The sequence below is a fragment of the Typopeltis vanoorti genome, chromosome 12 (assembly GCF_054136105.1).
Source record: "Typopeltis vanoorti isolate ZY-2024b chromosome 12, IOZ_Tvanoo_1.0, whole genome shotgun sequence".
NCBI classification, from domain to species: domain Eukaryota; kingdom Metazoa; phylum Arthropoda; class Arachnida; order Uropygi; family Thelyphonidae; genus Typopeltis; species Typopeltis vanoorti.
In genome coordinates, this window is record NC_143560.1 from 104,466,002 (window position 1) to 104,538,090 (window position 72,089).

General features: G+C 35.0%; 1 protein-coding gene and 1 pseudogene across 1 annotated transcript; one reads left to right on the forward strand and one right to left on the reverse strand.

Moving 5' to 3' along the window:
• Positions 1–22,145: 22,145 nt before the first annotated feature.
• LOC150101094 (ribonuclease H2 subunit B-like) lies at positions 22,146–53,169 on the reverse strand (annotated as a pseudogene).
• A 2,162-nt stretch (positions 53,170–55,331) lies between these two features.
• LOC150101095 (astacin-like metalloprotease toxin 5) lies at positions 55,332–65,350 on the forward strand. Its single transcript, XM_090402040.1, has 6 exons — positions 55,332–55,411; positions 56,995–57,065; positions 57,163–57,241; positions 60,594–60,711; positions 63,576–63,754; positions 65,060–65,350. Exons 1-6 carry the CDS (start codon positions 55,351–55,353, stop codon positions 65,287–65,289), a joined length of 738 nt encoding a protein of 245 aa, XP_090258166.1. The 5' UTR covers positions 55,332–55,350; the 3' UTR covers positions 65,290–65,350.
• The last annotated feature ends 6,739 nt before the right edge of the window (positions 65,351–72,089 follow it).

The following is a 72,089-nucleotide window of genomic DNA, read 5'->3' on the forward strand; positions in this document are numbered from 1 at the left end:
TGATGTATGTGTGGGGGGAAACAAACCAAAAAAAAAAAATCTTCATTTTTAGTTGAACTTGAGAGCACTGACATCACAGAGTTGCTGTAACAAGTACGTGGATATTTGATCCCTGCCGGAAGTATTTCTAATAGTTCTTGCGACTGCTGGCTAATGAGACTATGATCATAACATGATTTCAGTCCTAAGAATATGTTCAGAAAGTTTAGATACTACACACTTGTCGATGGTGAATCGGGATCTGTAAAAGTATCCCCATTGTCGCGTACGGCGTAACTTGAGAACATCTCTGATGGACATCCAGGAAATGACGTGAAAGAACATTAATTTCGACGCATTGAAATATAATATCGTAATGTTAACATGATTTAAAAGATCGCAAACAAAGCGAATGCCACAATCATTTCTTGGAACCACTGGGAATAATTCTCTCATGGAAGATTGGAAATTGCATGAATGGTCTGCACTTTACTGGTAAGTATTTACAGTCAACTGTACTTAAAGCGATCCGATCTCCCCGAATATACAGCTTTAGTGCCCTTTTCTTGTAAACGAGTTACGTAGCAACCGCTTTATCCCGAGGTAAACTCGGGATAAAGCGGTTGCTACGTAAATTGAGGTAAACTCAACATTGTTTGAGGATGATCAAAAAAGTATTTATTCATTTTAAGATTCGGGTTATATAGTTTTTTTTAAATCTGTAACCATAAGCGCATGTGCGATACAGAAGAAATAAATCGACTTCCTACAAGAAGACAGTCCTATCCTTAGAAAAACTGGAGAAAAGAAAAGAAACAGTTTGAAATAATAATAATAATAATAATAATAAATCTTCATAATTCGGTAAACATGCGTTAGTTTGTGCAACTTCAGGTTAGAAAACTGAGCCAAGGTAAAAAAAAAAAATAAAATAATAATAATAATAATAATGAAATGAAATAAAAAAACGAAGCGATTCTATTAGGCCTGATCTAGCAAGAAGCATCGCTGCGTGCAAATAGCATTTTTTTGATGAAAAAAAAAATCAGAATGAAGTATTGTGACAGCAGCCCAATCAAGTAAATTCAATTAAAACCTACAGATCAGTGGTTTCCTCTTAGCTGTAAGCTAACGATAGCAGAGAAAGAAAATAGTATCATTTGTAAAGTTCGCTACATTCCTATTGTGATAATAATCTCTTGTCTTTCGCAAGTCACAGGATCTCAAAAACAATGAACAGTCTTTTTATCAATAATGGAATCAACAGTTCTGATTATGTTCCAAGGCATATTTCCAAGGACTTGTCCAGAAAGTGATACCTTTTCTGGTAAGGTTGCTCCAGAATCAGCCATGACTCTATTTTTATATTGTTTAACAAAGTCGCCTCTCGATATAAGAAAGCCAGCATCTTTCGAAAAAATGCATCCAGATTGAAGGATCTAGGCGTGCAAACAACTTCAACGAAATGTTGTGAATTATGCGTCAAAAATGTATTTCGAATCGATAGTCGACATGCAGTACGCCTCTAGTGTCTTTATATCATCATCATGTGTATCAAGGATTTAGGCCTAGCATGGCCTGTTCCGGCCTTAGAAGTCATCGTTGAATCGTTTAAGAGGACGTCCTGGTTTTCTTTTTCCTAATGGCTTGTACTTTAAGGCTTGTTTTGGTAATCTTTCTGTTTTCATTCTTTAAACGTGTTCCATCCATTTATGTTTATATTTTTTAATTTTTTTCTATTACTGGTTCTCGGTTTAATTCTTTCATAATTTCTTCGTTTCTTTTGTGATCGAATAGAGTATACTTTGCAGTGTTTCTCATAAACTTCATTTCCGCTGTTGTTAATCTTTGTTTGTCTTTTTGTTTTATTGTCCAGATTTCGCTTCCATACATTAAGACTGGTAGGGCTAATGTATTGCATACTTTTAGCCTGGTTTGTTTTTGAACTAGGTTTGGTTTAAATATAGAGTTAATTACACCTGTTATTTTTAAATATTTTGCAATTTTAACGTTTATATCTTTTTCTTTTTCATATATGATCGTACATCCTAGGTAGTTAAATGAATTCACCCGTTCTAAGATCTTGTTATCTATTACTATTTTAGTTCTTGCTGGATCTTGTGCTTTAAAGGCCATAGTTTTTGATTTTTCCGTTGATATTATCATACCATAATCTTTGAATATCTCATTTAGATCAAAAATAGCTTTCTGTAAGTTATCTTCAGAATTTGTAATTATTATTTGGTCGTCGGCAAAGAGGAGAGTGTTTAAGTTCACTGTAGGAGAAAGTTTAATTCCTTCATGTAAATTTGTATTCCATTTTATGATTATTTCATTCAAGTAGATATTAAAAAGAGTTGCTGAGAGGTCGGACCCCTTGGTTTATCTCTCTCGTATATGATAGCTCGTGATTTAATCTTATTTGTATTTGATTATTTTCATATATACTTGTAATAGCTTTTAGGATATTATTTGGTATTTGTCTTTCTTTTAATATGTTAAATAATATGTTTCTTTTAACTTTGTCAAATGCTTTTTCAAAGTCAATAAATGCAATATGTGTTTCTAAATTGTATTCTCTTCTTTTCTCTATTATTAATTTTAGGCAAAAGGCCGGGTCTATACATGATGTCCTTTTCTAAATCCATTCTGTACTTCTGAAGTGTATTTATATAATATATATTTATATAATATATATTTATATAATATATCAACATCAACGGGGAATTTAGAATCAGTGAAACATTGATGCTAGGGAGGAGGACAGTAATCAATTTCATCCTTCCATTTTCGATTCCCAGTGAACATCCTGACAAAAATACTCCTTCACGTGCGATCTTAGTTCCATCTTCCAGATATTTCCAAGAAGAAACATTCAATCTTGAGAATGAAGAAAGAAAACACAGGTTAAGCGATAATAAGATTAGGAAGGTGCATTTCTGTAAGTACACAAAACTGCCAGGGGCATTACAGACGTATAGCGGCTGGAACAATTACTTAATTGTTCCTTCTAATATTGCTTGAAACAATTTTATATGAACATCTCTAAGTAAAGATAATAGGTCACAGACAAAAGAATTTAGAAGACCTATACTCGAGTCATATTAGCAGCATGAAGACCATCTTGAGACGTGTAAGAGTTCACCATTCAATATTTGAAACTTGCTCTTAATGTCGGCTGTAAGCAGAAGGTTACAAGTATGTTGTATGGGGGGGGGGTAAAGAAAAATTTTAAGAAATTTGCAAATATCGTATATAAAAGATTAGTGTGCTGGCTTTGTTGGTTGAATGGATAGCACTTCGGCTCCGCAATCAGTAGGCCCGTGATTCTAACCCCCTCTCCCCCCACACAACGGGTATGGATTCTTTGTCTTTAGGAAGTAGATGAACTTATCTCCCATTGCGTGACCCCTGAACGGGCTTGCTTGATAAAGTTCCATGTGTGATGTTCAGAATGGAGCTTCGAATTATTCGAATTTTTATTAACACACTCAAAATCATGCAGTATAGGTTTAAAAACCTTTCCTTGATTGAATTCTGAAAACAGAGATACTCAGGAAGAAATTTAGAAAAAGCTTCTTGGTTGACATTATTTTTAAGAATTAACGATATTGTTATTGTGTTATCGTATTGCTCAAATTTGAAGAAGTTAAATTCACATTCTTCAGTAGTAAAAATAATCCCAGATAATTCTTCTAAATTGAATCGGCTCACTTTTTGAAGTTTTAAAGTTTTTTTGAGACATCACTTTTTTTTTTTTTTTAGAAGTCAAACAGTCGCGACGAATAATTGTTCACAATCAGTCAGATGGTTAACGTGACCAGTAGGTCACATATGACCCCCCCCCACACACAAACACACACAGCTTTCCTTTATTCCAGTAGAGTTGGATAGGAATTTTCTGCGAACCTTAGCAACGAAAGAACAAGTACTGTATATTTCAAATTTGTCGAAATTGGTTGAACTGTGCAGATGTCTCGGGTAAGTAACCCCCCCCACACACACACACAAACAGAGCCTCTACATTTTGGTCTATTCTCAAAGGGGCATGAACTTAAGAAGTATTTGTTTTCCTAATTTCCTCCAACAATCTGACCTGAGGTGCTCCAAGAGGCTCCCTATTAAGCTGATTTGTCAAAGAAGATGAGAAGAGGGGATTTATCGATCCATTCAAAGTACGACATTCATTAAGTGGATTTAACGCTTCAGATTTGGTGAACTGTGTCCTGTTGAATATCTTTATAGATTAAACTTAACGTATCCGTAACATTCCACTTAGAAGTGGAGTTAAAATAGGTCAAATTTGCCCCAGTGATTGTTGTAATAAGAATAGTCACAAACTGTCCATAGTACTCGGATTAAAAGTTAAGGAGATTCAGTAGATTAAATAACATAATCCCAGGTGAAGATCAGAGTTATCTTTTGCAAACGAAGTTCTAAAACTGAACAACAAATTAAATATATTTGCCAGCAAAACCTCAAGGACTACTTAAAATTAAATATTTGGAGATGAAGAATTGTTAAGCGTAACAGTTAATCACAGTGTTTATATATTGATATAACAGACTACGCATTATATTCCTTCATAACAAACATTTTGTTCTGGTCTACCGGTTAAAATTCTTTTCAGTTTTTGAATTCCTTTCTTCTAAATAAAAATGATTTTCTGAAGATAATTTAAATTACAATTTTTAAAAATGGATTTCTTCTGAGGACTACCAAATTTAGAGAAAAATATGAACAACATCGAGCGAACGAGAAACCGGTAAAAAAAGTCAACGTAGAAAATCAAGGTAAATATTCAATGCTGATATGAGGAAAAGATATGAAATTCAGAGACATTTATTGAATTCTAATCGAAAAATAAAATTATAACTTCCTGTTGAAGAAAAATTTCACGAATCAGAGCGCACATCTAATAATCAACAAACTGAAAGAATCAGTCTAAGCAAAAGTTCTATGCTTAAAGAAACATTTATCGCAAATCTTCATATTGACGTGATTACACGTAATATTCTGAATTTAATTGAATAGTAAATATTCAATAGCTAACTTTAGATATTATTTGACAATGGCGTCATCGATAAACTTTTATACATATTTTGAAAGCATTTACTTTTTTTTTTCTTTTTTAACTTCTGCATGTATGTGTTTTCTTTGTGCATGTCCGTCTCATAACATTATATAATAAATGAGTGAAATATGCCGATCCAGACGAAAGAATGTGATCACGTGAACCTTTTGGAGTGAATTTATTATTATTTTTTTTTTTTAGAAGTGAAAGAATTTGTTTTTATATCAAACAAAATAAGTTATTCCAGTTCATTAATATTTGAAAAAAAAGTCTGTATTTAGTTTCCACACAGAAGATTAAAATTTTTCTTCATGTTTACGTATTACAATGATGGATTTAATTTAATTAACAAATACATGAAATGCCTTTTGAACGTTTTTTGAATTTTCTCAAATTAAAACCATAGAGCCTTTCTTCCTTTTTTTTTTTTTTTTTTCCCTCACGGAGTTGTATTCAAATTTAACTTGATTTTCTCAAGAATCGTTGTGTGAATAATCTTTCTAATTTCAATTATATAATAAATAGAAATAATTACACATACCGGGATGTAGCCATTCTTTAATATTGTACTGTAATTCTTGTGATAGATCTTTAAGCTAGAAATTAGACAACAGCCCAATGATTTTTACTTCGTACTTCGGTGGCTCTAAAGACCAGATAAAGAAGTCTAATCCTTTTTATTTTGTTTTTTCCCCTGTTCCGAAATATTCAGTAGACAATCCTTTGCTCTCTGTAATCATTGCAAAATGTGTTGCATTATTTTACCCCTTTTTAGACTTTACCAAAAAACAAGGGGGGGGGAAGCAAACCTGTCGCATAGCACTAAGGACAACGCCCCGCTTCCTTTCGCTGTCTAGCACAGTCTGTACTAATAAAAGAAAAAAGGAATTCCTTGATCGGCATCGCAATAAAACCGGTATAGAAGGAGGTGGAGGAAGGCCATTAGACTAGTTTCGGACGCTAATGCCGGAAATGACGGCAGCAAGGCCAAACGTTTTGGCTCACAGAAACGCTATCACACCGCTCCCTAAAACTAAAGGAGCAGTGAGTCCCTACGTCCGTTGTTTTCGGCGTCAAGGTCACGTTCATGGTTATTAACTAGCCTCAGAGGGTTGTCCCCATAATTCCTCTATTCAGCGGTACATCGTAAACGCTTTCCGGAAGTGCAATTCTTGAGAACAATATCGCCAAAGGTCACTGCTAAATTACCCTATCTGAACTGGACATGACCGGTTTTGCCGATTACAAGTTAAAATAGTCGTATTTAACTACGTGGATTATAAAATATATTAATTTATTTATTTTGAATAAATTCTCGAAAAAATAAACATCTTAACTATAAGGTGATACTGAATTGCAGAGTTGATAATAAATCAAAAACAAACGCTATTTAACTCTAATTTGTGTTATTGAAATACCTAGAAGGAGCTATAGCCTCGACCGGTTTCAAAGATGCTCATTGATTGGAAAGGCCTGGATTCGAATCACTTGTAGAATGTGACGGCTCTTCAGTTGAAGGAAAATTCGCGGGCCTGATATGAAAATAGAACGATTTTTTTTCCTCCAAGATCGCGCACAAGTGACAGTCACAATACGTTATCAAATGATTAACCCGGTTTCATAGAAGCCAAGCAACTTGGCCCTTGACGACAACTGAGCCCAACAGGCCAAAAGAAATGGGGTGGGAAATACCTGGAAAGCGAATCGGAGGGAAAAGATAGGTTACTCCCGGTACTCGAGGCAAAAGGGGAACCTAGCCCCTAAAGCAATGTTTCATTCTGCGTACAGGAGTGGTTTTCATGGGGGGGGGGGGAAACCAAATCGTGCAGTGATGAATGAAATAAGAAATAACACTTATTTAGTTGTCTTTAACATTTCTTGCTTATTTAGTTTCGAATTTGCTTTTCATTTTTAGACATAAATTTATTTCACATTGTTAATTTGTATGTTTTAAATAAATTCTTTTTTCTTTTCTTTTTTTTTTTTTAGCTGTAAATTCCGATATTTTTGGTTTTTATTACGAATTAGAAACCTAAATTTGTTGTTTTTAATCTTCCAGTTAAAAAGAATGGAAGTGTGTCTCCTCAGTGCATGAGATCCTGAAGGGAATTCACAGAAAATATACTGTTAATGATTGAAACAACAGAAAAAATGTAAATAAAGTAAAATAAAATAAAGAAAATCCCAGTTACCACACGCATGTGATAATGTCATATATTAAAAACTAATATGCATGATTTCAGAAAAGTGACTACCGATTATAAATCTGTATGTGTACTATCTGTGTGTGTGTGTGTGTGTGTGTGTGTATACCTTAAGCGTAACTTAATATAGCGTTTCAGCTAATTTCTGCCTTCTTCTTCCATCTAAATTTATTCAGTTGACGTTCCAACATTCTACCTTTGCTAATCCTGTATTGTATAATTTTCAATTTTCAATTAAATCCATGTCCAAATTATCTCAGTGTAATATATGAGATTTAATTTAACATTTTAACGTGCCCTTAAGAAAAAGTAAAGGTAAAGCTTCAGTCAGGACTTGATCATGTTAAGGCTGAAGAAATCCAACAAGGTGGACCAATTATTTTCAAAGCCTTGGCTACCAGATTCCCGTGGTACTTCAAAGAAAGAAAGTTTCCAGAGGAATGGAAGACCTCAAAAACCATACTTCTATTCAAAAAAGGGAACAAAGAAGACATAAAAAACTATCGTCCAATCTGTTTGCTCTCTCACATATATAAGATCATGAACAGAGTAACACTGAACAGAATCCAAAACACTCTCGAAGACAACTCCAGTAGAGAGCAGGCAGGATTGAGAAGAGGCTTCTCCACAATAGATCATATCCAGGTCATTTCACAACTAACAGAAAAATGCAGAGAATCCCTCTATGTTTCCTCTTTATTGATTTTAAAAAAGCATTTGATACCATAGAACACAAATGCAGTCATCAGTGCCTTATTGGAAATAAATGTGGACCCTACTTACATCCACATGATAAAAGAAATTAACAAAAATCAGACCAAACACATAACCCTATTTGATCAACCTATAAATATAGATATAAAGAGAGGGGTCCGTCAAAGTGATGTGATCTCCCCAAATCTATTTACCAGCACTTCAGAATACATTCTGAAAAAAATAGACCTAAACGGAGGAATAAGCATAGATGGTGAAAAGCTACAAATTCTTATGTTTGCCGATGATCTAGTACTGATATCTCACAACCCAAAAGACCTAGAAGAAATGGGTGAAAAAGCATACACAAACAGTAGTAAGATAGGCTTAGAAATGAATCTAGAAAAAACAAAATGGATCGAAAACATCGACACAAGTGATGGTCACCTATGCATTGATAACATCCCTATAGAACAAGTTGACTCCTACAATTACTTAGGACAAACAATAAAAATGAATAACGATTTATCTGATGAACTAGCAAAAGAAAGAAAGCTGCATGGCTATCATTCAACAGACTAAAAGAAACACTTACTGATCCAAATCTTGACATCTCTGCGAAGGTAAAACTATTTAATAATGACATTCTTCCATCGCTCACATATGGATCAGGAACATGGGACACGAAAAGAAAAGAAGAAGAGACTCTCAGAATAACTCAGCGTGCAATACAACGCAGGATTTGTAACATCAGCAAAATGGAACATGTTAGAAACACGGAACTAAGAAAGAGATCAAGCATAAAAGATGTGGTAACTGCAGTATATGAAAGCAAGATGAGATGGGCAGGTCACATGGCCAGACTCAGGGATAACAGATAGGCATATAGAATATATTGAACTGGCAACCAAGAATAAAGAAAAAACCTGGAAGACCACCTACAAGATGGGAAGATCCACTAGTGAAATCTATGGGTATAACATGGAAGAGAGAGGCTCAAGATCGAGATCGTTGGAGGCATCTTTGTGACCTGCACTCATGGAGAAATCCTGAGTGAAACACAGGTCCATCAAGGTAATTTAATCTTTATGCTAATACCAGCTTGGTTGGTCGAGCGTGTCCACACAATTCATGGCGGTAAAAATTCGCTGAAAATTTCTTCGCTAGAAAATTAAAATGATATGGTACTGATACCCATATCATTTTTCACAAAATATTTCACAAGATATTTTTCACAAAATATAATTTCTTTATGCATTTATGTATTATTTATTTAGATTTCAATTAGATTTTCATAATAAAATTTTATTCTTATCCAAGAAGTCATTAGACTCATCGAGGGAGACCCTAAACATCATGTCAAGAACAACTATTCAACATCCACACAGTATATACTTTGCCTCAGAAGCGAATTCTCCATGCTTGCTACGCTTGTGCGCAAGCTCATTAATTGAGAAAGGAGATGCATGCATGCATTTATAAGCATTCCATTTAGGCTTTTATTTTTGTAGACAGAAGACGTCTTAAGCTTGCGCGGCAATAATTGAGCTTTGCCTTGTGTATCGAAGGCGGATGCTAGTCCAGCTACCTTGGATTGCTTGGTTCCAGGAGCATCCATGTCCTCGCTTCAGCACTGTGATTTCATTCGCGTGCATAGCCATTTCCGTTCCCTCCAGGTCGTCTCACTCTGTTGCTTAAACACGCGCCATACGCAGTCAAAGTAGCTCTAGCCAGTGAGCTTCAACCAGCCTTTACAAGTGTGCGTGTTGCTTGGGAAAATTAAGTTACATATGGCGATGTTATTGACCAGTTCATAAAGAAGAACCGTAGGGTAGAATTTGTATTCAAGTAGCTAAATTGAAGAAGATAGAATATCATTTATAAAATAAATATTGCAATTGTATGGTTAAATATACATAAATTTCTAAATACAGGTAACCCTCGTATAACTCGGTACTTACACAACACAGTTCCGATAAAAACACGGTCTACAAATTGTAGTAACCCTTTATCTTTTCATATGTTTCTTCACCGCGCAACTTAAAATTTTATCTTCGTTAAAAATCAAATTTTATCTTCGTTAAATTTGTGTCTGCCTGTATCCCGCATGTAATTATAAGTAGCGAATTTATATTAGGGGAAATATCCTTTAGCACGCATGTACCTCAATCGTTTACCGTTTAAAACATTTATTGTTGAAAATTGTCTTCGTTTTCTGCCAGGAAAGTGCAATAAAAATCATAACTGTGTTCATCTCAAGCTGAGCACTTTATTTTCTGGTGAGTTACATACAATATGTAATGCTTGCTTTTTTTGCGAAAAAAATTATTTTTATAGTAATGGCCACAAACTACAACGAAAGGGAAAAACAACATTAATTTCTCTCGAAGAAAAATATTCAAAATCTTGAATCGGTTGAAAAATGGAGAAAAACCAGAAGTTTTTGCAGGGACTTTGAATTTAAATGAATCAACAATTCGAACAATCAGACAAAATGAACATAAAATCCGACAAAGTATTTATTGGTGGGTCAACGATAAGTGCAAAGCTTGTTGCTCGTGTACGCGATATTCTAAAGGAAAAATGGAGAAATCTCTAATGATTTCGATAGAAGATTGCACCTCAAAAGAAAATTCCTATGGATGGAAATCTTATTAAACAAAAAACTCTCAACGTTTATAAACATTTATAATGCAGACCAGGTGATCAATGCGGATGAATCCGGGTTATATTGGAAAAAAGTGCAAAAACGCACCTATAGTTCGAAAAATGAAAGATCAGCTCTTGGATTCAAAGTTTCCAAAGATAGAATTACTCTACTGTTTTGTAGTAATGCATCAGGTGATTACATGACAAAAGCAGGATTGAAATATGCGCTATTTTATTTTGCCTGAAACATTTATGCATTATGTGCAATGAAGCTTAATTACAATTTGTAATTTTTATAATTTTATACTATGTATTTGTTTCATAGTTCGTATGTTTTCTTAACTTACATGAAATACCTGAATTAAATAAAAATATTTTTTGTTGGATATGTCATTGTTGTTTATATAATTAAAAAAAAAACGATTTCGGAACCTAACCCTACTTTTCCTATGTTATCTGAGACTCGCATAACGCGATTTATATAACGCGGCATTTCTGTGGAACCAACATCCGCATTATACGAGGGTTACCTGTACATAGTTTTAAATGGTCCGTAATTCATTATTCCGCTAATTAGACTTCAATCACACCTCTCGCTCCCTGAATGATAACAAGAGCAAGCGTGAATTTCAAGACCAGCATTCGCCCCTGCTTTGCCTTGAACTCATTCACAGTCATCATGGCACCCACCACAGACTCTGGCAGCTTATTTCCACTCATTCACCACTCTCCAAGTAAAAAACCTAGCTCTAACACCCTTGCTAACCACACTCTTTCCCAGTTTCCATGTATGGCCCCTAGTCCTCCCACCACCAGTCCTGTTCTCAAAAATATCCTCTGAATTAATCCTATAGAAACCCTTCAGTAATTAATTTGAATAATAGCTGTACAACAATGGGCTGGCTAGGAAATGTTTTTTAGCATTTGGGTTATTTTATTTACTTTTCGTTGTAATTTTTATTCATTTTTGGTCCGAAAATTCTGCTCTACAGATCAAAGAAGTATCTCAAGCCGCTTCTGGTCTCCAACAAGCAGTGCTGTGATCTCACATCACACGAAGAAATAATTACAAACATCCATGCCTATTACGACTTTCGAATCTAGAGCCATCTAGTGGATTGTTAACGAATTGATATTTCTGATTAGTTTATTTTTGAACGGTTCGCAAGAAAATTGATTAATTACGTATTTTACTTTGGGTATATGCATCTATAATTTTTTTTTTCGGTAAAGAAGGCAAATATAAAGTTTAAAAATAAAAATAATGAACAGTTCGCATAATAAATATTCTTAAATATGGTGTCCTTTCTCCCTAACACCTTATTATAGTTTTCTAAAAATCAATATTCCATCTACAGAGCCTGTAGTGTGTAAGTAAGAAAGAATACAGCGTCCACATTGGGCCTCCCCTCCCTAGTTTCAAAGAACGGTAAAAAATCGAATGCGGAAATATGTAAGGTTTGGGTTGTTCAACGTTTTAGACTACAAGTTTCATCCAGATTTTTTTTTACAAAAACTTCGTGAGTGTGTCTTCTCATTTGTACAATTTCGACACCATGGTCCATACACTTTAGTAGTAGTAAGACGTTGAAACTTGGGAGGTCCAATGTGGACACCTCCTGTATTAATAACTTTATACAGGAATGATAATATTTCGAAATAAATAAATAATACATAAAATATTTATTACTTTAAATTTGTTTCCCATATATAAACGCCTCAGTGGCGCAATTGGAAGAACGATCCCTTTTCCAATCTACGATTGAAACTTAAGTTCGCTTCTCGTCATAAAGACACGACTCTTTATATATTTTTTTTTCTGAAGGTGAGTGCCAATCTCATACAGAGGTAGCAGGATTTTTCATCCTGGAAACACAGACACAAATTACGGGCAAAATAAAAAAATAAATAAAAAAATGGCGGTTGGAAGTAGATAGCAAAGGATAGATGATGATGGTAGTGACGGTTCGGTAGAAATTTTTTCAATTTCTATATTTATAATGCTGTCACGGTTGAAGCTAGCGTAATAACAAGGAACTTTTTATAACAGATGTTTGCATCTGTTATAAAAAGCTTTTCATAACAGCGCTAACGAAGTTGGTGTTATAAAAGATGACGGTGATATTTGCTGTAAAACCTTTACTAGATTTAAAGTTTTCAGCTAATCTGAGTTTCTCTTACTTTAATTCATGAAAATAATGATATGGCAAAAAACGAAGCTTAAAATATAATTGAAAATTTATGAGAAAAAAAATTACTCTAATGTACTATATCACAAAACTGAATGTTATTATTTTATTTAAAATAGTTGTCCAGTAAACTGGCTATATTTGCAGTGTGCTTTTGTATTTGAAGGCCTAAAAAAAAAAAAAAAACTTTAATTGTTCGTAAATGGGTCCATGCCTTGTTTTTCCAGGCTTAAGCTGAATAAGCAATCATTTATTTTTTTTTTTCAGGATAAGGTTTAAGGACTAAATATATGCAGTATATATATATTCTTGCATGTAAATACGTGTGTACTCCTCACCGACTTGCCTGGTCACGGAAGATGACTCCTCCATTTCCATCTGAGACTGTTTTTTTGCGCTCATAAAGCAATTGAATGTGAACTGCTTAATTTGAAAATAATAAAAAATAATAATTAGTCGAACTGTTGAAATATTAAAAAAAAATGGTCCGAAATTGATTCAAGAAACAAAAACTTTAACAATTCCTTAGTTCGTCAAGTGATCAATGATGGAAGGGTCAACGATCACGTGATTTGTCCGAGCTTCAAGAATCCGAAGAAAAAATAAATTCCGTGCCATCTCCTCAACAAGAAGGAAGCAAACGCAGACCTTGGTGACATTTTTGAAGGGATAAGGGGCGCACACTGCACACGCACATGTTTTTGAAAACGAAAGTACCTGAGATTGTCCAATAGAGAGAAGAAAAAAGTCTGTCAGGATGGGTACAAGATGTTAGAAAGTGCAATTTTGGAAAATAAGTATCAAAGTACTTCAACAACGCGAAGTGTTACAGTTTTTTAACTACCGATGTTAAGGTTGGCAAAAGAAGTATTAGTTTTGTCATATTAGGAAAGCCCAAATGTCGACCAAGTTCCAGATTGATTAATATTTTCCTGTATTGTGTTTATTTTTATCTAACACAACATTAGTACTATGTAATAACTAGCAGTGTGCCCTGCTATTTTAAAATACGTTGAAAAATTTTAAAAAGAAAAAATTATACCATTGTTACAGTCCACACCCACCTCTTTTGCATAAGAAAGCGTTTATTCTCCGTACTTTATCAAAGTTTATGGGTCAACAAGTTCCAATGCGTACGCTTTACATCTATGAGTTGTCAGACATGCAAACGAACAAGGTCCTACATGAATCGCTACAGGCAAAACAATTTCATAAGAAGTTGAAATTGTTTCCAAGGACTCCCACTGAAATTACTGTTGGGTGGATTCGCATTTATGTGATAATGACAATCATAACGAATTATTGCATTTTTTTTTATTTTCTAACTTCCCACTCTAATTATACTATGAACTTTAGTGTCGAACCCAGACCTGTATTGTTTATTTGAAATTATTTTATTTATATGAACAAGCTAATCGCTCTGCATGACAGATAATCAACTCCCATGGTCCTTCCTCCACATTCAACACTTGCGGACACCCCTGAGGTTTCTGTGACCAGGGAGTTAACAGGAAGAAACATATTACATGGAATTTTTGTCTTGGCTACACTAGTTCTAAGATAACTACACATTCAGAAAGATTTTTACTGTTTTATTTTAACATTTCATAAAACTTTTACGAAACTGTCACGTCCAATAATAAAAATACAAGAAGGGAAACAGGGTGCTCCGGATTTATCTTTAAGTGAAAACCGAAGCAAGACCATTAAGAGAGATGATAAAATATCGGTTCTAGAGTTTTGTAAAAATGGTACCATTTCTGTAAATTATTTCCTTATTCTACCGTTAATAATTAAAAAAAAAAAAAGACGGGAAAATCAACACAGGATTATATTCACTTGGAGTTATTCACAGCGTCAAGGGGAAAGATGAAAATCAGTGCTACAAAGGTTGACTCAATCTAGCATGCTTTACTGGAGTAGTAGGTTAATTCCGATAAGTTCTCCAAAATGCTCCATAAAATTTTATTGAAGGATTTAAATATGTTTGAATCTATTAGTTTACGAGTTATGCTGTAAGAATGGATAGATTTGATGAAGATAAAGAGATACTTGGAAACGTGTCTAAAATAATTTTTTTTTTATAATTATTTTATTGCAGAATCAGAAGATGAATTATCTATGAACTGTTCCTTGAGAGAGAAAAAAAATCTAAATAAAAAGAAAAAAGAAGGCAATAGTTTGATTCATGTGTAATATTAAAGCACAGTTATTCAGTGGAAAGTTGAATATTTTCAACCTTCGCAATACAGAATTTGACAGCCCTCAAGGGCAGAACAAAGAGGCTTAAAATAGCTTCTTACAAAGGGGTGTGTGTAGGGCTTAAGAAGATTAGTTAAATTACTTATGTTTTTTTTTTCTGTTGCTCATTTGTGGTGTGAGTTCCTTTCAAGATATAACATTTCTGCTCATAAAGATGAAAATATATAATCAGTCATATTTGGTATAAATCAGCCATTTCTAATTTATTAATTATGACGAAAAATATATTATATAAACACATACATACATTTAAAGACGTGAACAGAACAGAAGAAAAGAGGAAAAGAATACCACCAAGAAGGAAATGAATGAGAAAACAGTAGAAGTGGATTGAAATCCTACAAAAATCTAAATAAGTTGGATGCACGACTGGATTTCGAAAGCTGTTCACGGTAACCTTTAAACTGCCTTAGGCGAATGATGATGATTATATACGCGAAATGTGTTTGTAGCATTGGTCCCTTTAGCCTAGGGGGCTGAAGCTCAAACGCAGCAAAGCGCCAGTCAATTAGATGTATATCAAATTCAATATTATTCTGTGAACCAAAACATAAACTAAAAAAAAAAAGGCTCTAACAAAGGCCCTTTTGTTGCCGGGCCTTTACGACTTACGTAAAGTTACCCCACCATTTAAATTTATAACCATTTTACCATTTTGATTTTTTAAAAATATAACAAGTTTAGAAAATATAAGTTCAATTACATTTTATTCATACTTTAAGAAAATTATTTAAATACATAATTTTGACTTACAAAAATAAAGATTTTTATCTACGAGTCCTTTTTTTAAATTTGATTTTGATCCTGAAACCTGACATCTTTTTCCTCTATACTAACATGTCAATATCTGCTTTTTCGTTTCGTGTTGCAATATGAAGTATTGCATTTAATCTAGATACATAGGTGCTTCCAAAGATTGAACATTTTTGCACAATAAATTTTACATTTGGGATATTTACTGCCGAGGAATTTATAAAAATTTGGTATGCCAACTTCGTTATATTTATTTTTTAGTTCAGTATTGCACTGGAGTTCAATTACTTCCATTTGTAATTCTTCATCAACCATTTTCTTGAAAAGTTCTGCCTTCTTGATCTATTTTTCTTTTTTTACCTTCAAATTCGACATTGTTATAGGCAAAAAAAAAATGTTATTGAGGTAACTTTTTATTAACACACTATTATATTACAATGATAACCTGTAACTTATGACATTGTATCACGTGGCTTAAAATGGCTGCGTAACAAGTAACTTCCAATCAGTGTTGCCAACGTTTGATGATAGAAACATGGTACGAAGAATTGTAGTAATAAGTTTTACTGTAACACCTGTTATAAGTCATATCCCTTCCCCTTCTGGACTTTGACCACTTCTTGGCCAACATATTTAACTTCCATTTTCTAAATTATTTTTAATGAGTTTTTTTTTTTTTGTCATTAAGTGCTTCATATTCGTGCAATGGTTATTTTGTGAACCCCACCCCATCCGTGTCACATGTTTTAAACCACACTGTCAAAAATTAATATTATTATTATTACCAACACCTCCTGGCGTCAAAACTCATCAAAACCCAGACTTGTTTTTAATATTTTTAAGTTCTGTTCACAGAACATTGAAGTATATCTGAAAAAAAAAAAGTAAAATGAAGGTTCTACGAATAGTTATTATATTAGTGATGCATATTCGTATACTTCAGTAACAGTGAGGCTGACCTGGTTGACCGAGTGGTTAGCGTATCCGCTCTCCAGCCAAAAGACTGCGGATTCGAATGCCGCCATGAGCATGGATGTTTGTGATAGTCTGTGAAAATTACTAGTTGTGGTGATGGGCGGTAGATGGCGTTGATGTAGATGATGATGGTCGTTGTAGTTGATGGATTGAGTGAGTGGCGGAGACAGAGAGTTGTAGAGTACGTGCCCTCCCTCGATGAGTCTTTGGATTCCCTGGAGGTGTCAAGTAATAATAATAATTTCTATTTCTTGCTTTACCGGAGAGTTTTCCGCTGTGACGAAGTGCATGAAGTCGGTTCGAACCCGTCTAGGACTTTAAAAACTTTCATCAGGGCTTTTCAATTGAACATGGAGAGATTTTCCTCCTGGAAACTCAATCGTTTCATCAAGCCAAGAGAACACACGCAGTTTACCTAGATAACCCATATTTTGGCATAACCATGTTCTACAGTTACGGTTCCAAAAGCGATGGATACTTGGCAGTTTACAGGACCTGCAAATAGGCGATTATTATAATTTATATGAAATACACACTAAATTATAGGCCACAATTAAATCGCTATAGTTCTTGGAAGTGCTATACAGCAGACAATATTTCGACCTTGATAAACGACTTCGAGTGTTTCTTCTAAATTGGCATGCTTTCAGGGATACTCAATTGCTTCCATCTTGATTGTTTTTATAGCCTTCACAATTACTACTTGGTCATAGTGCTGAAGAATCCTCTAAGTTAAGATCTGGCCGCACCCCTACACAGGACCTTCCTTAAAGCTCAGATCCGTCTACCACACTACCGCAACGTTTCATTGGCCTAAATCTGCTAACGACCACGTTTCCCATAGACATGGAAGTAATTGAAGCAGGTTCTAATTACAGGTAATTAGCCAGGCTATTGTCAGAGAAAAAGTCCTCCTGTGAAAGGTTTTATAGTGTTATTTGGAATAAAAAGTAAAAATAAATAAATTGAAATAAAATAGACTATTTAAAATCTATGAGCAACTTCCGAGGGACGATAAATAGCCCTTATTCTTTATTTGTCGAAAAACAATATATATATATATATATATATATATAAAATAAATTTAATATATAAAATGTAAATAAATGAACACTGTAAGTGACAGCATTTACAAGAAACTGGTGTTTCACCCATCGAAAGAATCAAACCAACTGCAGTGCACACCAATAATTTATTTGCAAATCTGTGGTATGTTTAGTGGATGCTTCAAATTTTTTTTTTTTTTTTAAATTTGAGTAGAAAGCAAATAAAGAAACAGATTATGTACAATTAGAATAGAATTTTTGATTTTCGTTTGGAGGATGATGACTTCCATCCTCAAAAAACAAAGCGTATTCCATAGTACTTGGTATTTCGAAAATACCTTTGGTGTCGAAAAAATATAATTTAAACAGATTGCATGACTATTATTCTCGATAAATATAGAAGTTTAATGGAAAGATCTTCGCCTGTCTATTATTAAAGAGTTAAAAGTAAAATCATATCTAAACAAGTTTGCTACAAGTATGGAAATTATTTCGATCATAAAAAAGTGTCTTACCAATACGAATTTCTTTCTGGGTGCGAATTTAAGTTTCATAGAGATAAGAAGTTAATTTGCGTTTGTATATATAATTTTATGTATCATTTATCTTTCATAAGACAACAAACTGTTCACAATAAGCCAGATATTACTGAATTCGTATTGATATTGATAATAAATGAATTCCAAACAAGAATCCTTTCATCGAAAACGCACCTTTTTTATTTGTTGTTGAAGAGAAGATTAATTAATATTCTGTATCCTTCACTGGTTTATGGAAGTCTTGAAATTATTAGAACTCTATATGTTATTGGAATTGGTGTCGCAATGAGGATTTCATTTCCATACAAGCAATCATTTGATATTGGAAAGAAATCTAAAAAATCTTATAGGCGAATAGTTAACCTGTAGCTAAATATACTTCTGACTTTTCAAACCAAGAATTCAAATTAGTTTTTGCGCATGATTCATTTACGTGTATAAAGGAAAGGATAAATTGTACGCAATAAACAGCATATGTAAAATAAAATATCAAGCATGTGTGAGATATGATGTGGGCGATAGTATACATTTTAATACATCATTTTTTATTTTAAATATAGTTGCTTTGATCTGGAACTAGAAGATTCTTCTGAGCCAAAATGGAAACTCAATAGCCCAATTTCACAAACATTAAAGAAAAAAAAAACAATAATATTAAAGAAATGTTTCTTCAAATATTAATTTTTAAATAATCTCCATAACCAAAAATCTTAATGTGAATCGTCAGCTTTCTAAGGGTAATGATATCGTTATTTGCATTCCATTTATTACTTTTGTCAAATGAACGTTATAAATCTAAATGTCTAATTATTAATTTTTCATTCCAATCGAAACCTAAATTCTTCCTTTGTTGTTGCACATAACAGTACAGTGCGGGAGTGACAACAGTAAAAATAACTTTCTCTGAACGTATCCGGTTGACATGTTGTTTGTGGTTAAGATTTAATTATAGTTTGCAGCGATTTAAACATATAGATGTGTAATCATTCGGATGCATTAACAGGGCTCATAAATCGAAAAGTTACAGTGATAGCAAAAAAAAAAAATATATATATATAAGTATATGAAATTGTATCCAAAGAAACAATACCAAAAAGAAATAATGTGCCTTAACTGCGTACAGTATAATGTACAGAGCATCAAGTGTAATATGCATTAATTGTAAATATGTACATACTCTGTGCGATGAAAATAGAAAAATTGTTATGTTATACATAAAGTGTAAACATCCAAAAAATGTCTGTAATAATCATATGTATGTAATTTATCTGAGGCATTATCATATAATACTATTATTATTATTATTGTTATCCATAATTCAAAAAATCCGTGTAATCTTTATTGTTAATGTTAGAAGAACACGTGTTGTAAATATAGATGCAAAAAAAGTACTATTATCAAAAATTTTAATTAAAATGCAATTTAGAAAATGAATCACATATGCAGCACTTAGTGCTGAATTTTGTAAAAATTACAAGTTGAATGTCACTGAAGATGATTATTGTAATTGTGTAAATATTTCATAAATCAATAAAAAAAAAAAAAACGTGACACCTCTGGTGAGTCCAAAGACTCATCGTGGGAGGGCACCTACTCTACTTCGATAAATACATCTCATCCTCTCCATTACTAATTAATTCTCCAACTACGACACTACTAACATCAGCGCCATCTATCGCCCATCACCACCAACAATTTTTGCCTGTAAATTGCGTGTGTTCTGAAAGTCAATTTGTCTGTACGCGAGATGAAAAAACCTGCTACCAACGTATGAGATCGGCTAACTCACCTTCAACTGAAAAAGTCCATATAAGGATTCCACTCTTCACGATGAGAATCAAACGTAGGTCTTTTCCACTCGAAGGGTGCAATGTTCCGTTGCTCTTCCAATTGCGCTATTTTTTTTTTTTTTACCTAAAAACTTTTTTTTAAAGATATCAGTAAAATTTAACAGCTTAAATAAGTCAAGTGGCACTTGATTACTTTTTCAAGATAACTTTATCCTTCATTACAAACATTCAAAGAGAATGCAATAAAATAATATTATCAGCAATCAAAAAATCAGCTCAGAGGCTTTTATTCCCTTATAGGGAGTAGGAAAGGAACTATTGGAGACTGAGTGGGCACAGTAGCCAATCAGATATAGCTGGCCCAAGACTATCACTAATTATACAAGGCATCGGAAGAAGAGACGATTGATGGGTTGCCACCTCGTGGTTCCTAACACAGTATGGTATTGTCAGAAATAGTGTGGGTTATTCAATTTTCTTGAGTTTATGGGATGAAAAACCTGCTTGCCAATGCCAGAGATCGATTAACTTAGGAACTGGCTCGAAGAAAAGCTTACAAAAAGTTCATCTAGTCGGCGACTAGATTATAACTTAAGTCTTTCTTCAGGAGGCCTAGTGCAGAGGGTGCAAATGCCACTTCCACCGAGCGACACAAGCCTCTAGAATAATAGTTGATTTTAATATTTCCTTAACCTTCTATACAAAATCCTTAATGCTTGAAACTATTCTTTGCAGTTGGTCATGATGTATTTTTCTTTTAAATGTTACTCCAACCCATAAGAGGTTGTAAACCTATAATACATTAGTACCACAGGTAGGTAACAGGTTAGTTTCTCATTCAAGTCTAAGCAGCTGGCCATCCAATTTTTAAATATGACAGAAACAATAATCCTTCACAAATTCCCATCCTAAAGTGCCATCTCCCATCTAGGAGGTTGACAACCATGATGTGACTCATGGTTAACTACAAGTGTTACGACATGTGATGAGGCTCCTATCTCTTCCAAGTATTCATGGTTGTGAACACATGTAGGGCCGGTTTGCCTGTTCTTGGTGAAAAAAAAACTTCCTACCTCTCTACGAGACCGGAGGTTATAAAGGTTCCTCACATCATGGATGGAAATCTAACCCAGATCTTTCCAATCAAAGGGCTTTATGTATACTAACTGAGTTACGAAGTTCCCCTTTACAAATTAACTCAGCAAAATTAGGTGAATGTGAAATAATGCTGGGAAAAATACATTACAAGGATGGTTATTATTTTTTTAGCTATAAAGGTATTATTTTATACAATTAATGTTATTGATCTGACAATGTGTGCAAATGCATTGCAATTAGACACTGTGCTTGAATCTGATAACATTCACTTACGATGTTAGTAACTAACTCAGAAAGTGACCTGCAAATGAGATTACTGTCAAGTACAAAATCACAATAAAAGAAATCAGCACAAATCAAACAAACAAAAAAATAATAAAAAATCAAGAACCCATTATCTGTCCTTTATGACATACAAGTCAATATAATCAATAGTTTCAGAGGATATGTAAATTCGGTCAACAATTACTATACTACATTCATAGGGGGGGGGTGCTGCAGAAATAGTTTGTTGTAGCGAATTTCTTTAGATAGCATTGTGCCCATGAGGTTAGTCAGGACTTTTCAGTAGTTTGGTTATAGCATCTGACTTCATAATGAGTCAACCATATTTTCCACAGAACTATTTACAATTTAAATTATCTAACATAATTCATTTATTTATATACATCAGCAATTGCATTCATTCAGCGTAGAAAGCTATTTTTCTAAAATGAACGTATACTGAACAGAGTGCATTATTTCGAATTTCGGATAAAATATGCAACATTAACGATTCTTTCACCAAAACATTACTGCACATGTCATACTCAGTTCACTGAAACATGAATTCTCCTCAGAAGAATGCAGAATTAATACAAAAATAAACTTTAATTTCAACACATGCAGAGATGCCTACTTCTTTTCAAAGAAGCTGGATATATTTTTCATACCAGACTTGTCAGCATTTTGCAAACGTTTCTGTGCAGCTGTCAGAGTGGGGTTTCGCTTGAAATATTTCGATGATTTCACTTTTGCATCTTCGCTATAATCTTCTAATGGTGTCACAGTTTCTTTCTTCTTCAACTTCTTTGAATTTGGTAATTCATCACTGGACTTCTCTGACTTGCCAATTCCTGAAGTCCTAATGAGCTAATTAGTTCATTTGTAATCTCTTCATCCAGATAATAAGCCAAAATTTTGTCTTTATTATATTTATAGACATCAAATTCATTTATTTATGTATTTGTATCTGCAATATTACATATATTACTTGAATCAAAAAAGTGAAGCAAATTATGCAAATCAGGATAATTTTCATCTTCCAAGATATGTTCTAAAGGTAGAAATTTGTTACTCTTTTTAAGATAACCAAGGAGAATAAATAAAGGATCTATATTAGTTGCAAAAAATAAACTCCCATCTTTTTCTACTGAATCTCCAATAAACCATGAACGAAACTGATTATGCTGAACAATTTCTTGAAGCAGTTTTTTAGTGGTATTAATGAAAGAGTGCAGCAGTTCCTGTTCCAGGATGTCCAAGTCTGATGATTGAACAACAATTCCTATTTGCAGTATTTTCTTTTATTAAAATTTTAATACTAGATTAGATGTGTTTGTTTACATGTGGAATGCACTTAATAAAAGAAGTAACATCCCTAAACATAACTATAATTTGCACGTCTCAGTATCTTTGTTATACTAAATGAGTAACAAATTCTTCTTCCAATTGCGCTACAGTGCAATGCACAAAGCAGCAGAAAAACTTTACCTTAAACCAGTGTTTCTCAACGTTTTTTTGGATCATGCCCCACCTCAATGTCTTAAAGATCTTAATGCCCTCCCTCGAGCATAATAGTCAGCCACGTTCTGAAAGAGTATAATATAAATATGTACATGTACATTTTCTAATTGTTCCCCTGTAGGGCATACGCCCCACGTTGAAAAACACTGCCTTAAACCAATTAAACCTTAACCACAGCTTTATACAGAAAGCAGCAGAAAAATGTCTAGGGGAAAAAAAAGAAATGAAAAAGAAAATCAGGACCCAGAATATGGAGGGATGAAATGAATATGAATACAGAATAAATGAAGATAAAAAAAAAAACAGCATACATTAACGAACTGGAATATGAAGGGAAAACAGCTATAGCAAAGTGAGTGAGAGAGAGAGAGAGAGAGAGAGAGAGAAATCTTTGCAGAAAAAAAAGTTCGAGTAATTATATTATAAAAAAATAAAATAAAATAATCCCCTAACACTTTTTTATTCCTAAAGGAAGTGCCTACTAAATTCAGTCCTAATTAGCTTTTTGAAGACAGGTTGGCAGTCAGCCTCCATCCTTCTGCCTTCATTAAAAGTGCGTTCAAGACATCAATAAATCAAGACTTTCAGAAGGACGAGCAGCATAGAAAACTGCCATCATTTAGTGGCCTTAAACAATATCACTCATGTTATTATTTGTAATCGTGCGAGTTCCAAGGCTGGTTTTTATTTATTTATTATTATTATTTTTTTTTTGTAGGTGCGGCATTAATTTATCTATAAATCCCTGATTTTTAGATAAAAAGATCTGACTTTCCATTTTCATAGTCGATTAATTTGGTAAATGATCGAAGAAAGGCTTAGAAAAAGTTCTGTTTTCCGTCGGCGGGTAGCGTTATAGTAGGAAACATCACTTCCACAGGGCAAATATTATATTAATAAATTATAATTAGAAATTTATGAAGTATAACCCAAAAGAGACGGGGAGATAAATGGCCAACAATGGAGAGATTATTATTTTAAACTCCAACAAGGAAATAATCAAAAGGATCGTTTATCACATCTTATTGCTATGACTTCACACATCCAAGAAGTCCGAAGACCCATCGAGGGAGGGGATTCTATTTTACCACGCACAACTCACCGTCCCTACTTACTTAAACGATCCAATTTATTGTGGCGTAAAAAAGTTGCGTATCCATGCGGGACGAAAAAATTAAATAAATAAATAAAACCTGCTACTTCCGTATGAGATCGGCTAACTCACCTGTAACAGAAAAAAGTCCACAGAAAGATTTTTCTTGTCATGACGAGAAGCGAACTCAAATCCTTTACCGGTCGAGGGGGGGGGGTGTCACGTACCATCGTTCTTCCAACAGGGCGACGGAAGCGCTTTTTTAGAAATATAACCAAAATATGCAGGACATAAATTTAACCAAAGATTTCTTAAATAAATAAATAAATAATGCAATTGTAATTTCTATTTTCCCTTTTTCTTTTTAGTATTATTAAAAGAAATAAGTATTTGAATGCTATCAAAATATAAAATAATAAAGATAAAGAAAAAAACTAAATGTATGGCATTCAAGGGGGGGGGGAATCCCATTCAAACTAAGATAGTTATATACGATAAAATAATTGAAAAAATTAATAATGTTAATTATTTGCACTCTAAAATAAGTTACCGAAGATTTAGAACTAAATAAATATTTTCATATCAACTGGAATAATAAAGAAATCATTAAAATTAACAATAATTACACAACAGCGAAGATTTATTGAAAGGTAACCAAGCAACGGTAATTGAAACAATAGAAATATGCAGAAAGAATATCTTAAAGAAATGCATGTCATATGAAAGAGTACTCAAGAAGGGATCAAGATGGAGAAGCAGACCTATAAAAGTGGGCAAGACCGATAGAAACGTCCTGCTTTTTCATGAAAGGAAGATGTTTATCAATTTGTCTTTTTATTCATAAAATTCATTGTTGATAACCATTTCTTAAAATGCACGGAATGTGCTTCCATCTATGAACGGAATTGTGAAGCTAACACCGTGTCTTATTTGAAATAAAAATTGCACATTTTTTGATCGGGTACAATTATTTCATGTGAATCTAGAAATCGGCGTAACGTTGACATTCACTAAAATGAAAATGTATAATTTTATTTAAAAAAATGATAATATGAATTATTTAAGAATGGTCTGCAGATATACTTATCCTCTCGGTGTGCATAAGGCCGAAACCTGTTTTTTAAAAATACCTGTTCTGAGCCACCAGTTCGGCTTCTCTTCAGACTAGCCAGTCTTCTGCCAAATTATAGCCTTCCCGTTTTCCTTCTAGGATCCATAATCTCCGCTGCTAATTCTCGGTATGTGTTCAACCACTTCAATCTCTGTTTTTTTCTTTTTTAATTTCATCGGCGATGCTTTTTGGCGCAGTCACTTTATGTAAGTCATTTGTTATGAGTTTGGGACAAAATATTTTACGCAGACATTTGGTTTGAAAACCAATTTATTTATCCTCATGTGTTTGGGTCAGCTTTCATGTATCTGATCCCTGAACATTGCTATTGAAGATCTTTAGTTTGGTTTGATTATGATATTTTGAAGATTCCCGTGAATTATTTAATTTTCTGGAAGCAGTATTAGCTTTTGTCAGTCTTTGCATTATACTCCTGTCAGTTCCACCTTCAATATTTACATTCGCTCCCAAGTTTGTAAAATTCTTAACTTCTGTAGCGTGCTGATCGATCTTGATCTCTTTGTGGCATTTACTGTTTAGTTTACACACTTTTGTTTTAGGCATATTTATTTTTTAAGACCTAACATTTCAGCTGTTTCAAGTCTTCCAATTTTGTTTGTCTATCATTGTATTTTGCTGATATCGAAACTATGTCCTCCGCATAACCTAGATCTTCTAACTATGACACAGGATTCCATTTAAGTCCTCTTCTTGCACCTGTAACTGTTTTCATAATCCAATCAATGACTATATTAAACAATAATCCAAACCTCACACCAGATCTTATTTCGAACCATTCGGATGTTGTTTGCTGTGCAGTAACACAACTTTTACTTCCCTTATACATTCCTTTGATTATTCTCACATATTTGTTGGGAATTTCATAACTGCTAATAATAGTAATAATAATAACTGTTTTCCTAGTTACTGGGGCCATGAAGTGACTTTAAAGTTTCATCTCTAAAGCAGTTTCTGTATATAAAGATGATATCAAGGCTGGAATGTAGATTATGCGGAGAAATAGATAATTTATGGACTGCAGATGCCATGCAAGCAGGAGAAAGAGGGAATCATATGATAGAGACCTACAGACCTCTGAAAATGACATACAAGATATACACCACTAGATGGAATTTTTTGTTTTATGGAAGGTGGGAAGAGGATGATAAAAGGCATCCATAGAAGTTGAGAATGAACATAGCCTAAAAGGGGTGACAATTGGATTTTTCATTGAAAGGTGGTGCATGATTGGATTCATTGCCTTTGGAAGTGGTGTGAGGGATATGTAGCCTCACTTGTGAATCCCTGACTACTGGAAGTCTCTTGTAATAATAATAATAATAATAGTAATATACTGTATTGGATTATTACAGTGTGTGTGTGCGCCTCTATGACATCTGCATTACAGTGATTTTTCTTTTGAATACATAATCTTGGTTTGCATTACTTTGATTTTCTATAGCATGGAAAAGCTTTTTTTTTTTTTTTTTTTCAGTTCAAACAAGTGAAATTGATTTCCTTTTGGTAATAAGTATGTACTTTGGAACAAAGTCTAACAAGAAATATCACACTAGAGAACATATATTAAATACAATGTGTATTTAACGTATTTGTACCCACCAAATGATGATGAATAATTAGATGCGATTTTGTTTCAAAAATAAATTAAGCAAGAAAAACCAACTAATTACTGTCTGGTTGCTCTCATTTTAGTTCTCTCAAACACCATGGCGAAGTTCATCAATAACTAGCTTCTTCAACATCTGAGGACAAAGCAGCTAATTAATGACTGGCAATGTGGATTTTTCCACTCTTGATTCTCAGCTGATCTTCTAACCTTCTCGTCGACCTTTGTACTTCAATCACAGACAGGTTGCTGTGATTGAAGTAAAAAAATCGAAGGAAGGATTTGACGAGCAACATTCAGCTATTTGCTGATGATGCAAAGATAGGTAGGGTAATCAGAAATGCTACTGATATGCAGTACTTGCAGAATGATTTGAAAAGTCTGGAATTGTGGGCATGGGAAGATGGATATTAGTTCAGTATCAGTAAATGTAAAGTCATTCACAGTGGGATTATGCTAGAAGAAACTGATGAGGCTAGGGATCTTGGAGCGTTAGTAGATAGGAAGTTGAAGTTCAGGGGCCCATTTGCAACAGAGATCGCAAATACAACTCAAATGATAATTGGAATGCTGAAATGGAAGTTTGCGTGTAAAGATAAGGATGTTATTTTGCTTCTTTAGAAGGCCTTGAGACCTCACTTGGACTATTGTGCGCAGGTCTGGTCTCCGTTGTGATTTTGATATATTGGAGAGTGTTAAAAATGATATCAAGATTGTGGAATACTGATTATGAAGACAGATTGAAAATTTGTAGGTGGTAGACACTAGCAAACAGGAGAAAGAGGAGAGAGATATGATTGAGACATAAACTTCTGAAAGGGGTTATACAGGATTTCAATTTATGGAGAGTGGGAAAGGACAAGAGTTCATCCTTGGAAGCTGAGAGTCAATGCCACTAAGAAGGGGTGAGGGCTAGATTATTCTCTCAGAGATAGGAATGGACTGCCATTGGATATTGTGGTGCAGGCCGCAGGCAGTGTAAATGAATTCAAGAATAAGTATGATAGTTGGTGCGTGTAGAATGTGGCCTCCCTCGATGAGTCCCTGACTCCCTGGAGGTCTCTCTTAATAATAATAATCTCATTTTTAAGATTAAAACTTTCAAAATCTAATCTTTGGCTTCATATTTATGACTGCAATAAGAAAATTTCTATTTTGTTATCCTGATCAGATGCATAACTCTGTATAATCCAAATTACTCATTTAAAGCATTGCTTTAGGCCCAATATTACTATTTTAAGTGGACATCACTGTCCTTGAAAAAAAAATGACTCATAATTATCTCAGAAGAGATGAAAAAAACATGTTGACGTATCACCATAATTCAAGATCCTATGTCCAAGAGAAAAAATTCATCAACTGCCAAATTCCTTCCTTTCTCTTAATATATTATGTTCATGAACCTGTTATATCAAGTAACTTGGCTTCATAGAAACCTAATTAAAAAAAAAATCTTGTCCTTGATATTAGATCAAACACAGAGAAGAGATATAATTTTGTTCTTACCATGATTCTCATTTTGACACTGCTTCTTTGCTTAAATAGAGCTGTATGGAGAACAAGTTATGGATGTTTATCTTAAGCCACAAATATTGCCGATTGGGCAAGAACCTGGAATGGTGGGAAAGGAAACATTGAAAATTATTAGGTAGTGGAGAACGAGATAAAAGGCTTCACTCACCTGGTTTATCATTATGCCAAAGAATGTCTTTTGCTTATCACCATCCCACTTGGGGGGGGTGGCACTCAATTTTATATCATAATATAAAATTTATAAAAAAATTAATAAGTAATGAACAAATATGTAAACTATTTACCCTAATCAAGCTTTTCAACTGTCTTGAGTTGCCATTCTCTGCCCATGGTTTCTCCACATCACCCTGATAACTGACTGCAGTATCACACCCAGGCCCCCCCCCCAAAAAAAAAAGAAAAAGGAAAAATTACTAGAAAATTTTCCAAAAATCTTTTCCTAATTAAAATTAATTTTTTTATTTATGTTGTGTTGTGTCTTCTATTTCTATACTACTTATGAATTAATGGTCACATAAAGTGGGAATACCCTGTAGCTCTCGTGAATCACGGTCGCCGTGAACGCAAGGCAAACGAGATAGTGCCCGGGCGGACCGAGTGCTACTTCGTTTGCCTGAACCAAGCCAGAGAAGATCACGGGTTTCATGTATTGGCGATCACTGCAAATGCTCAGTCATAGGTTGTATGCAATGTGTAGTGTCTATTCTCAAATCATCTACTCAACTCGTCTCCCACCCCAAGATTAAATCTTGAGTGCTCCCCCTTCCCCCAAGAAGATTACGTCCTGAGTGGGCCATTGACTGACTGCATAAAAACAGTAAATCTCCAAAAGGATAAAAACCATGTATAGAAATGAAAAAAAAATGAATGAAAACAGTAACAGGTTATATAATCTTTCTCAATGAAATAGTGCAGAAAACATACTTGATCTTCGGTAAATAGGTGGGATATTCACACAATACCTATCATACTTCTTAAATTCATTAACAGATGAAGCATTCACAACCACCTCTGGCAAAGCATTCCACACATTCACCACCCTCCAAACAAAAATCTGGTCCTAACAACCTTCTTAACCACACTCTTGCACATTGTCTAGAGATGATCTCTTGTTTTCAAGACTGATTGCTTATGACTGTTCTCCATTGATAGAGAACAGTCATAAGCAATCCTCCATACCAGATTCATTCCTACCAGGTTAACTCTTGAATTTAGAGAGAGAGAGGGAGAGGGAGGGGAATTATTAGAGTGTGATATGGCATTGTTTGTGCCCAAATCTAGAAGTTGGTTATTGCAGGAAGTTGAAAAATAATGTAATCCATGCTTACTGATGGCTGAAATGGTTGTGTCAGATAGAAGAAACTGCTTGAAAATTTGAAAGGTTGTAGCATTCTGGGATGTTGATGCATTGATGCCTTTATAATCTGTAATGCAAAACACTGGAAATTTAAAAGATATTGAGGAATATTTTCACAGGTAATCTTTTAATATTTTGCATAATTTAAAAACTGTATTAATTACACTCTTTCTTCTGTGCATCAGAGACCTGCTCTCGCAAACTTCAAAACTTATTCATGGTTTTGCTGATGAAAGTCTTCTTCATTCTTCTTCTTCAGGAGAAATCTTGTGGTTTCAAATGATTTATGCTTCAAAATCTTCCATAACAAATGTCTTAAATTATTATTATTATTATTACCCAAAACCCCATAGAGTCAAAGACTCATCTGCGAGGTCCTTTTATTCACAGACAGCTCATCATACCGTGCTTTAAACATACTCAATTTCTCTGCAGACACCACACTCTCAGGCAAGGCGTTCCAATCATTCACAACTCTGCACAAAAAACCTGCTTCTCACTCCCCTATTCACACCCTCTTTATACAGTTTCCAGGGATGACCTCTGGTTCTCTCCAGATCTCTCACTATTTTCTGTAGAACCTCTCCACCAATGATTCTATAACAATTCCCTTACCAACTTGTAGGTCTCTATCATATCACCTCTCTTCCTCCTGTCCACCAGATTCTGCAAATTGCATCTTCTCAATCTTTCCTCATACTCCACATTCCAGAGGTCAGAAACTACCTTAGTCAGTCGCCTTTGGACCTTATTCAACATCTCTTCATCCTTCTGAAAACCAGGCGACCAAATCTGGGCACAATAGTCCATGTGTGGCCTAATCAAAGCCTTATACAGTGAAACAAAAGAATCTCCCTACTTCTAGAAAACAGTGTCCTCCACATCACCCCCCAGAAGCCTTTTTATTGTCTTCACAATTTTGGCTATGTGCCCCTTAAATTTCAGGTCCTTATCCACTATCACCCCCAGATCTCTTATTTCCTCCACCTCCGACAATATATCCTCACCAAGCACAAATTCTGCATCCCATCTTTTTTTTCCAAATTTTAAAACCTTACATTTTGCAACATTGAACTCAATTCCCCATTCCTGTGCACACACATTCAATTTATTCAAACCTTCTTGTAAGGCCACAACATCTTCACTACTCTTCATAGTTCGTCCCAACTTTGCATCATCTACAGACAACTGAATATCTCCATCCAAATCTTCACCAATATCATTAATGTACAAGTTACACAGCAACGGCCCTAAAACAGACCCCTGAGGCACACCACTAGTGACTTTCCTTTTCCTGGATATCACATACACAACTTGTTGATAGCTATCAGATAGCCAGTCTCCAATCCAATGCACTAATCTAATATCCCACCTCATCCACTCCAGTTTGACTATCAATTTATCATGCAGTAATCTATCAAAAGCCTTTTATTATTATTATTATTATTATTTGTCACCTCCAGGCAGTGGCGCACCCAGGATTTAATCTTGGGGGGGAGGGAGAGTTGAACGGATAAAAATATTTTTAATACATACAATGAATTTGCATTAAAAATATTTTTATCCGTTCAACTAAAATTCGATAAATTTCATTCATTCAATAAAATTCATTAAAGAAAATTCATTAGGTGATTATAAAAATTTATTTAAAGAATAAAATTTAGTTTTCTTTTCTTTTTACAAAGCTCTTGAATTATTTCAGTCGTGGTTACATTAATCTCTCTCTCTCTCTCTCTGTGTATATACATAGCAAAGCCAGTCCGTTCAATCGTGATTGTGTCATGGTAGATCTAAAATAGGTTTTTAAAAGGCATAAGTTAGAAAATGACCTTTCACTGACGCATGTTGTTACCGGAAGCGTTGCAAATATTTTTAATAAGTTATAGATGTTAGGGTATATCATTTTGTCACACTCACTTTGAAACTGCATCAACGGCATTTTTGCATGGATCTATTGCAAACGGTTTGTCAAATTTCTTATACCACAACTTGAATTCGGCGTTCAAAATTGCTGGATTTGTATAAAGCAAATCACCGGCATAAAATTCACACAATTGACGAAAATCTTCCATTGCACTTGCTGTTGGGGCATCTTTTCCATTTGTTAGAAGAGAAAAAAATATATTTCGAAATGTTGCGGTGCCGAGTGAAACGGTCATGAAGTTGAGCCAATATTTGGTCAATAAATGGAATGAAATAGTTCTCCTGAAATAATCTTCTACAGAATCGCCTGGAACATTGGACCTTAATGTTTGTTTTGATGAAGTCCTTGGCTTTTTAATGTCAATATTAAAATTATTGGCTTTTATACATGCTTCATCGTAAATATCTTTAAATGAAGAATCTGGTGTTTCATAAACGATATTTAATTGAGCCACAGCATCATCAACAAAATTTAGGGCAATTAAGAGGTCAGATTTTTGCATTATTTTAGACAATGGTAAGGTGCACACAAATATTTTTTGCAAGCTAAATAAAGATATTATAAATCTTAAAAGATATTAATATTATAATATTAGAAACAAGAAGGACGTCCTGTCTTTCAGAGGTTGAAGAAATTGTGTACCTTTTCAATTATACCAATGCAATTTCTTATTTGTCACAGATATAGCATTTCCAAGTGCAAATTCAAACTATGTGATGCACAATGAACATATAAAGCTAGTCGATATTATTATTACATTACATCTCCAGGTAGTCCAAAGACATATCGAGGAAGGGCACATACTCTACAACTCTCCGTTTTCACCAACCACAACTACAATCATCATCTACGCCAACGCTGTCTAGCGTTGGTGTAGATAATGCTCAATTAGCTGCCCTTTTTTCGATAACGAAAGGTTGTTCTCGTGACTGCAAGCCTGAAATGGATTGTGAAATCACAGAAATTTCTTATAAAAATTTATTCGGAAAATGTTTCCAAATTCTGTTTCAGAGTTTTGAGGTGGACACAAACCCTTTCCCCAGTGGTTAAATTCTAAACTAATAAGTTTCGGGGCCCCATACAAAATAACCAATTGTATTTACCTTTTGAATACTATCCGGAGGAAGCTCCAAACCTCCCCGTCCCTTTCATCACGCGTTCGTAATCAAGCTACTGTTGATGTTGACTTTATATACACATTCAAACCTGTAAACAATTGTTGAATAATAACACAACAATGTAAGCATAATTACCGTAAAGGGAGAAAGTCACAAAACAGAAAAATTCCTACAAAATAACCAACTGTATTTACCTATAAATGCGATCTACTGGTCGAGTGTCCAGCAAGTCAGCAAATCTTTCCTTTCGTTAAGCGTATTAATATTATCGCATTGCAACTGATGGGAATTCTGTGAACACAAACTGTCATTAGAAACTCGTTTTGTATTATCACTGTCATCCGAGATATTTTTCCGTTTAAAGAAGGTACCAATGTACTTATCCATAACTGAAATACCGTACTTGCTCGCATATAACTCTCACCCCTGATTTTACTTTTCGAAAAAAATAAATTAAAAAGTTTCGCATATGACTCGCAAATGAAAAAAGCTGAAACACGTTCAGAGCAGGGCGATAGTAACTTGCTCGCGGGGTAAACAGCACGCCCTCCCCCAATAGCCACTATATTATTATTATTATTATTATTATTATTATTATTATTATTATTATTATTATTATTATTATTATTATTATTATTATTACGGGCGACTCCAGGGTATCCTTAGACTCATCGAGGGAGGCCCTAAACATCATGTCCACACAACTATACGACATTCTTACAGTATCTATCATACCTTGCCTTGAACTCACTCACCGTCATAGCACCCACAACAGACTCTGGCAGCTTATTCCCCTCATTTACCCGCGTAAAGAACCTAAGTAAAGAACCTAACTCTAACACCCGCGCTAACCACACTCTTGCCTAGCTTCCATAGGTGTCCCCTAGTTCTCCCACCACCAGTCCTGATCTCAAAAATATAAAAATATCCTCTGAATTAATCCTATAGAAACCCTTTAGCAATTTCAATGTCTCATTCACATCGCCCCTTTTCCGCCAATCAACTAATTTCTGCAACCCACAAATCTTCAACCTGTTCTCATATGGCTCATTCCATAGACCTGCTATCATCTTAGTCACTCGCGCCTCTGGATCCTCTGCACCTCCTCCCCATCAAGAAGGAACCTAGGTGACCAAATCTGGAGAGAGTAGTCAAGATGAGGTATTATTAAAGCTCGGTACAGAGGTACAATAACTTGCTTGTCTCTGCTCGTCAAGGTATTTTTCAACAACCAAGTGAGTTGATGAGCTGATTTCGCTACTTTTGCAATTTGTCCCCTAAACTTCATCTCCCTATCCACCAACACTCCCAAGTCCTAGCCTCATCAATCTCCTGGAGTACAGTTCCACCAATGTGGCATACTGCTGCTAATCTTTTCACCCCAAAATGCATAACCTTACATTTTGTCACATTAAATTGACATCCATTCTCCTTAGCCCAGAACTCCAATCTATCCAAGTCGTCCTGCAAGATTTTGACATCTTCTGCATTCACTATTGCCCTACCCAACTTTGCATCATCAGCGAACAAATGAAATGTTCCACTTAGATCCTTCCCTATATCGTTAATGAACAAATTAAACAGCAGTGGTCCAAGAACAGAACCCTGCGGCACACCACTAGTCTCAGGCCGTCTTTTGGACTCTACTCCTGAGTAAACTATTCTTTGATATTTCTCCATCAACCACCCAACTATCCATCTCACCAACCCTAAATCCATTCCCATATGTCGTAGTTTACGGATTAGAATTCCATGTGGTAACATGTCAAACGCCTTTTCCAGGTCCAGCAGTATTAATGTAAACCCACTACCCTTATCCAGTTCAGCCGTCACCGCGTTATAAAACTTGAGCAAGTTACTGAGGCATGATCTACCCTTCACAAAGCTATGCTGTCCCCCGTAGAGTATCTCATTTTCATCAATCCATGCCTGTATTTTTCCCTTGATTACTCTCTCCAAGACCTTGACAACGACTCCTGATATGCTGATCGGTCGGTAATTTGTAACCGTAGTCTTGGATCCTCCTTTATGCAGTGGAACTATTTCCCCCTTTTTCCACACCTTCGGGACTAAACCAGACCCGAGACTCAGATTAAACAACATGGTCAAAGGCACTGATAATTCTTTAGCCGCTTCACGTAAGACCCGTGCCGGTATACCATCCAATCCCACAGATGTATTCACATTAAGGTTCTGTAATAGACTATTCACCTCCACTTCATTCATCACAATTCCCGTATAAACTAATGGTTCCTTCATTTTTTCAATGTCATCACCTGGATGATATACTTGTGCAAAGTGCTTGCTTAGTAACTCCACTATATCGACTGATTCAGTGATCTCTTTACAATTGTCATTCCTTAAAATCATTTTGCCGTGTACAGTTTTTTTCTTGCTTGCAGCATATTGAAAGAACTGTTTGGGATTCTCTTTAGCTTGCATAGCTAGTTTCCTTTCATAATCCGCTTTTTCTTTTTTTACCACACTCGTTACCCTTCTGGCCTGCACTTTATACCGTTCGTGTGCCTGCAGGTCACCTCTTTCTTTAAATTCCCTCCACAGTTGTTTCTTTTTTTTTGCAGCTCAAGCTTAATGGTATTATTCATCCATTTAACCCCTACTTGTTTTACTATTCGGACCCTAGGTATACAATCCGCCATAACCTCCTGTAAATGTGCCTTGACCACTTCCCATGCTCTATCGACATCCAGCCCTTGCAGTTGTACATGCCATGTCACTGATTCAAGCAATCTCCTAAGCTTGTCATATTTGCCAGCACGATAATTCCACATATACTCTGTCTTAATCGAAAATCCCACACCTTTAGCCGCCTCCCATGTCAAGATCTTATGATCACTCTCACCAATAGGTGATATTGCAGAGGCAATAAAAACAAGTACTTTTATTATGTTAGTGAATGAGGTATAAGCAGTCTGTGTAATATATTTCTCAACAAATAGTGCAATTAGAGACACCAGGGATAAAAACGACACTAATTGATAAATCACATGTCCCCTCATACAGAAACTATGCTGTATAGACTCAAGCAAAACCATATGTTGCACGGCAAACACAGTATCTAACTAAAAACTATTGTTATAAATTAAATATGTGAGTTCGCTCGGTAGCAATAAAAATCAAGTTTTATTGCTACCGAGTGTTAAAATTCGGTAGCAATAATATATAAAACTGCCATAACAGCATTCACTATATATATAGTGAATGCTGTTATGGCAGTTTTACATATTATTGGAATTCGGTTGAAGAGAGTTGGCATTTCAACTCAATTGTCAGCTTGCTTTTCGCGCGATTTTCGAAAAATATATACGGTAAATACTGGAGTTAACTCACAACACATTTTGTCTAAGTATTACTTAGCACTTCTGAAGATATATTGAGCCTTGGTTGAAGGAGGAAAACCTTCAACAATAAAAATCAATAAACAATAAGCAATTGGTGGAAATGTGGTCATGTGGATAACACATGTTCACTTCAAATCTGACAAAATAGTAAGGGAAGGTGAAAGCAATAAAAGCATATTGTTTTTCACTTCACCCCTCTTTTATTACTCGTCATTCTGCCGCTACAAATTAAAACAGTGGCAAAATTCTGCTACTATTTTTTTTTTTTTAATATTCATTTTATTTTAATAATTTTTACTTACTTATTCAATTTTAATTTGTTCTGTTTGGATAATTAAAATATATACATTTATTTGGTTAATTTAAGCCTGTGGACCACCTGTCCCATCGTCGCGGACCATCCGTTGAGAAACACTGCTATAGGGTCCTCTCACCATGTGACCCCTAATTCATAAATAATATAGAAAGAGAAGACATGACACAGCATAAATAAAAAATGAATTTTAATTAGGAAAAGTATTTTGGAAAATTTTCTAGTGTTTTTTGAACTTTTTCTTTTGGGGGGAAGGGTCCCTTGGCACCCCTCCCTGGGTGCGCCACTGCCTCCAGGGAGTCCAAAGACTCATCGAGGGAGGGCATCTACTAACTCTGTCTCCACCACTCACAATCCACCAACTGACCGCAACTACACCAACGCCATCTATCGCCGACCACCACCACCACCACTAATATTTCCACAGACAATCACAAACATCCATACCCATGGCGGGATTCGAACCCGCAGCCTTTTTGGCTGGGGAGCGGATACACTAACCACTTGGCCAGCCAGGCTGGCCTTGCAAAATCAGGCTGGTTAGGTTTTGCAAAATCTAAGTATTACTCTGTATCCTTCTCCTCTGTCCATGGAAGCAGTCACCTTATTGTAATAAGTAAGTAGATTACTAAAACATGACCTCCCTTTAGTAATTCCATGCTGTCCATGAAAGATAATACCATTGTTGTCAACCCAGTTCTGAATCCTAGTTCTCACAAGCTTCTCCAACAATTTAACCACAACACCTGACACACAGATAGTTTGATGCTTGAGTTCGATCACCACCTTTATGAAGTGGCACAATCTTGCCCTCCTTCTGCTCTTTGGAACTTGACTGAGTGCAAGACTCGTATTAAAAAAATATGTCAAGGCCGGCATCAACTCCCTGGAATATTCCTTTGGAATACGTGCTGATATAGTATCAAATCCCACAGCCTTATTTACATCTAGTTTTCCCAACTCCCCATACATCACAAGATTGAAACACCTTTATGACCTGCTCATTAAGTATCTCAATGACCCAGAAAGAAAAGTAAATGTTAATTTCTACATAGACCATTACTTGCTAATGATGACACAGAGAGGGAGAGAGAATAATTTTCTCAAATAGCTATGTCAAAGATGAATTTATAACACAGGTTTGATGCACAGTTTGTTCATCGAGATTGACTTAACATTCCTGAATTTTGTGCTGTTTTTTTTTAAGGGACTGGCTATATGGCGAATAGATGTTATTCAGAAACAACTTAGCAATGTTAATTTCAGATATTTTCCAGATATCAGCTGGAAATTTCAACTCTATCTAATAATTGTAAACAGTGATTAATATAATATTCTTTAGATAACTATGAAGAGGTACCTAAAAGCCAGAAAAAGTGATCACCGATTGCATTAGTTGTTGGCTAGCAAATAGTTAATTGATATCAAATCTAAGCATATGAATTTTGGATCAAGTGATGCATATGCAAATTCAAGGTTTCACTTCTTGCAATACTATGAATGATTGAACGATGCATAGTACTGCCATGAGCACTTGCTATGTGGAGTGCGCAGTCATAGTAAGTCACGATCAGTAATAATAATGATGATAATTGATTGTTTGACAATGTACTAGCTGAAAATTTTAATTGTACCATATATTACTATTATTACATGACACCTCCAAGGTCCAAGCAATCACTGAAAGAGGACTCTTTACTCTTCTAATCTCCACACATCTCTTGCTGTCTCCTCTGCTACTTATCCTCCAAATGCACACAATTCTCTACTGGTTGCCATCGTCACCAACAGTGTTTTATTTTTTGTCTGTAAAATAAATAAATTATTTTAATTAATTAAAAAATAAATTATTTTTTGTCTGTAAAATAAGACCCCCAATAAGGGGGGGGTCTGTCATTAAGGGGATTATTATTGATACCACATTAAGGGGGTATCCATAATGTCTTATCAAATGTATTGTTACTATGATTAGTAGTAACTATGATTAGATACTTCCAAGAAGTCCTATAAAAAAATTCTGAACTACTCAAACATACCATTAATAAAAATCTTTGACATAACCACATGAAGCTATTATGACAACAAATAACCTAGTTAGTCTTCTATCAGCCAGTCTAATAGTGAAAAACTAATTTTGTCTTCTGAATGTTGGGAGCCCTTTTAATTAGCGGTGTGGTTCTGAAAGAAATAGTGGCAGGGCTTGGAAACAAAAATCCAGAGCACAGAAGTGCGGCATTATTATTATTATTATTACTGCGACGGCTATATGGCAGAAAGAGAGATTGCCTTGTTTTCTGAAATGAAAATGATAAGAGCGACAAGCTGCTCTTTTTTTGACCGAAAGCTGGAAATGCATTATAAGTCTCATTATTATAATTCTTATAATTTATTATAATGAATTTAAAAATTTTGTTCATTTTAAAAAAGTATCAGGGCATGGCCCTGGCCCGACTACACCCCTGTGTTTAATATTTCAAACATGAAATCTCAAATAATAGAAATGGGGGAGGAATAATGGCTCTCTAAGAGACTGTTATTTTCCTATCTCCTGGTCCATAATGATTTGATCTGCTTCCCTACTTCTTCCCTCCATCAAAGCTTATCCATTCACAACTCATTTATTTCATTCCCTTCAAGGAAAAGTTTAACCCCCCCCCCTTTAAAGAATGTGTGTTCTTGTTATTCTTTCCTATATTTCTATTTTTATATTTCGCAGTCAGCTTGCTTGTTTCGAGATATTTGGTATACAAAGTGAAACAGTGAACTTTACTGTTCATAGCTGTAACTTATTGACTTGACTGATCTTTTGGTAATGGCTAACATATCGCATGAAATATTGAACAGTTTACACTTCCATATATAATCAATCATTTTGTGAAATATGTACAAAAGTTAAAAAAAGAATGATATTTCAGCTTTTTGTTGGGGAAAAAAGTTATACAATTTTAGTAACAAAAAAGATATCACAAACAAACCTTGTCCTTCAGTGAAAAGGGGTACCTATGAAGCCTTGAACATCACATCTTCTCTATTTAATGCATTATTTCCATAACTATTATTGGTCCTCTTTCAATTTCCCTGCAAAAATAAAAATATTTTGTTAAGTATATAGAACAAGAAATATACGGTTCTGATGCTTACAGAATCACATGCATTTCTGGGAATTAGTGCCCCAGTTCTGTTTGCACTCAAAAGACGTACGCAGCATTCTGGTAAAGTATGGTACTTTTGGACAGTAACGCTAGAAGTGAGTTTAACATTCCACATAGAACATAATATTAAAACAACAATTATTCAAGTTAATGTAAAACTTTCCAAAATAACTTTCTTCTCTTTTGCTATTCTGCATTGGCCATTATAAACTTAATGAAGGCATGTATGTGAATGGTTGAAAACAATGTTCCCTCAACCCATGTTTTGTCAACCCATGTCTGCATGAAAAACATTTTTCCAGTTTCAGACTCAGTGCTTGCACTAATGTAATATTTCTCATATTAATGTCACCTTTTTTTTTCCATCTTGCTATAACCAGTAAAACTGTGAGCATTAAATTAATTCTCTTAAATCTGCATGGTTACCAAAATCCACACCCATTTGCGTGAGTTCCAGTGCCTGTACTGTTCAGACAGCAGACACTAAAAAATATGCCAAATGGGGATAAATTTCGGTAACTATGCAGATTTAAGAGAATTAATTTAATGCTCAAGGTTTACAGGTTTTTTCACTAGGTGTATTCTCACACACACACACTTGAAGGGAACATTGGACGAAAGGTTTATTACTATTACGTGACACCTCCAAGGAGTGTAAAGACTTGCTGCGGTAGGGCACCCTATTCTACGCTACACTATGTGCATCTCACCACCATCCTAACTGCTGCTTAATTTGCAAGAATTCTCACAACAACACTAATACTACTACCATTAATGCCATCTACTGCTCACCACAACAGTCTTTTTTGTCTGTCAATTGTATATGTTCTTGTGGCCAATATGAATATACGTGAGCTGAAAAACCAGAGTTTCCAGGAGAAAAAAACCCTGTTACCTCTGTATGAGATCTACTAACTCTTCCTTTTCTCTACTTAATCATCCATCTATACACAATGCCATCCGCTGTCTGCAAAATTGTGCGTGTTATATATGGAGAGCATCAATGATGAAAGAGTTCCATTCACGTGTTGTTATTCTCCGTGAATGAGACTCTTCTTTCACATGTAATTTCCCATTTGAAGAAAATACAACTCCTGTACTTTATGCAAACTCAGTTACATGATTTTATAGAACTAATACAGATAATATATTGCAGTAATTTTATAACCCGACTGTCTAATATCCCACCTTTCCAAACTCTGATTCTAAACATCTGAGTTACGCTCTGAGTTACGTTGATTTGATTGCATGGTGAAATCAGCTAAAATTAGGCCAGTGTAATACTGTTAAGTTTATCATGTTGCCTATCTCAGTGTTCGATACACTAAATTTAATAATTCTGTGTAATAGGTTTACAATGTCTTCTTTTCACTGGAAGTAACAATGGGTAACAACTAAATTCTAAGGAATTTAGCCACTTCCTAGGGATTTTTAATAAAAAAACTCCCAAAATCATGGAGCCATCAAAGAAAAAACAGAAGTGGTATTCTTAAGCATTTAAAGATGATTGGTTAAAATCTCCTGAATTAAAAGATTGGCTGCAGCAAGACACCAGTTACTGTAAGTGTTGTAATATTACATTTAAAAACGCAAACGAATCTGCGCTAATAAAGCATAAAGATTCAGCCAAACATAAAAGTAATTATCAGTCTGCTAAGTCGACAGCTGTTATTACTCAGTTTCTTAATAAGAAAGCGTCAACAGAGGATAAACAATTAGCTAGGAGTGAGTTAATAATTGCTAGCTTCTTTTCCGAGCATAACGTCCCATTTTCTCATGTTGATCATTTTGTAATGATGTGTAAACGCGCATTTCCGGATAGCCAAATTGCTGGAAAGTTGGCAATGAAGAAAACTAAACTTTCTTATGTTATTCAGGATGGAATATCATTCCATGAAAAGTCTCAACTTACCGAAATATGCAAGAATCAAACATTTTCAATTATAATAGATGAGAGCACAGATATCTCCGTCACTCAAATCTTGGCTGTTGTTGTACGGTATTTTGATATGGCCTGAAGAAGATGTAGCTGATGCATTACTAGACATAGTATGTGTAGAGAACGGAAGTGCTAAAAGTCTTTACAGTGCTATCAAAACTCTTCTGCTGGATCATGGCATTCCCCTTAGCAATATCATTGGGTTTGGTAGTGATAACTGTTCCTCCATGATGGGCGTTAACACTGGATTTCAGAAACTGTTGAAAGATGACGTCCCATCTGTTTTTGCGTTTGTCATTCATTTGCTCTATGCGCTAGTCATGCAGTCAGTGTTTTACCCTCATACTTAGAAGCTTTTCTAAAGGATTTAACCTCCTACTTCTCCCGCAGTGCTAAGCGGCAAAGAGATTTTGTACTCATTCAAGAAGCTGCTGATATAGCTACACATAAAATTCCCAAACTTGCTCAAACCAGGTGGCTGTCGAGGGAAAAAGTGGTATCAACTATTTTAGAACAGTATGGTGCATTAGTTCTATACTTTCAAAATGAATCAAGGACAGATAAAATTGACAATGCCAAAAAAATTTATGATACACTTACTGACCTTGGAACCAGACTAATGCTTTTTTCCTTCAGTATATTTTTGAAAAAGTAAATACACTTAATATAGATTTTCAATCAGAGCATTTCAGGTTACACCAACTATTCCTAAATGTATCAACAGAATATCTCAATTTACTTAGTTGCTTCATTAAAGATGAGATTTTAAGAACAGCTAAATCATCAGAAATTGATCCACGAAACCAAAACAACTATAAAAATGTCAATGATATTTACTTCGGAGGTAGAGCAATGCGCACTTAATTAGAAATCCTTTCGAAGATAACTCTATTTTGTTGAGATTTAAAAATGATTGTTTAAAGCAGTGGTTCTCAAAGGGTGCGCCCTAGAAGATTTCCGGGTGCGCCCTGTGGTATTCCAGAGAAATATGTGTCCAGATATAAAAATAAATATAGTTACTCTATTATACTTTTTCATTACGGATATACCGCTCTTTTTGTCAACACATCATTATTATGTTAATTAACAGCGGTTTTTCTTGCAAAGAGAACAAGAATATGGTTTATTCTTGTTGTGCATATGACTTATTTTAAAAGTGTTCGAAGTGGATGTCATGTGCATATCACTTATTTTCAGATAAATACACCCAAATAAAATGGATAGATTTCTCAAAAAGAAGCGTGATATTGAAGAATCAGATTCTGGAAGTGAGCAAAAGTTAAGTGCAAGTAAAAAAGCAAAATCGCGGCCTACTCGCAAATATGATGAAAGTTATTTAAGCTTTGGTTTCACTTGGACCGGAAGTGAAGATCATCCTTTGCCGCTATGTTTAGTATGTGGATGTAAAATGGCAAATGAATCATTGCTTCCTAGTAAATTGAGTAAACATTTTAAAACTATACACTCTAATTTACAAGATAAATCTGTGAGATTTTTCAAGAGATCGTCTGAACAGCAAACAAAAGCGGCAAATTCTTTTAAAAGTATAATGACTGTTTCTAATAAAGCTCAAATCGCTTCTTATCAAGTCTCAGAACTGATAGCAAAAAATATGAAAGATCATTCTTTAGGTGAGTCACTTATTTTGCCTGCATGCAAAAAGATGGTCATGACAATGCTAGGAAATGAAGCAGCAATGAAAATAAGCAAAATTCTTCTGTCCAACGATACCGTTCACAGGCGTATTAGAGAAATGTCTTCTGATATCGAGAAAAATGTATGCAGTAATAAATTTCAGTATTCAAATTTTTCATTGCAAGTTGATGAGTCAACAGATATTACCAACAAGGCGCAACTCTTAGCATTCGTCCGTTTTATCAATGAAGATCAAATAGTAAATCAGTTTCTTTTTTACAAAGAATTAAGTGTGTCTACAAACGGTGAGGACGTTTTTAACATCCTCATATCTTGATAAATGGCAGTTTACATGGAAGTCGTGTGTAGGCATTTGTACAGATGCGGTCCCCTTCCGTGGTAGACTGTGTTAAGGGCCTTACATCTTTTGTAAAAAAACAAAATGAGAATGTTATTGTAACTCACTGCTTTCTTCATAGGGAGGCCTTGATGGAAAAAACATTGGGAGAAAAATTAAGAGAAGTTTTAGATCAAGTTTTTCAGATGGTTAACTTTATTAAAACAAGACCTGTCAAATCGCGTTTATTATTATTATTATTATTATTATTATTATTATTATTATTATTATTATTATTATTATTATTATTATAATTATTATTATTACGGGCAACTCCAGGGAGTCCTTAGATTGATCGAGGGAGGCCCAAAATCATATTCATCACAACTATTCGACATTCATACAGTATCTATCATACCTCTCCTTAAACTCATTCACTGTCACAGCATCCACCACAGACTCTGGCAGCCCATTCCACTCATTCACCACTCTAAAAGTAAAGAACCTCTAACACCCTTACTAACCACACTTTTGCCCAGTTTCCATGGATGTCCCCTAGACCTCCCACAACCAGCCCTGTTCTCAAAAATATCTTCTGAAATAATTTTATAGAAACCCTTCAGTAATTTGAATGTCGAAATCATATCTCCCCTCCTCCGCCTATCAACCAATTTTTGCAATCCACAAATCCTCAACCTGTTCTCATAAGGTTCATTCCACAGACCTGCTATCATCTTGGTCACTCGCCTCTGGATCCACTCAACCTCCTCCCCATCAAGAAGAAACCTAGGTGACCAAATCTGGGCACAGTAGTCGAGATGGGGTCTTATCAAGGCTCGATACAGAGGAACAAAAACCTGCTTGTCTCTGCTTGTCAACGTATTCTTCAGCAACCAAGTGATTTGATGAGCTGATTTGGCCATTTTTGCAACGTGCCCACAAAATTTCAACTTCTTATCCACCAACACTCCTAAATCTCGTGCCTCATCAATTTCCTGGAGTACAGTTCCGCCAATGTAGTAATCTGCTGCTAATCTTTTCACCCCAAAATGTATAACATTTTGCCATATTAAATTTGCCATATACATTTTGCCACATTAAATTGACATCCATTCTCCTAAGACCAGACCTCCAATCTATGCAAATCATCTTGCAAAATTTTGACATCATCTGCATTCGCTATTGCCCTACCCAACTTTGCATCATCCGCAAACAAATGAACCGTTCCTCTCAGATCCTTTCCTATATCATTAATGAACAAATTAAACAGCAGTGGTCCAAGAACAGATCCTTGTGGCACACCACTAGTCACAGGCCGTCTTGTGGACTCTACTCCTGAATAAACCACTCTCTGATATCTCTCCGTCAACCACCCTCCTATCCATCTCACCAACCCTATATCCATCCCCATATGCTGCAATTTACTGATTAGAATTCCATGTGGTATCCTGTCAAGGGCCTTAGCAAGGTTCAGTAGAATCACTGTAAACCCTGTAATCACTGTAACTTGCATGCCTGAGCAAGTTACTAAGGCATGACCTACCCTTCACAAAACCATGCTGTCCCCGATACAGTATCCCATTTTCTTCTATCCAATCTTGTATTTTCCTCTTGACTATTTTCTCCAAGACCTTGATAATGATTCCTGTTATGCTGATTGGCCGGTAATTTTCAACAGCAGCCTTGGAACCACCTTTATGCAGCGGAACTATTTTCCCCTCTTTCCACCCCCTTGGGACTGACCCAGATCCGAGGCTCAAATTAAACAAAATGGTCAAGTGTAATGACAATTCTTTAGCCGCTTCACGTACGACACGAGTTGGTATACCATCCAATCCCACAGATGTATTGACATTGAGATTCTGTAATAGACTAGTTACCTCTACTTTATTCATCACAATTCCAGTATAAGCTGTTGGTTCTTCCATTCCTGCAATGTCACCACCTGGATGATATACTCTTACAAAGTGCTCGCTCAGTAATTCCGCTATATCGACTGATTCGGTTACCTCCCTACCCTCAGCATTTTTTAAAATCATTCTGCATGAGTAATTTTCCTTTTACTTGTAACATATTGAAAAAAACTGTTTGGGATTCTCTTTAGCCTGCATGGCCAATTTTCTTTCGTAATCCGCCTTTTCTTTTCTTACCACCCTTGTTACCATCCTAGCCTGAGCTTTATACTGTTCCTGCGCCTGCTGGTCACCTTTCTCCTTAAATTCCCTCCACAATTGTTTATTTTTTTGCAGCTCAAGCTTAATAGTGTTATTCTTCCATTTAACCCCTACTTGATTTATTATTCGGACTCTTGGTATACAGTCAACCATTGCTTCCTGCAAACACTTCTTAACCACCTCCCATGCACTATCAACATCCAGCCCTTGCAGTTTTACATGCCATGGCACTGGGCCAAGCACACTCCTACGCTTGTCATACTTACCAGCCCTGTAATTCTACATATACCCTGTCTTAATTGGAAATTCCACTCCTTTAGCCACCTCCCAAGTTATGACCTTATGGTCACTCTCACCAATTGGTGGCAACATGGTCATGTTCGTTACAGCCACATTCTCAATTGCAATTACTAGGTCAAGCACTCTCTTCCCCCTGGTATTTTCCACTACATGCTGTCGCAGATAGTTGTCCCTTAATAACCGCATGAAATCCAATTCCTTCTTCCCATAATGACCTCTCCTCTTTCCAGTCAATGTTACCATAATTGAAATCACCCATAATAATTATCCTCCTTCCACTCATTTCTTCTATTTGCCTATGCATACTATCCCCACCATCTATTCCATCACCTGGTCTACAGCAGCACCCGATTGTATATTTTGTTCTGCTAGATTCTATCTCACACCAAACAGCCTCAAATGTGCTCTTTTCTCTATCCTGCAGTTCAACTTCTATACTCCTTGGCTGCAGCTCATCAGCTATCATCAACAACATTCCTCCCCCCTTTTTATTCTCCCTGTCACTCCTGAACACGCTATACCCGTCGCATTCAATCCCACTAGCTTTATTATCTTCTGTCAGCTATATTTCACTAATACCAAAAGGCCAAAAACTCTTCCTTCTTGTTCCTAATACGCCTGGCATTAGTGTACATGAATCGCAGAAGCCCATTTGTCCCATCCCTACTTTGATGCCTTATACTAACTATCCCATTCTGATTTGTTGTCCTTCGTACTCGCTCGGGCATATTATACTCATTCATACACTCAACTGGCTCCCTAAATCTGCATATTTACCCCCCCCCCTTAATAAATCTAGTTTCCCTGAGTCTGTACATCCACTTCCACATCATTCATCAACACTTTTTCAAGTCTCCGTACACCAACTCCATTCAAATGTAACCCATCCATCTTATATAAATCCTTTCGCCCATCGAACTCACTCCACACATCCACAAATTCCACACCACTCTCCATGCATAACCCACGCATAAAGTCATTGGCAATTATGGCCCTCCTTCTAAACACTTCACTGTCATACCGCGGTAAAATACTCACCATCCTAACTCTCTCACTCTTCTCTTTTGCTACTTCAAGTAATTCCCTCGCATCCTCTAACATTTCCATTTTGTCTTCTTTCAAATTATTTGTTCCTGCCACGATTATCATCTCTTTCACCCTCTGTTTTTGCACTCGAATAGATTCGCTGACGTCCTTTATGTTCGCACCCGGCTGGTACGATTTCGTCAAACTCTCAACTATCACACCTCTTAATAGCGAATCCCCATACAGCACTCGCTCCTTCATTTTATTGACGTTTACGAACCTTCTATTATTTTTCGTAATAGACTTTCGCCGTTTATTAGTCGGTACGTTCAGCACACATTTTTCCATGCGCTCCAGTTGCCTTTTTGCTCTGTGTATCGCTCCGCTCAATTTTGCGATTTCATTACTCGCATTTATCTCACCATTTTCATTATCAATCAAATCATCCATTCGTTCTGTATTTCTACCTTCATTTACACTTTCAACGACGCTCTCATACCGATCTGGCACTACCTCGCAATTCCCTATCACACCTCCATTTTTTCAATTCTGACTATCGTTAACGATATCACTCTCGCCACCCGAAACACGCTTGAGATCCTCATTCTCCTTACACTTTCTGCACATATTAACTCCACTATCACCCTCTAACCAGACTCCCACCGCTCTTTGCAAAGCATACATCTCACAGACAGCACATTGCATAAACTCGTTTACATCAAAACTCTTAAACAAACATGGCGACCTGGCAGCCATTTTTTTTTATCGGTGCCATATGTTCGCTATCTTATCTTCAAAATAATAATTAAAATAACACAGAAAACACACAAAAAATCGCACAGACACACCAAGAAACAAAAAGCAAACAATACTACGTAAAAATCTAATAAAATTGCCAACGATAACACAAAATACTACTAATCTTTTCAGGAGCTCTCGACAAGCCGACGATCATATCAGTGCGACACCTAGCGTCGAATTCGAAAAGCTTTGTATCGATATGGATTCACAACACAGACGGCTGCTTTTACACACTGAGGTGAGGTGGCTGTCAAGAGGGAAAGTACTTACCCGTGTACACGAGCTACGACAAGAACTTCTTGCGTTTTTTGAAGAGATGAAACAATTACATTTTTGTAACCTCCTTCGGTGCGAATTTTGGATTGCCAGTTACAATATTTGGCCGATATATTTCAGCAGCTCAACATTTTGAATACTAGCATCCAAGGGAAAGAAGAAAATATTTGTAAAAAACATTGGTAAGTAACACTTGCATAAATGAAACACTTCCAATAATAGTTAACATTTAACAAGTTTAGAAGAAATTGAGTTCTTATTTTCCATCACTTAACACTGAACAATACGATTGGATTAGAAATCCATTTATGGAAACTTCAAGTGATTTTGGATTAACATTAACAGAAGAAGAAGAACTGGCAGCTATATCCACTGATCGTGGATTGATGATTAAACATAAGGAATTGTCTCTTGAAGCCTTTTGGATTTCTATAAAAGAAGAATATGTGTCAATATCTAAAAAAGCTTTGAACATTTTACTACAATTTTCAACATCATATTTATATGAATTAGGATTTTCTACCCTCACCACAATTAAGTGTAAAAAGTGAGGAACTCTTCAATGTATTGACGAGGAAATGAGAGTTTGCCTTTCAAATATATGCCCAAACATTGAAGCAATCGCTAGGACACATCAGGCTCATGTTTCTCAAAAACACAAGAATGAATAAACTTAAGGTATGTTTCATTTTCTTTTTTTTTTATCGCATTATTTTTTTCAGTAATATTTGACTTAATTATTATAACATATTTCTCAGAAATTTGTATATTGCGCCTACAATTATTCGTAGGATTTTAAATGCGCCCCGACTTCAAAAAGTTTGAGAACCACTGGTTTAAAGGTTCTTGTGGAACTTAGTTCGCAAATAAAGAAAAGATTTGTCTTCTAAGAAGACAGCATTGTTGCAAAATTACGAATCTCGGACCCAAAAGTTGCTAGTGACCCTAGCCAGTCACTCTACCATTATTCCTCTTGTTGCTCGATTCCCCTCACTTGTTGATGACATTAGGTTAAATCAAATAGATGATGAGTGGAGAAGTTATCGTCTCGTAGCAAAGCAGTGCTTAGCGAGACAAAATGCAACGTGTACTTCTTGGGAGTCATCGAAAACATTAATCAAGGAGTTTGAAAGTCACACAGCTCATAATAGATATAAAAACCGACTTAATACCGCAAAGCAAATGTGATCAATTATCAGAAGATTGGCGAAGAAGAAGAGGGAGGAAATGTCAGTTAAAGTAAGATAAGCATGTATTCTTCGTATAATATAAACTTATATTTTTTTTTTAAATAAAAGTATACTTTGTTACAGGAAAAGAGAAAGAGAGGATTAATAAAAAAACGAGTAAAGTCATTTTTCTGGTCATTTAGTAGGTAACTATTTAAATGTCAATTTTTTGTATTTTATATTATGTTTTTAATTTATGTATGATGTTTTAATTAAACCATGCAGAATTATAAATTAATAAAGGCATATTTAAGTGCATAGTTTGAGTTTTTTGCATATTTAAGAGCATATTTCGGATATTTTAAATGTTTTTAGTGTATACTTGGACGCATCTTTTGCACTTTTTTACGACCTAAAAATCCGAGTCCTAGTTTCTACTACCTGGGGAATTTTTGAGGTCTAATCCGGGAATTTCGAAAAATGTGAATGGCAGCCCTGGTCATGTCACTTAAGCCGTCGTGTGGATGAGCATTGGTCATAATTGAAAAGCGTCCTAAGGCGGGCCGATATTGTATTGTATTCTTATTGTAATACGGTCACCTCCATGGAGTACAATGACTCAACAGTAGAGATCCAAGATATACATGATCCTAACATGTGCCTGTGCTCTCTGATTTTTATTTATTTATCAATTTTTATGTAACGCCCACCCACCAACACAAGAACAGTAAGTAAAGCTAATATAGAGCAGTGATCCATAACGCAAGAACTGCTTTTCATGGTAATGAATTACTGCGATCCTTTTCAAGCAAATCGTGAGCAAAATACAAGCAAGCAAACAAACAACAAAAAATGAGAAACGAGATAAGAGAAAGATTGCTTAAGGATAATATAATTTCGGGCAAAGAAACTATTCAATAAAGAATGCTCAAAATATAAAATAAAGTAAGTGGCACCCTTTCCTTGAATTTCGAAAACATTATTTATTGCAAGAAATGCTCGCATTTTTTGATATTTGGAAGCAGTAGTAAGCAATATTGTTATATAAATACGTGCTGATCCACCAAATGTTTTCAATACTGCAAAACATGTATTTTGCATTTTGCAATACATAAATCTATAGATTTATGTTCACCTGAGTCCTATAGAACAATGTTTCCCAACGTGGGTCCTTGGGTTGACAATATCTTATCATTAGAACAGTTCTTTTCCTCCTTTATGTTAGTTTTGTTGTTATTAGTGATAGGATTATTATTATTATTATTTTTTGCATACAACTAATAGAGCTTTTGACAACTGAAGTATCGTGAAGATGGAATAATATACAAATTTTAATCTCACATCTTTAGAAATCGCTATTATTCGAATCTTTCCCTTTGCCGCTAGACATAGATGCTTCACAATAGATCTGCAGCATGATCGAAATTTGATAATGAGTTCCCGATACCAGAGGGGGATTGGGAAGCATTGTAGTACATCAGCAAAAATTCTTTCTTGTAGCTTAAGATTAAAAAATAAGTGCCTAGGATGCTAATTAATATATCCACTGAAATATCCTGTAGTCCTAGCTGGCATCCTTTATAGTTTTCTTAGACGAATTTGTACGTTTGATTTTCATGATGGACACACGTTTGGCAATTTGTTAAGTTGGAGCTTTTTATTAGTCGTTCTTGGAGTTGCTGCTGTTTTGGGAGTGACCCTAAACTATTACGATAAACATTCTCAAAGAACCAAAAAATGTGTATACAACACTGTACGTACTTAAAAAAACACTATTTTTTTTCTTTCGTTTGCATTTGTATATGCCATTCGTACAAGAAGTTCAACTACAAGAAAAATAAAAGACTGAAGTACTGAAGAATACGAGTCCCATGAGTTGCCATCTTAATGTTTGTGACGTTTAGGTGTTTTATATTAGCGAGGCAGTTAGGATAGAGACAATGCAAAATAACAGCAGATTCCAAGTAATTCCATGTCATTTTGACTGCAGTAAAAACAGTAATCAACAGCTTGTGTACTGCAGTTTTTATTTAAGCATTTTATTACGAATTCAGTTTACGATAAACATGAAAAGCTTGATCTGTCCTTTAATTATTAAAAATATGCGAAATGACTATGAATAAAAACATTCATAAAAACCATGAAAACTTCCCCATATGTTGTATGCATTTTATCAACTAATTTTTTATTTCTTACATTCGCCGCTGTCGCCAATATTACTATCACGAGCTATGCATGGGTATATCAGTGGCTGTCATCAGCGAAATGCAATAAGGTCAAGAGAAAAGGGACACATTGCTTTTCTTTATAATAAAAGTATCGCATCACTTATTTTGTATTGCTAAAATACAAGAGATTGAAACGACTGGGCATTTTATTAGTTTCCAAGTTTCCATTGATAACCATTTGTTTTTGTTTTTTCTTTCACCATATCCTAAAACATGTTCTGCTGTATCATAAAGGGCTTTTTTTTATCTTTTTTCATTTATCCTCTATATCATCATTCCTTATACCCTCTCCTCCGTCAAAAGTACATATTTTCCCTTAACTTTTACACTCATTCAGATTTCAGCATTTTGTAATTTAGCAATATCAAACTTCCGTCTATTAGACGTTTTCTTGTGATGATTTTTTCGAATATATAACTGCACAGATCCCATTAATAGGTGATGATCTGATTCAATATCAGCACTTCTTTTATTTCGGACATCTAAAAATAACATTTTCCTGAACCTTTAGATGATGGCAATATAGTCTTTTGATTTTGTGTTTTGCCATCTTCGACACCCAGGCTACTTTATGTATTCTCGTATGCTGGAAGATTGTGCCACCTCTTACGAAGTTACATTTTCATACAATTCCATCAACCTTTACATTTCTATCTTTCAAACCATGATTACTAATTACATTCTCCAACTCCTCATCATTTGTATCATCTTTAGTGTTGAAGTCATCCATGAGAAGTGTGCTCCCATTACCATTATGTCATCATCAAGATCTTATAAAGTAAACTGTAAAACATTTCTTTTTCTTCAAAGGATGCATTCTCAGTTGAAGAACAGCACTGAACAATTCTTAGCTTTCCAAATTTAGTTTTAAGATTTACTGTTGTTCTGAAATTAGTTCCCATCCAATCATTGCTTGACCAAATGTTTTGCTCATGAGGTTTCCAACTCCATATTGATGTATATCAGTTTTATTAGGCATCCCTGAATAAATAAGCATTACCGTTAAAATTTTTCTACCAATACCATTCCATTTTACTCCACTAATGCCCAGTAATTCAATTTTATATTTTCCCCACTCCTTTCTTAGTTGTGCTAGTTTTCTTGTTTGAGAGAGTGTTTTAACATTCCACTGGCTAATTCGTTTCCTAATTTTCCAAACTGTAGGCGATGCCAAGTAGTCTCCGATAGAACGTTTACAATGATGGTAATATTAAACGTCTTTATCATCACATTTTTCCTATCCAAAATTCAATTACGAACCATCTTAAACTACGTCCTATGCAATGATAATAGCTTGCCAAGGATTATGTTCATTTGCTCATAGATGTATGTTGCAGTCAATGCTGTAATTTTTGCTTTGGAACATTTTTAGGTTCAGAAGTGGTTGATGAAATATTTATTTTCTTTATAATTCACTTTTTATTGACAAAACTATTCGAAATGATAATAACGATTCTCTCCATCCTGCGTGATGGACATTATTTACCATCACTGTTGTATTGTTTCTGTTGAGCTATTTTAATGGGGGAGAAAAAATCATTTCCATTGCACATATGCAAAAACGGTTTAGTTTCAGTTGCTGTAATAAGTAATGGTGTCGCTATAAGAGAATACGTTACGAAGATCATCTTTTTAAAATTGATTGTAACCGTTTCCATACTTATTGATTTATATCTTTGTAGACAAAAGGTAGTAAAGATTCACTAAAGTTTCACTAAAATCCGTGAAGTTGGAGTATTTTTATGCTTATGAAAGGAGGGACAAAAAGAATGTAGAAATCATTTTTATGTGACTTCCATCCATTGAAGCTTCTAAACCTACAGTACATTAGTACTAGGGGCGAGCTAAGATACTGTTCTGTATTTCTTTAACTTTATTATATATTTATTTATTTATTTTCCACCTAATCCGAGAACCCTTCTCTAGAGATCTTGTTAAGTGGAGCACGCAACAGATACCGCTCGGCCAACCAAGCTAGCAATATTTTGTACAAATCAGATCATAGTCCTACCTAAAAAAAAAAAAGAAAGAAAGAAAGAGAGTGTGGACTAGGTTTGATTCTATGAAATATATTTCGATTCACATGCAGGATGCACAGAGTAATCATTAATTTCTTTTTCCGAGACCTGTGTGTGTGTGTGTGTGTGTGTGTGTGTGTGTGTGTGTGTGTGTGTGTGTGTGTGTGTGTGTGTGTGTGTGTGTGTGTGTGTGTGTGTGTGTGTGTGTGTGTGTGTGTGTGTGTGTGTGTGTGTGTGTGTGTGTGTGTGTGTGTGTGTGTGTGTGTGTGTGTGTGTGTGTGTGTGTGAGAGAGAGAGAGAGAGAGAGAGAAAATACGAAACTCCAAGAATTGAAGGGTTCCATCCGATTGGCAAAGAACGAGTAGGTCTAAGAAGGAAATTTATCTGCTATTTTTATTTTTTGTTGTTGTTGATGTTGTTTATAAACTCTGGACAAAAGAGTTTATAAAGTTTATCTGTCAACATGAGAAAAGTCATGTTTACATATTCCTTGCTCCTGTATTTTCTATCACACTCACTCTCTCTTGCTTTTATCATTTCGGAAAACCTGCTGCTTGAGTTTTTACAGCATAAAAGGAAAGTGGAGAAAGCAGAAATTCGTCGAGTGACGAGTGAAGCCATGAGAGCAGGGTAATTAATTAATCGGATTATCCTCTTCAAGCCAGTATCAAATGTCCCAAATGTGCGAGCAGTATTCCAAACTTGGACTAATTTGGGATTTATAAACAAATTTAAATTCAGTTCTATTTTTATCTCTATGATACGCATCTGCCTTGTGGATTCATTCTTAAATAATGAACATACATAAATTCGTTAGCGTGTTTTATTCCAAAAAGGGAGTAGAATAAGTTGTTTAGCGTTAACTAACTTTTTTTTTTTTAAAGGCAATTTTAAGCCAGCAATCCCACCTTTATCCAGTCACAGATACCTCTCCCAAGACTATCAACGATTTTGAACGGTGGTCGAGAAAGCGAATACGGCAGAAAACTGCTGCGATCTCGTAGTGGTCCCTAAGCCTATGTATTATATGAAATAGTGTGAGTTTTAAGGTCGATTTTCTTGAGTCTTGGGATTGAAAACCCGAAAAAAAAATTACCAGAGATCGATTAACTCGAGAACCGATTGAAGAAAGGCTTAGAAAAAGACCCTCCAGTCATTCCAAACTTCCAATGAACTTTCTTTGGGTAGCCTAGCACTATAAAGGCAAACGTCACTCTACAGGCTTTCAGATAATTAGCAAAACATTTTATAAATGAAATTAATAATAAGAATATAAAATTACTGAACAATAGAGATGCTCTGAACTGGGTTACAAAGTAGAGATGTCCTGAACTGGATGCACTCGAAATGACTGTTTGCTTACTGTAGTGTGTAACGATCAATATTTATTCTTCCTATTAAAATAGGAATCATTTCTAGCTGATAATTTAACTTTTTTGAAAAGATAAAAAGGAACAAAAACATTGATTTCTGAATTAAATCATTTAAAATAAGCACACGTTTATGCTTAATTAAACATGTCAAATAAAAACTGTTTTTCTTTATTTTAATTTATTTTTTTATATCGCTTACTTTCCTGGTTTTACGCAGAACTTTTCAAGGTCTTATCAAACCATCCAGTTTTATCCAATGCTCAACAAAGATTTCATTTTATCAGACAAAAAGGATGCACGATTTGCATCCCACAAGAAAACAGATAATCATGAAAGCTGGTATGGATGATAAAGCAGTGCAAATAGGTGAATCCGGAATCTATCAAAGTATAAATAGAAAAAGGTGTGCACAGAGTACTTCGTCAGCAATCGTTCCTGTAAAGCCATCATGATGATCTTCTACGTCTGTGCCATCCTGTTGGTAGCGGCAGTAATCGCTTTACCACGTGGTACGTTTATTCTTTAAAATTATTTGTACCAATTATTTTCCTGTTTCTTTACTGTTACACTGTTCTAGAACTATTTTTTTTATAATTTCGCATGTTTTTCATAAAATTTTAGATTCTCACATTATTTCTGAATTAAGCAGGGTTTAATAATATTTCAAACAAAGTTTAACTGCAAAGCGAATAATTCTATCGCTTTACTTCAATGAAATTGTCTGTATTACGCTTAACGTTTGCTCATACATTAATTATGCTGCTCTGGGCTCTTATTGTTTTAAGGATAGATGCGGAACCTTTTTCATTTTTTTACTCCGAGGATTTTCACACTTGCAATTTAAGTTTGGAATTTATAACTTGCTACTTCATCAATGGCAGTTGGAAATAATAAATGAATAACGTCAATATCACTCCTCGGATGAACTTGTGGCACAAGCCAATATTTCCACACACCACTGATTTTGACGTGTAGGATAGACCACTCAACACCAGTGCTTTGGTTCCATTCAGTGAGTGGGTTCTTAAGGGACATGACAGCTGCGTGATAGTCCATGTTGATTCTGGTTGAAAGTAGCAGTCCTCTATTTTGCTGTGGTCAAATTTACTTCGCTTTCACTGGTAGCCTGTTTGTTTTGGGAGCTCCTGATTTGTATCGGCTTTGAGTTTTGTGACTTTCTCATGAATATTTTTGGGTCTTTGATCCATAAAATTTGGTGTTTTTTTCTGACTTTGCTTTTCTAGATTGGTATACAACAGATTTTGGTAGAATGGCGTTAGATACTTGGACAAGAAGTTGGAGTGTAATCTTGAGATATATTCAGATGGTCTTTTTCAACCTGTTAGCTCTCATGGCAAGCCTTGTTTTTTTTTTTCCTTTTTGGATTTACGGACTGAATGTCATTCAGCTGCAGAGGTCAGTCAATAGTGTGGCCTAACTTTAGAATCTATATCTCTTTAATTTTCTATTGGTTTCAGGGAGGCCGTCTATGATAAGATCTGCCTTATGCTGCTGTTGGTTTAATAGTTCGTTCTGCAATTTTAAAGAGTGAAGTTCTTGGCGCAAGTTCAGAGGTCACTTTTATCAGACCGTATTGGCTTTCAGTTATTACTTTGACACCTATTTTTAATATCTTAGTTTGTAAGACTTTTTCCACTGCTAGATAACATGTATTTAACAAAGTCCTCATATTCGTTAAACGTTTTTGTGATTTGTTCGTTCTGCTAATCGAAAGGGTCATGAATTAACGTGATTATGATAAATTTCATAAATATCAAGAAGACTACTCACCTGTATTCCTTGTTCTTTTAAGCTTTTCGTCTTGTTTTTCCTCGAGTAAAATGGGTTGCGTTGTTAAATTATCTCCTGAAATGTTGATGGGATCGCTTTGTTCTCCCAACAGACATTTCCATTCTTTACCTTTTGCATTGATTTTCGCTGTACTTTTTATGGTTAAATTATTTCGTACAAATTAATAACAGTACGAATAAATATTTAATTATTTCATATAAATTAATTATGTTAAGAACTTGAACAACCTTGTGCAGTCAATTTAAAGATTGCTTTCAAAGGATTTTTATCTCATTAATAGGACCTCTTCGTAATCCGATGGAAAATCCTGATCTCTATCAAGGCGATATTATGGGAATGGACACTGCTGAGGTAGGATCCGATATTTCATTTCATAAACAAGAATTCTGACAGTCGCATTTTGCCACTTGAAACTAATCTCTGGTACTTAATCTTTATTATATTTCAGGAACGCAATGTCGTTGCTGATGAACATTTCCGATGGCCTGATGGAGTAATTCCGTATGTCATCGATAAGGATGCAACGGGTGAGCCAATTCTTATTTTTATAATTGATTTATATTTTAAGTTGCATTTATTTATATTTATATTCACTCAAAAAAAAAAGAATAAAAATAAAACCGCCTCCTCTTTGATATCTGCAGTCAGCCATCCTGTTATCCACTATAATGTATAATAAGGCAAAAGTACACTGTCCAACTTGTGCAGTTAGCAAAGTCCAAAAGTAGCATGGTGTAGCCTCCCTTCTCCCCGTGTCTAAATCAACCATAATATTAGAAATCGTGTGCAGATAAGATCATGTAAACCCTCGCTGTCCTTCCCAATGTATGGATTCACTGTCAACCTACTTCTGTTACGCAAGCTCTTGCTAACTTTTTCACCACCGCTCCAGATATACTAAGTTGACAGTTGGATGCAGGTCTTTCCACCACCGTTGTGCAATGGGATCATCGTACATTCCCTGTTCTGAGACTCAAATTACACGGTCTGCTCAAAGGCATAAACAATTCAGCTGAACATTCTAATAGCGTCAGTCTATGCAACCGCGCTATTTCCTCTTCCTCATACACCTGAGTTTCTTCGTCCATCGAGCTTAACGTTGCATACACCAGGCGGATAGCTCTTAGTAAAATTGGTACTCAGTTGAACCATCTCTTCTACATCTATTACCCTCATAATATCTGCATTTAATAAAGCTATTTTTTGACGCACATTATTTTACTTCCAACATAATGATGGAATTGTTTTGGACTATCATCAGATTGCAGAATTATTTAGGTTTCATACCTCGAACTTAGATTTTCGTACACTACTTGCAACTCTTCTGGCTTGTACCTTACAATTTTCATAGCTGACATCGTCCTTATGAGCACGGTGTTCTTTTCAAATTATCGTTGTCTTAAGAATCTTTTGCTTAATGAGATTGCTCATCCATTTCATTCCTACCCTGTTTCCAACTCTACAGAACATTTCAATATTGCATTATTTAAGTATTTCTTAAATGCTTCTCATTCACGGTTAATATTTTTCCCATCCAGCAACCGATACCATTGCACTGAACTTAGTATACTCCTCAGTTGGTCATAATTTCCTCCTTTGTAGTTCAGCATACAATTTTTTATGAATGGAACATTTATGTGCTTGCCACCTCCCAGGTCACTCCAATATGATCACTGCCACCAAAGGAGGAAAACAGGTTTAACATTCTTTTAACTCGAGTTCCTCCTGTCACATGATGACTGAGGAAGTTGTCTGGCAACAGCTCAATAAATTCGGTTTCATTCTTCTCATAAGATTTATGCACTACACTATCAATATTCCGATAATTAGTCCCCTGTGATCATTCATTTAGTATCTATCTTGACTGATTTGTTAATGTGCATTTCGTCGTCCCCCAGAAACTGATCCACTGGTTCTGTATCTACACCCCATTCTACGTTTCATGTTATTCGATTCCACTAAACACCATACAGATTCAGACTTACATGGAAAATTGTTACTAGTATCCAAATATGAAAATATACCACTTTACACTCGATACCGGTTAGCATATCTTCCTCTGAGGGCCAGGTCTCAGTGCTGCCTACAGTGCGAGGCCATAGGATATTCACTAAGGCTACAAACGCTATGCTATCTCTCTATCCCTTCGTTCTTGTTACTCCTAGCGTTCATCTATAGACATAATAATCAGTACTTTAGTCTGTACTGACCCAGTTTTATAACTTGTAGACTTCTATTCGTATCTAATGTCTCACTTACACAGGTCCAATCGGAAGAAAACACAATCATCCATTTATTACTCACCTCCACGCTTACGCACATTTATATCATCGACATAGTTGCATGACTTTTTCGCTATTACGCATAAATTCTGACAATTCTGACCATCATGATCTAGCTACCGTGACTGTCCTTATTAGATCTGATATCAATAATTTCTCTAGACTTTCGATATATATTAAATGCATTGAGATGCAAGCCGTGCATCTTATAGAAATAAATCCATTCTTCCCTCAAACTCACCCTATACATCCAAAATCTAGCAATCTTTCCTTCTGCACAGGCTGCTCATCTAGTCATTTGTCATTATAATAATCTTCTCAATTCAGTACTATCGTATCCTGGTACTAACGGTTGTCCTTTTGAGAGAGTTTGGCTATTTATTAGTTCTTTGAATAAAGAAAATTTGTCAAACGTGACCGTTTTTGCGAAAATAAAAGAAATATCAGCTGACGAATATTCAACTATGAACCACTTACAATCTTACACTATACAAACATTCATTACACCAATGTGTAATTCTTCAAAAACAGAAATGTTCGCTATCGCTTATGTTTCAAAGCGTTTGATCCCCCCATCCGAAACTTCTGTTATAATTCCATTATCATTGCCGTGGCAATGGCGATAAAAAGCAGAGGACGAATCCATTTGACCAAAAAATATTTTCATATTTTCACCATCACCGCATTTTAAGGTTGTGACAATGCTGTTAGTGTTCGCTAGGGATAGTCACCTGATCTACATCAACTTTTATAGCGAGATTTATTTTTAAATATTTGCGTTACAATAAATTTAATAACTCTACTCGGTAAAAGATGAATTTCATCTTCCAGTGACTAGCTTACTGGAGGCCTGAAGTGGCTTCAAAATGTTTCATGAATTACCAGATAATATAAAAAATATGTAAAAATTAATAAAAATATAAAAATCGTTTTTTATACGTTTACAAACCTCTAAAGTGGGGAGGCACATAAAATAAAAAAAAAAACTTATGAACAATTAATAGTGATCACTTTCTCAAACTAATGGATTGGCATATGCAGTCTTAATAATTCGTATCTTACATTTTAAGATGCGAATGATTCGAAAATTTTGTGCACGTTCGACTGCGCGGTTCAGACTAATTGAATATAAAATTGATGCAAACAATTCGAAGCACGCAGTTCAAACGCCACTGTGTAGTCAATCAGACCTGACCGTAACGAGGGTCAGACGATGCATGCCAAGAAACACATTTTGTTTCTATCTTCCTTTAGAGCTTTTAGTTATGAAAAGCTAATGATAGAATAGATCTGCACTCATTTTCGACAATACGGCGATAAAAATATAAAAGCAAAAAAAAAAAAGGGAATCAGACGAAAATTGGATGGATGGAACTGATTTTTAACCGCTAATCTTCAGGCTAAAATTTCTGAAAAGTAAAAATTTTAGAACTCTTTAAGTTCATTACGCGTACATTTTCAGCAATAATTAAATTGAAAAGTTATAACGGACATATCCTTCTTCCTTTTCACTCATCTGTGATTTTAGATCATTTCAAATGTAGTAAAAATGTTGAGTCTTGTTTTAACCTAAATCGCTTTTTTTTTTGCTTTGCAGGTATTGCTGATCTTATTCATTCTGCTGCGCAACACATCACCGAAGCCACTGGAAAATGCGTAAAAATTGTTCCTCGTACTAATGAGATGGATTATGTCCATATCTATAGGGGTGAAGGGTAAGTTAAGGGTAACAGCATATTCTTCTTCCCTTTCAGTCATCTGTAATTTCAGCTAATTTAAAATGAAGTAAAAATGAAGGAGATTTATTTTAAAAGGTAACAGAAAATCACATTTTAAAGGTAAGATAAAATCACAGATTGGTTTAACATGCCTAGAATAAACCAATCATGGTTGATCGATTTATCCTTCACCAAAAAACTCGAAGCAAAAAAAAAAAAAAAAAGAAAAGAAAATCCAAATTATAAAAAAGGAGAATGATACTTTTACAAAAATAAAAATAAAAATAAAAATAAAAAAAATAAATATATTTAATGTTTAATATTGTTTAGCTGTATAGAGTTCCATATTTGCTTCTGGTTCAAACAATGATCGAAAATCTAATAAAAACATTTGAAGTAAAGAGTCTGGAAAATCCTAACCTTCTATCTTAATGACATCTCATCTTGTTGTAACATAAAACAAATAAATAAACAAATATTCGAACGTCTTTTCATTCTCCGAATAGAGAAGGCATGTTGAGTGCATTCCCACACATTGTAGATAAGGTCATGTTCCTAACCGTAATTAGTTTTGGTATGTGGGGAGTGGGGATAGATAGGTTGGTGTGGGTGTATTGGGCATGGCTATGTGTATTAATTTACAATGTTTAAAACTCAATTTTCTTCTCGAATCTGTGAGAATCTGCGTACTTGAAGCACAAAGATCGACTTAAAAACAAAACAGTGAGAAAGTGGTTCTCCCCCCACTGGGATTAGAATCGAACCTATAAGTCATTGTTCTGCAGATGTGTAGATGTAGCTCCTTCAAGTTAGTATGAGTAGAGACGGGTATATCATAAGATGATAGGAGAATAGTACATTTGTCATATACGTTAAGGGTATCGCAATAGAACTCGTCCACATACTACCTTTGTTGTGCGTAGCTTAACCAAAAGTCGTATGAATTTTGTTACACTATTAGCGAAGATGGGAAATTAATAAAGAAATGGATAAAGTAAGGAGTAAACCTGTGCATATTAAATATAAATTTAGCGGGATCAACCCAAACACCAAACTGGTAGTTTACGAAAGTAAGTTTGTTGAATTATCTGACCCTTACGCTGATGGGATTCATACACACATACACACAACGTTTCCCATAATTCATTAAATTTTGTGTTTTTGAAGTAATTAAACAAGTAATCGAACGAGCTATCATATTATAACTATGTTAATATTCTTCCCCCAGTAGTTTCCAGAATATTCTCCCACCTTTATGATATTTATGTTCGATGGAATGACAAATATGATACGTTAATTGGCTTGTAGTCATTACAATATTGGCAGCTTACTGTTAATTACTTAGGTTAATATATTTGTAGAAACTGAAAATCCAAATATTAGTTTTACCTGCTAGAAACCTATCTTACCTATTTTATCTATCAAGAAACATTTCAAGAATTAGAGAAGATTAGAAAGAAAATCATCAAAGATAAACAGGAGCATCAACATAATAATATTGATACTTTTATTTCTGTTTTGTTGGTATGTTGACTATCAACATGGTGGCATGCTTCGAGAGTTGTGGAAACGTAGTTAAAATTAACCGAAAGATTGGCAGGCACTCAGTACCGATTTGAATCCTATAGAGCAGTGCTTCCCAAACTTATGGATGCCAAGGCCCCCTTTGGAAAAATTAAAATATTTCACTGCCCTCCCCATCGAAAAGAAAAATCGTAATATAGACATATATTATTATATTTATTGTATTTATATTCAATACAATTTATATTCCAGATTTTGCGTTTTTAATTTTTTTGTGCTTCTTTATCAATACCTTTGAGATGAAACTTCTATGAATAAGCATATATTTACTAATATTCATTAAGCGCCGAAATAAGCAGGAAGCAAAATTTGTGAACCAACACCAATGTGTGATTTTTTCCATTAAAATATAAAAAAGAACAAAATAGAAATAATAACAATTAAATTAATAATTAATAAAAATTAAAAGTCACCTTTTAAGATTAAAAAAATTCTACTTAGTATTAAAACATGAAAAAAATTTTTCATTACTTCACAGCCCCACCTTCAACAAAACTTACGGCCCCCAAGGGGACCGCGGCCCACAGTTTTGGAAGCTCTGCTATAGAGTACTTTTGGGAAGAGATAAGACTGCTGTGATTGAGATCAAATGTCCACCTTTGCTAGTAATGGGTATTTAAGTAATGGGTCAAATTACCTGTATTCGTCTATCGATATTTAGTAGAAAGTCTATCAAAGAGTGACGTCTGTAATTCTAGTCAAAAGTGAGCGAACAATGGCTTGAACTGTGTGAAACAGTCCTATTTTTGAAATTCTTTTAAGTAGAGAAAGGAATTACGTACATATAACTACTGAAAAAAGAGAGTCAAAAGGCTTCACTTCGGCGATGCAAAATTATTCAAATTAAGTGGATATTGAATCCAACATTATTTCAAAGCCGAATAGAGAAAGTACAAGAGTTTCGTGCCGAATTTAGAAACTATAAAAGTTTTGGCGGATCCAAGCGTGAGCAAACCTTTCATGATATTGGCAAGTCGTGGTAAAGGTGGAGTAAGCACTGATCACTATCCTTAGTGTTTCCCATAAGGTAAAACACATCTCTTGGCGGACATGTACGATACATGGTGTGTTTTACATTATGGGAAATACTAAGGATAGTAATCAGAGCTTGCTTCATCTTTATCACGAGTTGCCAATATCATGAAAGGTTTGCTTACGTTGGATCCGCTGAATACGTACATATAATACTTTAGTACACAAAAATTCCACAGAGAGAATATTCTCTCTGTGGATTTTCCAAATAAATAAATAACAATTATTCTTTATTTCATTTGAAGCTGTTATTCGTTCGTCGGCGCCCATAAATCTGGTGCACAAGATCTCTCCTTGGGACAAGGTTGCGAATACTTGGGCATAGTCATCCACGAATTTTTACACGCTGTTGGCTTAATTCATGAACAGAGCAGATACGATCGTGATGACTATTTAACCATCAATTGGGATAACATTAAATCAGGTTTGTGACACTCCTGTGTTGTATTGTTCTTATTTATTTTATTATTTATTTATATTTTGTATTTAATTTTATATAATCCAGAAAGGCTGCTCTAGAGATCAAATATAGAACTTTTTCAAGCCCCTTAAAACCACACAAGCAAAATATTTGAATACGCCCTTGTAAATTTAGTGTTTTATTCGATTTTGCTTAACTTTTCTTTCTTAAACTCCTTAACAATATTTCAGTTAGTATAGGCATTTAAAGCATTAAAGCGTGTAATTTTTTTGTGTGTGTGTGTGTGTGTGCGTGTATGTTGTGTTAAGCTATGCAAATTACCTTACAACTACACAAATATGTTTGTGGTTATGTATTGTATAGTTGCTATGCAGGCTTATCTGCATATCAGCTTACCATCTCTGCTTGCTATTACTCCGTGGGTAAAAAAAAAGAACAAAAAATAAAATAAAATAAAATAAAAAGGTAAACGAATGATTTCTGCTTGGTTTCACTGCACATCATGGGGTGCTGTCTCCCATTCAAGCCTCAGAGAAGGGAGGGAGGGAGGGAGGTAGAGTGAGTTTCTCATGTCTAGTTTCCTGTATTTAGTACACTCAACCCATCCAAGCATACACACAACTGACAGACGCTGAGATGTGATTAACTCATCACATGAGAGCATTTCAGTTATGAAACCATACGACTTGGGCGTGACACCATTTAGCCTAACAGAAAGTAAAATACGAAGATTGAAACTGCTTCAAAAAGTTTCATTAATGAGTCAGCGCAGTGTGGTCAGGAGTCTTATGCCTATTGCTTTATCTTTTACAGGAATGCATGTTTTTAGGTTGTTTTGCGCATATGCTGTCTGCATGTAACATTTTTAAATGTAGATATAAATTTGATTGCTATTTGGTACTTGAATCTCCTTAGTACTAATATTTCTTACTTTGGCCTTTCTCTTTTGCAGCCAAGCTGCCGTCTTTGATCTCTATGGCAGTTTGGGATCTTAATCTCTTGACAACTGAACGTTGATTGTGAAATTCTTCACCATCCACCAAAACTTTAACTAATTGAGAGAGAAAGAGAGAGAGAGAGAGAGAGGGGGGGGGATCCTGAATCTTATAAGACAACCACGTGATTCTGCTGGACAAATCACCGATTTCTAATGAAATTGTAGCCTAACGTGAGAGTGTGTAAATGTAGCGAGCTTGTAATTAAAGAAGTGGCTCTAAACCGATAGTACTTTTTTTTCCCCTTCTGTTAGAGTTGTATATCGCCGATCAAATGGTAATTAATTATCACTTTTTTTTTTTTTTTTTTCAGGAATGATCCACGTGTTCGAAAAGTCCAATAGGTGGCAAACTCTTTTGATTAACAATTTCGACTATAATTCCATAATGATATACGGTGAGTACGCTTTCTCAATAGCCCCTGGTGAGTTGAAAACAATGGTGCCCAAGACACCTGGGGTCACACTCGCGGAGCCATCTACGAAAAGTTCAATGACACAATCAGATATAGAAAGAGTGAAACATGCTTATCATTGTGCATAAAAACAAAACATGCGTTATTTGTTTCAACAGCAGATAAATAAATAAATAAATTCAAGCAGGAGATATTACTAGCTCTTATTTATTTATTTTGTTTTTTCGTTTTTTTTGTTACTGAGATATACGAACAATATGATGAGCCACAAATAAGACTTCAATATACTGCAATGATCCAAGTTCATACTTCAAATGATAATATTGCCAAAAGATGTTTATTTTTAATTTAATGTTTATACATAATGTGTAATAACAAATATTGCTTTATCATTCTTTGATTTTTGTTTAAACAGAGCTAGAATAAAATCCATCGCCTATTTAAACAAAATTTTAATGCTATAGAGAAAAACCAGCAAGTTTTGCGTTAATTAGCGAGCAACGAATGCCCATGCAGAACTTTACTCAAATATACTGATCACAGAACTCACTTGATAACAACATAATCTTAGATATACATAAACAAGATTCGAACGTATCCCTTCTATGTATATCTATATCTTTCGATTTTTAAAGATTTGAATGTTTCCGCAAATGGAAACAACCAAAGCATAAAAAATCGAATATAAGAAAACAAGCAACCACCTTACAGTGAAGATAAAAATGCAAAAAACAACAAAAAAAACTAATATAGAAAAAATTAGCCTCTGCGAAAGATATTGTGAATCAAATCCATCATCTGATTTCGTGTTCCCAACAATAACAGATGCAGTGCTCCCTCTAATCCCGAAATTTAAGGACTAGGAAACAATGGCCTCAGACTCATAGATAATTAAACGACTTGTAGCTAGTGCGTGTGTGTGTGTCCCATCAAAAAAAATTACTAAATGAAATCTTTGAAACTGGAAATATATCTAGCATGTCGATGACTACCTTCAATCACATCTATATACAAACCTGGGAAAAGAATTCAATCAGTGAATTAAGGAGCTTAAACTCAAACATATGAAGAAAATTCCGTATTCTATAAGCACGATATTGTTTCCAGAAAAGTATGGGAACAATTCTCTTGGACGATTTTAGTTCCAAATCACACAATCTTTAATAAAATTGTCACGGTTTTCTTTATGGAACTGTCTAAAGCGCTCGACACACTCAAGCAGAAACTACCAGAAAAGCAAAGAGATGTGGGCAAGGTCATCGTAACACACTAAGCAACTGTTCAGCACTTCAGTGTCCAAAAGCACTGTCTCTAAGGCAATGCCTAGGGACAGTGCTTTAAAACGGCGACAAACGGGCTACATTGTATCTCGACCATAAAAACTATTTCTTATAGTTTTTTATTTTAATTTTAAAATGTAAAATACATTTGAATGTGAGAATAGGCGATTTTCCGCACACTTAGTCAAGATATTACCTTCAAAGCAGAAAACATATCACACTTATTGGATTAATCTGCAATAGAGAGAGAGAGAGAGAGAGGGACGGAGGGAGGGAGAGGAGAGGAAGTTACCGGTAACCTGTGCAGTCCAAGAGGGACCACTTCTCTTCGGCATACATATTCATGATGTTAATCAGCTACCTCGTAGCGGAAATTCTTCCAATAGACAGATGACGCAGCTATAGTATCCATCCATAATAATGCAAGTATAGCCCAAAAACATGCGATACCACCATCTGGTCATTAACTGGCTTACCAAACAACTCCATACACCTAAACTCTGATACAATAACATTAATGATAGATTCGCTGAGTGAACTACATGTACTCTCCACTGGATCAGACAGTTTTATTTGATATCAGGTTGGATCTCCTTTAGCCTGAATTACAGCTCATGTGCCGTTTGGTATAGATTCCAGATGTTGGATTGCATGTACGTCTACAATATACCAGGCAGTCACCAGACATCCTTTATCTGGCTCAGATTTGACTAAAGAGGGCTTTGCTCCCAATCTGTTTTTCTAACATGTCCCATACATCCTCAATGGGATCAGATCCGGGCTTGTTGCGGCCATGGAAAGATGGTGTAAGTCACTATCATGCTCGATGAACCACTGCTGAACAATTATTGTGCGATGGGAAGTAGGATTGTCCTCCATGAAAGAACTGTCACCTGCTGGATAAAAATCAGAATTTCAGGATTGACTCGATGGGTAACACTTGGAGGACATCCGACCTACCAACAATATTAAGGAAACTCGTTCCCCACCAACAGACATACCCCACACCATGACACTACCTCCAGGATCTGGAGTGTGTTTACAAGTCAAGCTAGGTTCATTGCTTCATGGAGCTCCCACCAAACACTGTCTACCGTCGGTACAAAACAAGGTGTGCAATCATTTGGCGCATGACACCAAAACAGTACTGACTGTTTTGGCCTTCCAGAACAAAGTCCATTTAAACAATTCCACGAAGGTCGAAGATAATAAACAGCATTGTTTTGACTCGAGAGTTCTGAGACAAAGCTTTGCGATTCTCTCTCTAAAATTACGCTAAGCACAACTCTGTCTCAAATTATACTCAAACAGGATATTAGATCCAGCATTATTTCAAAGTCAGTTTAATATCCTCTTTGCTTATGTAATTTTGCATCGCCGAACTGAAGCCTTTTGGCTCTATTGCGAAGTGTGCTCATTAGAAAGAACACACTCTGGAATCTAAAGTTTAAAATGATATACTCTCTTGCCCAGTTCTATTTACAGTACGTCATTTTAAAAAAATCTGTCTGGTTATCTGAAATTAACTGTGTATCGGTTTGCAGACAACAGTGCACTACTAACAATCCACAGAGACATCAAAACATGAAAATAAACAAGGATTCAGTCAAATAAAGAGTACAAAATCCAAATGCTCTCAGTGGAAAGAACCTAACAAGTACGGCACCACCCGGATAGTAAGACAATATTCGACTAAAAATTTACTTTTATTTTCTGAAGGATGAACAATCGATATCCCTTCTCTCTCTCTCTCTCTCTCTCTCTCTCTCTCTCTCTCTCTCTCTCTCTCTCTCTCTCTCTCTCTCTCTCTTTGTTTTCTTCTGTAATGTTTCTCGTAGGACTTCAGAGAAGTTTTCAATTTCTTCCCTGTCAGCTGTTGAAGTCAGTGATGACTACTATTATTTTTTATTCTTACTGATTCTACTATTTTTAATTTTAGTGTTCCTCGTCGCGCAGAATGGACTGTGCAAGAAACAATATTTTTAGTTAGCCTTTCTTTTATGATTAAGCCAATTCCTTCAACCCATGTAGCGTTATCTGAAGTTCCCAGGAAGATTTCGTTGCCACTGTTCCATTTCGCTGTTAATTCAGAGCTTCTTCGGGTTTCACAAATAACAAATACATCAAACTTTACATTTTGCAGTTCTCGAAGCAGGAAATCAAAAATGGGAGTGTGAAGACAAAGTTTGAGTATTGAAAGAGTCAATAAATAGGGTCGAATTTCCAGATGGTGGTCCCTTTCTCTACAAGAAATAGTGTGATATAAAGGGGGAGGGGGAAACGTATAAAATCGATGAGAGTTCCAGATGCCAATTCTGTTCTTTCCCTGTAATGTTGCGAAATGTTGGTGTCAGACACCATTTCCTTAGGAATTGTTCTTCTTCCACCACGTATCTATCCTTGCTCCGAGAATCGAGGAATTAATTGACGAAACAGTTGCTAATACGAATTATATATGAAATTGGTTTTCCCTCAGTGAGGAGATATTTCTTTTAAATCTTCCATAAATAAACTAACATCTTTTTAAACCTTTTTCGAATACATCTGTTGAGTTATAGTTGCATGTTTCTTCAGGTCGCACTTTTAATTATAAATCTGATTTTGTTCAAGAAATGTTTACTTTCTTTTCTACGTTAAATCGTAGATGGCAGGTTTATTTTCAATTATAAACATCAAATATCGTTTATACATTAGCAGATAATATTAAAAGAGGCATCCATGCAAATGCAGACAGAAAGGAGTTCTATTAAAATCAAATACATACCTCGGAAAATTTTAAACTTGCTTACTGTGATAGTTTAGAGGGAAAATGACAGATGCGTCAGACTATTTCAAAGATAAGTAAAAAATAACAACTACTGTATCTTAAAACTGTTTGTCTGAGGTACAGGAAGAAACTGTGCCACTTGATAAGTAGAAAATGGGAGCTACAAGCACTGACGGCTGGTTTCTAAGGAGACCAAGTCAGATGTCGAAGTTCATGTATTTTCTGATAATCAGAAATCTTTGAGAAAAAGATTGTTTTCGAATAAATGTATAATAGAAACTTGAGAATAATTCATCGTTTACTGACTTTCTTTGTACAAATCGAACCGTGTAAATAATCATGGCATCAAAACAAAGCAAGAAACTCTTACTTGCCTATTTGCAAGAATGATGCTCAAGGTAACGAATTATAATCAGAATATTAATAACTGAAACACTGTTTCGAGTCTAAAAAGCCCATAGCAAATATGTACTTAGAAATGATCGTAGATGAAGTACAACGAACCTTCCCTAACTGGAAAATGTTTTTTTTTCTTTTTCGGATGTTTCTGTGAGTGGAGGGTAAAGAAATGTACTGGATAAGGTTCCCTTGAAAGAAAGAAAAGAATTATTTTAATCTACTGGTGAACAGATTAAAATGTTTATCTATGTTGAACGCTAAATGAAAATTATTCTGCCAGTTTGACGCTTTTGGAATTTAAAAGTTCTAGGGTTGTGAGTAATCTGTAGTTGTTGTTTTTTTTTTAATTAAATTACTATAATTACCACTCTCGTTCACTTTAGAATTATTTTTTTAAAACGTACAAAAATAGTCAATTTTGTTTCGACTTTCAATTTTAAATTTCTATATTGAATTCTGCCGGCTTGGTTGGCCGAGTGGTTTAGGGGATCCGTTTTCCAGTTAAGAGGAAGGTGGTTTGAATCCTGCCCAAAGCATGGATGTTTGTGATTGTTTTTCGCCTTCATACGTTCATTTATACAAAATATGTACACTTCCCAAGATGGACTTGGTCATCATGAGAGAAGTGGATCGAATCCTTCCTCAATGGGAAAAGCCTTCACCTGTAGTAGGGTGAAAAGTCAGGTTAATCATCATCATCATCATCATCATCATCATCATCATCACTTCGAATTCCAATAATTGCAATTGTGATCTAATAACAAATAGAACAAATGCTGGTATTGCCCATTTAACAAACGGGAGAATATTGTGACACAGCTAATAATAACATATTTTTAAATCGCTTTTAATTTATTATTTATCACACAAATATTTACACATATATTTGTATGACTTCTTTCACTGCTAATCCTCATATTCGTTAAACTTTTTTGCGATTTGTTCGTTCTGCTAATTGAAAGGGTCATATCAAAAAACAAGCTTTTAGTTTTGTTTTTCCTCGGGTAAAATGGGTTGCGTTGTTAAATTATCTCCTGAAATGTTGATGGGATCTCTTTGTTCTCCAAACAGACATTTCCATTCTTTATCTTTTGCATTGACTTTCGCTGTACTTGTTCTGGTTAAATTAGTTCATACAAGTTAATAACATCGTTAAGAACTTGAACAACCTCTTCTAGTTAATTTAAATATTCCTTTCAGTTAAAGGATTTTTATCTCATTAATAGGACCTCTTCATAATCCGATGGAAAATCCTGATCTCTATCAAGGCGATGTTATGGGAATGGACACTCCTGAGGTAGGATCCGATGTTTCATTTCATATAAGACTAGTGCTGTTTTTCTGGCGTAACGCACCGGAACGGCGTTCCGACACCTAATTTTTTTGCAGTTTTTTCAATTTTGATAACGAAGATGTTGAGCTAGCACTTTGGGCTCCTGTGCTTGACGAGAAACATTGGCCTGAAGATATTGATGCTCTGCTAACATTCGGAGAGGCGGAAATTAGAAATTTGTCAACCAGAATGCAAACTAAATGAAAGAGAAAGAATGCCTGGATTCGGCGAATACATTCTCGATAAGTCATACTCAGAAAAACGGTTGCTTTTGGTACACGCTCTGAATACCATTCCCATTTCATCAAGTGAATGCGAACTCAGATTTTCGAAGATTTAATTATCACCCCAACAAGAGCTTCGTTGAAGGCTAAAACAGTTTCGGCACTTTTATTCATCAAACCCGTTGGACCACCTTCAACACTTTTCGATCCTTCAACGTATGTTGATTTGGATTACTTAGAGGACGACATTCGGCCTTAGATATTAAGAGCAAAGAAAGGAGTCGAAATGATTTGTTCGACGAGAATTGGACAAAACTTTGGAAAACACTATGAACTTCTCTTAAATTATATAATTTATTTTTATATTTGGTCTTAGGTTGTATATTTTAATTTGTTTGTTTAATTTTACATTTGATCAGGTCTAAAATAAAAAATACTGAAGATAAATTATATTTAATTCATTTATGCGACTCCGTAACAGCAACAGCTGCTTTCTATTTCATTTAAATTAAGATATGAATATTATTGTCTTTAATAAAAAGCTTAACAAGGTGTGAGTTCCATCACCTTTTTTTTCTAGAAAAAAAGCACTGGATAAAACTTTAGAATTTAATTGACATCGAATTTATCCCAGTCATAAACAAGAATTCTGACAGCCGCATTTTGTCACTTGAAACTAATCTCTGATACTTAATCTTCATTATATTTCAGGAACGCAATGCCATTAATAATCTCTACTTGCTATGGACTGAAGGAAAACTTCCGTATGTCATCGATATATGGATGAGCCAATTCTTATTTTTATAACTGATTTATATTTTAAGTTGCATTTATTTATATTCATTCAAAAAATAATAAAAATAAAACCGCCTCCTCTTTATATCTGTCAGTCAGCCATCCTGTTATCCACTATAATGTATAATAA

Coding starts and splice junctions, on each gene's coding strand:
- LOC150101095 (XM_090402040.1), top strand. CDS start 55,351: ATGATGATCTTCTACGTCTGTGCCATCCTGTTGGTAGCGGCAGTAATC. Junction 57,242..60,593: donor CATCGATAAGGATGCAACGG/GTGAGCCAATTC, acceptor TTTGCTTTGCAG/GTATTGCTGATCTTATTCAT. Junction 63,755..65,059: donor TTGGGATAACATTAAATCAG/GTTTGTGACACT, acceptor TTTTTTTTTCAG/GAATGATCCACGTGTTCGAA.